We start from the raw sequence: 72089 nt of genomic DNA, 5'->3' as shown, positions 1-72089 counted from the left end.
CAAAACCCTTGTTGGCAATCACAGAGGTCAGACGTTTCTTGTAGTTGGCCACCAGGTTTGCACACATCTCAGGAGGGATTTTGTCCCACAGACTCTTTGCAGATCTTCTCCAAGTCATTAAGGTTTCGAGCCTGACGTTTGGCAACTCGAACCTTCAGCTCCCTCCACAGATTTTCTACGGGATTAAGGTCTGGAGACTGGCTAGGCCACTCCAGGACCTTAATGTGCTTCTTCTTGAGCCACTCCTTTGTTGCCTTGGCCGTGTGTTTTGGGTCATTGTCATGCTGGAATACCCATCCACGACCCATTTTCAATGCCCTGGCTGAGGGAAGGAGGTTCTCACCCAAGATTTGACGGTACATGGCCCCATCCATCGTCCCTTTGATGCGGTGAAGTTGTCCGGTTCCATTAGCAGAAAAACACCCCCAAAGCATAATGTTTCCACCTCCATGTTTGACGGTGGGGATGGTGTTCTTGGGGTCATAGGCATCATTCCTCCTCCTCCAAACATGGCGAGTTGAGTTGATGCCAAAGAGCTCGATTTTGGTCTCATCTGACCCCAGCACTTTCACCTAGTTCACCATGTTCATTGGCAAACTTCAGACGGCCCTGTATATGTGCTTTCTTGAGCAGGGGGACCTTGCGGGCGCTGCAGGATTTCAGTCCTTCATGGCGTAGTGTGTTACCAATTGTTTTCTTGGTGACTATGGTCCCAGCTGCCTTGAGATCATTGACAAGATGCTCCCGTGTAGTTCTGGGCTGATTCCTCACCGTTCTCATGATCATTGCAACTCCACGAGGTGAGATCTTGCATGGAGCCCCAGGCCGAGGGAGATTGACAGTTATTTTGTGTTTCTTCCATTTGCGAATAATCGCACCAACTGTTGTCACCTTCTCGCTGCTTGGCGATGGTCTTGTAGCCCATTCCAGCCTTGTGTAGGTCCACAATCTTGTCCCTGACATCCTCGGAGAGCTCTTTGGTCTTGGCCATGGTGGAGAGTTTGTAATCTGATTGATTGATTGCTTCTGTGGACAGGTGTCTTTTATACAGGTAACAAGCTGAGATTAGGAGCACTCCCTTTAAGAGTGTGCTCCTAATCTCAGCTCGTTACCTGTATAAAAGACACCTGGGAGCCAGAAATCTTTCTGATTGAGAGGGGGTCAAATACTTATTTCCCTCATTAAAATGCAAATCAATTCATAACATTTTTGACATGCGTTTTTCTGGATTTTGTTGTTGTTATTCTGTCTCTCACTGTTCAAATACGCCTAGCATTAAAATTATAGACTGATAATTTCTTTGTCAGTGGGCAAACGTACAAAATCAGCAGGGGATCAAATACTTTTTTCCCTCACTGTACATTAGTGTGGATGCAATTATGATTACGGGAAATCATAAATTAATTGTGAATAATGATGAGTGAGAAAGTTACAGACACACACACATTATACCTCCAAGACATGCTAACCTCCCCTGTTAGTTGGTAATGTTGAGAGGTTAGCATGTCTTTCTCACTCATGAAAAATGTATCCTGTGAAGAGACCTCTGGTTGCATGTCTTGTGTTGTACCCGATGAGTGTCCGAACTGTGTCAACTGCTTGAACAGACAGTTCGGTACCTTCAAGACATCAATACCTTGCACAAAGATCAATAGTGATGCAGTCAATCTCTCCTCAACTTTGAGCCAGGAGAGACTGACATGCATGTTACTGACACTTTCCCTCCGTGTACATCTAAATGTGATACGTGCTGCTTTGTTCTGGACCAACTGCAATTTACCCACAGTTGAAGTCGGAAGTTTACATACACCTTAGCCAAATACATTTAAACTCAGTTTTTCACAATTCCTGACATTTAATCCTAGTAAAAATTCCCTGTTTTAGGTCAGTTAGGATCACCACTTTATTTTAAGAATGTGAAATGTCAGAGTAATAGTAGAGAGAATGACTGACTTATTTCAGCTTTTATTTCTTTCATCACATTCCCAGTGGGTCAGAAGTTTACATACACTCAATTAGTATTTGGTAGCATTGCCTTTAAATTGTTTAACTTGGGTCAAACGTTTCGGGTAGCCTTCCACAAGCTTCCCACAATAAGTTGGGGGAATTTTGGCCCATTCCTCCTGACAGAGCTGGTGTAACTGAGTCAGGTTTGTAGGCCTCCTTGCTTGCACACGCTTTTTCGGTTCTGCTCATATTTTTTCTATAGGACTGAGGTCAGGGCTGTGTGACGGCCACTCCAATAACTTGACTTTGTTGTCCTTAAGCCATTTTGCCACAACTCTGGAAGTATGCTTGGGGTCGTTGTCCATTTGGAAGACCCATTTGCGACCAAGCTTTAACTTCCTGACTGATGTCTTGAGATTTTGCTTCAATATATCCACATACATTTCCTTCCTCATGATGCCATCTATTTTGTGAAGTGCACCAGTCCCTCTTGCAGCAAAGCACCCCCACAGCATGATGCTGCCACCCCCATGCTTCACAGTTGGGATGGTGTTCTTCGGCTTGCAAGCCTTCCCCTTTTTCCTCCAAACATAACGATGGTCATTATGGCCAAACAGAGGACATTTCTCAAAAAAGTCCCCATGTGCAGTTGCAAACCGTAGTCTGGCTTTTTTATGGCGGTTTTGGAGCAGTGGCTTCTTCCTTGCTGAGCGGCCTTTCAGGTTATGTCGATATCGGACTTGTTTTACTGTGGATATAGATACTTTTGTACCTGTTTCCTCCAGCATCTTCACAAGGTCCTTTGCTGTTGTTCTGGGATTGATTTGCACTTTTCGCACCAAAGTACGTTAATCTCTAGGAGACAGAGCGCGTCTCCTTCCTGAGCGGTATGATGGCTGCGTGGTCCCATGGTGTTTATACTTGCGTACTATTGTTTGTACAGATGAACGTGGTACCTTCAGGCGTTTGGACATTTCTCCCAAGGATGAACCAGACTTGTGGAGGTCTACAATTTTTTTTCTGAGGTCTTGGCTGATTTCTTTTGATACATCCACAGGTACACCTCCAATTGACTCAAATTATGTAAATTAGCCTATCAGAAGCTTCTAAAGCCATGACATCATTTTCTGGAATTTTCCAAGCTGTTTAAAGGCACAGTCAACTTAGTGTATGTCAACTTCTGACCCACTGGAATTGTGATACAGTGAATTATAAGTGAAATAATCTGTCTGTAAAAAAAAATATTTTGTCATGCACAAAGTAGATGTCCTAACCGACTTGCCAAAACTATAGTTTGTTAACAAGATATTTGTGGAGTGGTTGATAAACAAGTTTTAAAGACTCCAACCTAAGTGTATGTAAACTTCCGACTTCAACTGTATGTCCTTCTTTGCCGCACATGACACACACAGCTGGGCACTAGTCCAGGTGCGACAAAACTAGGACCTGTAGAACCTGTCTGGTCAACTGAGATGTCAAGAAGGCAGAGCAATGCCCTATCATGGACAGACCTCTTCCCATTTTAGCAACCATTGAGTGTATATGTTTTGACCATGACAGCTTGCTATCTAGGGTTGCACCCAGCAGTTTAGTCTCCTCAACTTGCTCAATAGCCACATTATTAAATAATCGATCTAAATGACGTTGAGCGAGTGATTTGTCCCAAAAATGATGCTTTTAGTTTTTGAACTATTTAGCACCAGCCTATTGCTAGTTACCCATTCTAAAACTGACTGGAGCTTTATGTCTCAGTTATTTATTTTACTGTTGCAGCCGACGTGTATACTGTTGAGACATCAGCGTACATAGACACACAGGCTTTATTCAAGGTCAGTGGAAGGTCATTTGTAAAAACAGAAAACAATAATGGCCCAAGCCGGCTGCTCTGTGGTTCACCACACTCAACTGAATTTGCATGAGAGGCTTCCATTAACGAAAACCCTCTGTGTTCTATTAAATCGGTAACTCTCAATCCATGATAAGGCAGAGGATGCAAATCCATAAAGCCTATGTTTTTTCAGCAATAGGTTATGATCAATGACATCAAAAGCTGCACTGAAGTCTAACAAAACAGCTCCCACAATCTTCTTACTCCAGAGATTTTTACTATCATTCTTTATATCATTTATCTTTGTTCCATAGTATAGTTTCTTCTTCTTTTTGTTTAGTTTAGTCACGTGATTTCTCAATTTACTGTATGTTTGCCAGTCTGCTGTGTTGTCAGACTTATTTGCTATTCCCTGATTGTCTGTCTCTTTGTCAACTCTTTCCATCTCTATTTCTGTCACAATGTCTCCATCTCCTGTCTGTGCCACCCACGTTCTACCTCTCTCTCACTCGCTCTCTTTGTCTTTCTGACAAATTTCTCTCTCCATCCTATATCCCAGGGGTTCCCAACCTTTTCCCCCCATGGAACCCTATTTCAACGTGTTAAATGCACCACCAGGTTCCTGCAATTCTACGTAGTTTAACATATCTATTTTTGGGTATGCTATTACATGATAATGATCTACGAAATCAAGTCTAGCCCGTATTTGATGTCATTTTCCTACCAAATATGTTGTAATATTGTAATTCCCATTAAAAGAGAAGTCTCCCCCCCCCCCCCCCCCCTTCCCTCAAATCAATTAAGGCCCTGCAATTCCCTCAGGACACTTTGGGGACCCCTAGGTTGGGAACCACTGCTCTATCCTATTCTCTTTCTCCCAATCTCTACCTTTATTAACTCATATTATTCTCACTATTTTATTATTCTAATAATATAAAAAGGAAATACAAATATACTGTATTGGCTTAATAAAACTAACACTACTTCTCTCCCTATTTCCTCTCCTTCTCACTTAGTGACCAGTCATATGTGATTGGCTTTGTGGTGCCCAATCAAAAGCAGCTGACAGTGTTGGCAGAGCAGAGAGGGTTACGGGGCAGCTGGGAGGAGATCTGTAACAACCCTGACATGGAGAGAGACGTCCTCCGCATCATCACAGAGGCCGCCCTGTCAGGTAGGATGGAGGGGAGGGAAGGGATGGAGGGAGGGAGGGAGGGAGGGAGGAAAGTAAGGGTTAGTTAGGGAAGAGGGGGATGGAGGGAAGAGGAGAAAGAAAAAGGGGTAATGAGAGAGGGATGGAGGGGACGATGAGAGACTAATGGAGGGAGGTAGGGGTCTCTGGTTGTAACAAGAGTATTGTTTCTCCTCCTAACCCTCACCCATCTTTATGGCCATAACGTCTCTAAAGTCCAGTGTTGTGTTTCCTCCAGCCAAACTTGAGGGCTTTGAGATCCCTAAGAAGATCTGTCTGAGTGCAGAGCCCTGGACCCCAGAGACTGGCCTGGTCACGGACGCATTCAAACTCAAACGCAAGGAGCTTAAATCACATTACCAAGATGACATCGAAAGGATGTACGGTGGCAAGTAACACACACACTCAAAGACACACACAGGTACAGACATATGCAAGGAATAAACACTACCAAGATGACATGGAGACTGGAGAGGATGTACAGTGGCAAGTTACACACACACAGAGAGAAGGAACTACCCATTGTACTTCCTCCTCCTTTCGATATCCCTTCCGGCTAGTTACGATCAAATGGAAAAGAACTCTGTCAGTCAATCCAGACCCCCAAAAAGACGGAGAGGCCAAGCCAGTTGGAGCAACATCCGTTGCTTCTCCAAAGGTTTTTCTGGGTCTGTGTGTTGCGATGACGATGGTGGCATCATGACGATGAAGGATGTTGACATGACCCGGCGGAGACACAGGAAATGACAAGTTTGTACAAAAGACTGCTTCGGCACTATGTCCATGTCCCACTTCTCCGCTCCTCCAACCCCCCCAACGGATGAAAACTGACTGAAACGGGGAACGACTACCTGAACTTTTCCAATAAGAAACGCTTGTTTTCCACTGCAAAATGTTTTGCTACAGTGAACACTAATGAATATGACCCTGAAAAGGGAGGGCCTTCGGTTTAAACGTTCCACATCCAGGTTTGAATCTATGCAGGGATCTCTTTTCTTGTATATGTTTTTTTGGGGTGTGGTGATATTTGTTGTTTTGTTCATTTTTCATTATGGTTCTTTAACGTATACGGTTTGTCTTCGTTCGCTTCCGAAGCCCATTCGATGAACATCTTGTGTCTGAGAGAAATCAGTGTTGCGAAGCCATGAGTTTTTTTTTTTACAGCAAATTGCGTTCTTAATTTACTTTTCTTTATATTTTTCTGAAAAGTTTGTTTCTCATTTATATCGGTTACCGAACTGATATTTTGTTACTCTTTTCCTCTTTTTGTGTGTGGGAATTTCCTCAGTTTTTCTCCTTCATCTGCCTCTGTCCCAAAGGTTGGTTCTATTCTATTCTATGGAAGAGTATGTGTTTACTGACTTGACTCGAAGTCCTGTCACTCTTTTACTGTGCGTTAGTGATGTAATCTCCTTCCTGCTCTGTTCCTCTGTGTGTGGCTATGTGCTGATGTGATGTGCCTGGGTTGACTGGTGGAACCGGTTTGTCATAAATAATCAGTGTTGGTGAAACTACTCTGAAAATATAGTTTACAAAGTTACCAATTACTTCACACTGGAAGAAGTTAAGCTACACTAAAGCTATCCTTAAGAAAACGATATTCTACTTAACTGAAGTAGTTAAGACATCCAACCTACTTATTAAAAAGTTAGCATATCTAAATCTGAAATGTCAGCGACTACATATTGCAAGACAGATCACTCTTGAGTCGGATGTTAACAGAAAACTATGTTTCAAGTGATAATTAGGCAGATTTTATGCTGAAAAAGAAAGGAAATTCTTGCCTACTTCCGCCATATTTTATTTTGACAAAAAAAGTAGTATGTAACCTAGTTCCAGTAGTTAGCTACATGGCAAAAAAAGTCATTGGTGGTGAGGTGATGTGTCCAGGGTGGCTACACGGAAGTAGGATGAAGTTGCCCCATAAAGCGGATCTAAGTTTTTCTTGTCTCCCCTGTGATTGAGATAAGGTTGTGGAGAGGATAAACTGATCCTTGATCTGTGCCTAAGGGCAACTTCTCATCACGGGCTGTCAATCCGTCTGAGACCCTTATTCATGTATATTCTGTCACTTAACCAGCAGGGGCCAGTATATATACTACCAGTCGAAAGTTTGGACACACCTACTCATTATATTTTTACTATTTTCTACATTGTAGAATGATAGTGAAGACATCAGAACTATGAAATAACACACATGGAATCATGTAGTAACCCAAAAAGTGTTAAACAAATCAAAATATATTTTACATTTGAGGTTCTTCAAATAGCCACCCTTTGCCTTGATGACAGCTTTGCACACTCTTGGCATTCTCTCAACCAGCTTTGCTGCTTTTCCTTCACTCTGCGGTCCGACTCATCTCATACCATCTCAATTGGGTTGAGGTCGGGGGAATCTGGAGGCCAGGTTATCTGATGCAGCATTCCATCACTCTACGTCTTGGTAAAATAGCCCTTACACAGCCTGGAGGTGTGTTGGGTCATTGTCCTGTTGAAAAACAAATGATAGTCCCACCCACTAAGCCCAAACCAGATGGAATGGCGTATCGCTGCAGAATGCTGTGGAAGCCATGCTGGTTAAGTGTGCCTTGAATTCTAAATAAATCACAGACAGTGTCACCAGCAAAGCACCTCCACACCATAACACCAGCTCCTCCATGCTTTGCGGTGGGAAATACACATGCGGAGATCATCCGTTCACCCACACCGCGTCTCACAAAGACACTAAAAATCTCAAATTTGGACTCCAGACCAAAGGACACATTTCCACCGGTCTAATGTCCATTGCTCGTGTTTCTTGGCCCATGCAAGTCTCTTCTTCTTATTGGTGTCCTTTAGTAGTGGTTTCTTTGCAGCAATTCGACCATGAAGGCCTGATTCATGCATTTATTTGTACTGCAATTTCTTAGGCTGGTAACTCTAATGAAACTTATCCTCTGCAGCAGAGGTAACTCTGGGTCTTGCATTCCTGTGGCGGTCCTCATGAGAGCCAGTTTCATCATAGTGCTTGATGGTTTTTGCGACTGCACTTGAAGAAACTTTCCCTATTGACTGACCATCATGTCTTAAAGTAATGATGGACTGTTGTTTCTCTTTGCTTACTTGAGCTGTTCTTGCCATAATATGGACTTTTCTTTTACCAAATAAGGCTATCTTCTGTATACCACCCCTACCTTGTCACAACACAACTGATTGGCTCAAACGAAGGAAATAAATTCCACAAATTAACTTTTAAGAAGGCACACCTGTTCATTTAAATGCATTCCAGGTGACTACCTCATAAAGCTGGTTGAGAGAATGCCAAGAGTGTGCAAAGCTGTCATCAAGGCAAAGGGTGGCTATTTGAAAAATCTCAAATATATTTTGATTTGTTTTAACACTTTTTTGTTATTTCATAGTTTTGATGTCTTCACTATTATTCTACAATGTAGAAAATAGTAAAATTAAAGAAAAACCCTTGAATGAGTAGGTGTGTCCAAACTTTTGACTGGTACTATATATATATATATATATATATATATATATATATATATATATATATATATATATATATATATATATATATATATATATATATATATATATATATATATATATATATATATATATATATATATATATATATATATATAATAATGTCCAAACTTACAGCTAGGGGTGTGTGGGGTTTGTGCGTGTGCTGATGTTTGGGTTTGTTAGTTTTTGTATGTGTGTCTCACTGCCCTGAGCTTGTTCCAAGTTTCCTATGTCTCTGAAGCCCACTGGATGCCCACCCACATGACCCGTGTCAGTCTGTTACCTTTCAACGTTACCTCTAGTAAAACAATGGTACCTACCTACACAGTATGCTGCTAAACCAGGTCTGTAGCTCCATAAACCATATTATCACCTGGACTATCTGGCTCTGTAAACCACAAAACCATGTGGATTGTCTCTATCAAATTGGCTCAAACCTGCCATGATATACCTTTTAAAATGATGATGACCAATGTACCTCATGCATGTCTCGAAGAGAACTAATGAATCCTAGTCCAGATCTGTAGTTGTTTGCATTTTTGATAGCTGTTTGGAAGCCTGTGTTTGTGTGTCATACACTAGCACTATCTACTCTATCAGACCCTTTTGATATTACAGTAATATATTGTCATATTTCTTTGTCACAGCTCTAGTTACTGTTACTATTATTGATGAAATATGAAATACAGATTGAATGTGCAATACTTATACGAAACACAAATTCTAAAACTAAAGGATGTAATGGAAAAATGCACAGAGAGAGAGCCCCTCCACAGTGTATGAATGTGTGGGTGTGGGCCTGTATCTTTCCAGACAGACAGACGGGCGGACAGTAAACGTTGTTATAGAAGTAGTAGCGTAGCCTCTATGGAGTGATATTAGTGCCAACAGAAATTTAATCTGAATTCAATCATCTTGAATTTAATCACATTTGTTGGCACTATTATGACTAAATACCTATTTTTCTGGATTGTGAAAGTACTGTGCCGATGACAATACCCAATTATATTGGGAACTCTGTAGTGAAGACTAATATTTTGGCCTTAAATGTTCTGAATGTAAAAGAAAAAGACACTAATCAGGTTTCCATCCAAACTTCTTGTGCGAGTAAAGTAAATGTCACGGCAGGCCTGATGGAAAACTTTCCAAATGTTGACACAACTAAATATGCCTTGTGGTGGGATCTTTTTGTGTCTGTAAAACTAATTAATGCGAAAAATGGTGGCGGAAACCATAATGTCTAAGTAAACTTGGAGTCACGCGATGGTATGTTGTGTGGTCCTCCCACTACGACTCGGAATAGCATGCAGTTTATTAGGCTACAGATGAAATAAGTTATGATGAATTCACAGGGTGGTGAAAGTGCACAGTGATGAGCTTGATGCTCCTTTCCAATAAATATCAAGGGTCTTATTCTTGTGACATGATATTCGATGATTGGCTGCTGTTCGACAAATACAATTTTGTCCCTAATAATCTCATAATGTGTAGGGTATATCTGCACTTTATCTGCAAGCTGTTGTTTAGAGCGCAAGTGCCAAGTCCAGAGTGGGCACATTCGCCATATAACTCAACATGTTTTGTGACAAAACCATAAGTAGAGTTTAAAATGCATGGAAACCCATTTAACCTGTCATTTTTTATTTAACTGCAAAAGTTATTTTTATGTGCACTACGTCATCACGCACAGCCCTTTGTCCACAACAAGTCAATTTGATGGAAACACTGGTGGGAAACGGCGCAACATCTTTTTATGCAGATTTTAGAATATTTGCAGGAAAATCTGTGACGAATTGGATGGAAACCTGTCTAATGATGAAGAAAAAGGCACTACAGGGGAACAGAAAGGGATTTGGATCTCCAGGAAGTTATTAGGGTTACATGATTCCTCGTGAATATATTTATAGTTTTAGTTATCGATAAGGCCTGAGGAAGGCCAAAATGTCCCAACTTTAATTAGGTATTTGGCAATAATTATTTTGGATACAGATTTCAAAGGTATGCCAGACATCCTTCCCCAAAAGGACCTTTCTATGGATTTCATTTCAGAAAGATGAAAATCATCAAAAATATCTTTGGGCAAATCTTGTTTGGGATTCCCCATATGTATAGGCTGCCATATTGTATCTATGCTCTGCAAATGAATGACTGTGTATGATTTGTGCAATGTATAGTATACAGCCTAGAATAGGAATAAGGATGAACTTGATGAACAAAGTCAAAGAAACTCCCCTTCTCAGAGGTTGGATTTCGCTTGGAATATATCAGCATAAAAAAATGACCCTCTGTTTTGAGAGTAGTCCAAAACACTGTTATGTATGGGGAACCCAGATGCAGGCTAGTTTCCTTTCTTTTTACATTTCCTGATATTTCATTGGTTCTTTGTATTCAACTCCCAACCAATCGGTCCAGTCCGCTGCTCTGCTATCCCATACCAGGCTACAGTTGGTGGGTTGCCTTGTTACACGATTAAGAAGATTTCTACATGGTTCATAGGAATATACAACGTGCTTTGTCCAAGTGTTTGTCTCTGAGGATACACATACATACATAACGTCCTAGTAGTGACGTCATCCACAAACTACTTTGTGTCGTCCTTAGGTACATCAGTGTGGTGTACAGATGAATTTGACCACTCCTATTGTTTCTCATACTGTAAATATGTTGGGAAGGGTTAATATGATCAAAGCTTATGAAGATATACCAGTGTTTGGGCTCTTTTTCTTTCTCCTTTTGTTTGGGTTACTGGCCTTGTCACATAGGCTATTTGCAAGCGTCTCCTTCCTTATTTATTTGAAATTTGACCTTGTCAAGAAAATAAATGTTTGTGATTGGTATAAAAATGGTCATATTTGTATGTGTTCATTCCGTTTCATTCATAGTTATGGGGATTATATTGATTCTTGCTAATGTCTTTTGAATGAGAATGATTTGATCTGTCTATATAACACCTGTACATTCCATCACAGACAAAAGAGTGACCCTCACAACGGTCCTAATGCAGCAGGTTAGGAGAATTTGGTTAAGGTTAGGAAAAGGGTTAGGGTTAACTAAAATGCAAAAAAAATCAGCTTTTGACGTAAATTTGACAAAAGCTGGATCCCTACTAGCTATGACCGGCTTGAGTAGAATCGTGTCCTGAAGCGAGCGTTTCTATGGCAATGAAGCACAGGAGGAAGTGGGTCTTTCTATAAACTAGGGTACGAGGGAGGATTTCCTACACTGGACATCTTGTTATAGCTGTTAAGTCATTGATAATAATCTGCCAATCTTTTTCATGTCATTACATTAAGTTATAAGGGGGGATCATAGCTACATTCAATAAAATTCACGAATTGATTTAAAACCCATGTTTAACCCTTTATAATGGTTGGTGTCTTGACGGATTTGTCCAAAATCTTATGACATAAAACTTTACTTTTCTGTCCTTGCATTAATGGCAGTGTAAGTTGTCATTATGTCATATATTAAGCATTAATCAATTAAATTAGACATTGAACTTGAACCCTGTAAGAACTTTGGATCTAGCTGTCTGACAGTTTTTTGTATAGAGATCTCAGAAATGCAGTGTAACTACGTAACATTTTGTGTCTCCTTATGTTACTTGGTGAAAACAGTTTTCATGGATACAAAAATCCAAAATAATAAATGCAATTGAAAAATCTAATGCTTCTAACCGAAAGAGTCACCTTACCTTGACTCTTAAAACATAGATCCATACTGTCATTTACATTTTAGTCATTTAGCAGACGCTCTTATCCAGAGTGACTTACAGTTAGTGAGTGCATACATTTTCATACTGGCCCCCTGTGGGAATCGAACCCACAACCCTGGCGTTGCAAACGCCATGCTCTACCAACTGAGCTACACAGGGACACATTAACGTGGTTCTTCAATAATTATGCATAATACTTGCATATAGAGCCCCACAGTGGAGGTGTCATAATACCCATAAAACCTAGCGGTCAAACAGGGAAATGGTTCCAATCGTTTTTCCACCATTAATTTTTCCCATAGGGGATTTTAGAAACACTTCAAATAAGTGCTGTGTTTCGTGTAGGCTTACCCTGGTGTGCTGTTTTGATAACCATGTAAATCTCTCTTGGACAAGGTGACTTTTGTCAATATACACTTTAAATAGCCCCTCAAGTCCTAGACACTGATTTAAGGATTTGGGGAAGGTGAGCTGATCCTAGATTTTACATTTTAGTCATTTAGCAGACGCTCTTATCCAGAGCGACTTACAGTTAGTGAGTGCATACATTTTTCATACTGGCCCCCCGTGGGAAACGAACCCACAACCCTGGCGTTGCAAGCGCCATGCTCTACCATCTGAGCTACAGGGGACTAGATCAGGGCCGAACTGCAACTTCTGACCGTTTGTCAATGTGAGCAGGGTACAGGCATTGTTGTTACTATGGAAATGGGATGGACAGTGTTATAAGGATGAAAGGCAGATGTTATCATCCGATAGCACAGAGACCATAGGGCCAGAAGTTTTTCCTGACCAGAGCCATATACACTGAGTATACAAAACATTAAGAACACCTGCTCTTTCCATGACATAGACTGACCAGGTGAATGTTTTGATCCCTTATTGTCACTTGTTAAATTCACTTCAATAAGTGTAGATGAAAGGAAGGCAACAGGTTAAAGGATTTTTAAGCCTCGAGACAATAGAGACCTGGATTGTGTATGTGTGCCATTCAGAAGGTTAATGGGCAAGACAAAAGATTTAAGTGCCTTTGAACGGGGTATGGTAGTAGGTGCCAGGCGCACCAGTTTGAGTGTGTGCAGTTGTTAACGCGCAACAGTTTCCTGTGTGTATCAAGAATGGACCACCACCCAATAGACATCCAGCCAATAACATAACTGTGGGAAGCATTGGAGTCAACATGGGCCATCATCTGTGGAACACTTGACACCTTGTCGAGTCCATGCCCCAACAAATTGAGGCTGTTCTGAGGGCAAAAGGGGGTGCAACTCAATATTAGGACGGTGTTCCTAATGTTTTGTACACTGCACCACTTCAGAGCAGAGCCCTATTACATTTTAATCCAGCGTTTCCCAAACTCTGTCCTGGGGACCCCAAGGGATGCACATCTTGTTTTTTTCCCCTACCACTACACAGCGGATTCAATTAATGATCTCAAGCTTTGATTTGAATCAGCTGTGGGCCAGTATGAAAAATGTATGCACTCACTAACTGTAAGTCGCTTTGGATAAGATGTAAATGTAGTGCAAAAACCAAAACGTGCACACCAGGATCGAGTTTGGGAAACACTCTTATCCAGAGTGACTTACAGGAGCAATTAGGGTTAAGTACCTTGCTCAAGGGCACAGACAGATCTCACATAGTCGGCTTGAGGCCTGGTAAAAAAAGTGTACTAAATAGGGAGCCATTTGGGACACAAACATTCCAGTGCCGTTATCACCAGTTCCAACAAATCCCTATTAAGCAGTACAGTAGAGATTATCCCTGAACATCTGGTAGTTTAGATGAACCCATTACCACTAAGCGCAGGGTCGCACTCAATAAATACCAAACAGACCAAAACACAGGGATCTACCAGAACTTGTCCAATGAGACCTTGTTTTTGGTTGCAAAAAGCTTTACTATAGTGTGCAAAATGAATACAACCCTGCTTCCCCTCTGGGGTGAGGTTTCCCCTAGGTACAGATCTAGCATCAGCTTCCTCTCCCCCAATCCTAACCTTAACCATTAGTGGGGGAAATGCAAAACTGACCCAAGATCAGTGTCTAGGGTAACTTCACCCTACCATGAACACATGGGACAACGTGATGTTGAGACAAAAAACAAGACATGCTGGTCCAAACAATGCCCTGGGTTTTATTTGTGAGAATTCATTTTGTGGGTCTCAAAGAAAAAACCTCATGGATCAATTATGCCATTGGAATGGGCATTCAGATTGTGGTACAAAAACTAACCAGTAGCCTTGTTAAGTACCGTACTCTTCACAGAAGAGAGCTCGTATTTCCAAAAGGAAGGCACCCGATACTTGTTGTTTACCTTGGCCTGGCAGCCTTCGGGATAATTATTATTCTAAAAGCAAAGAAATCTGTATTTTTATAAATGTTTCCTTCTTGTTATGTATAAACTGGAATGATGATACATGTACGGTAGTCAAACAGTTACTGCATTCTTCTTCCTTATCGCATTTCATCAACAAGTAACAAAATAATGAAGTCTTTCATTAAGGAGCATACAATCATTATAAAAAAATAGAAGGGGGATACAAAAATAACAACATTTTTCACAAAGTAATTGGGGAAGGCATCTTAAAAACACAGGTAATCTGACAACAAAACAGAGCGCTAAATCGTAAAAGCAGCATTTATCCAAACTAGTGCTTAGATAAGTCAGACGCAGCAGTGACTAAGAAGAGACTTCATCCCCATTTTGTTACTTGTCTCAAAAACAATAAAAAAATGGAAGCGCTTAAGCAACCGATTACCCACCGACTGACAAACTGATGCCTTAAATCCACAGCCACCAACTCTGTATGAATGCATGTCACCATTTGTTTCCACATGATACAATGAACCAACAACCAGGAATCTGTGAGTGAGGACCACCTGGTTATGTTCAAAATACACAAAATACAGAGAAGTTCATAGCTACCTAAACACATCGACTACAGCACGGGAACCAATGAGGGAAGAGTGTACAAAAAATAACAATTCAACAAAATCGAACAACAAAAACTGTAAACACGGCACAATAAATAGATAAAACAGCAGGTTCCACACCATGCACTGACGTGATGACACACTGTTGTACAACTCCTCACACTCGCACCAGTTGCAGTTTGTCTTTTGACATTTTTTAATCCCAAGTGCAAAACATCACAAATGAACAATCTGTATTCAAGTAATGTTATATACAAGGGTGGTAGGGTATTACAAATATGCACTACTGTACTTACAATTGCCATATTCATAATTTACAGACGTTGATATTTCTTATTAACAGTAAAAAAATAAAGACAAGCATTGCAATTAAGTCCCAACAGTTGCCATGGAGACAGCGTTGAATGCTGTGTGCGTGCATACCACTGCCCCTTCCTTGCATTCACAACTACACGATGCATAGCACCTAAATGAGTTCCCGGCTGAGCCTTTAGTCCTGCCCGTGTTAAGAGGCTACGTGACCTCCATGGCCACTGTGTTGTCCGATATGCTGTTTAGTGCTGGCTTGTCTTGATCCTGATTTTCCCTGGATGCAGGTGGAGAGAATTATTTGTTAAAATTATCAGAGACTGTTCAACAATATCTACATTCATTATTGACACAGACGGACAGGTAGGTAATATTCCTGAAGCAGCAGTTTAAGCTACGGTGGTCTGAACACTAATTGTCAATTTCTCTGCACTGTGTCCCAAATGGACCCTATTCCCTATGTAGTATACTACAGCTCTATCAGAGCCCTGGTCAATAGTGCACTATAAAGGGATTAGGGTGCCATTTGGGACACAAACATGCGCATCCATTCCCTCCCCCTCTCTCACCTTGGCACCATGTCCATTGACGGGGTGTTGGTGGTGACCTTGGGCATTTGACAGTTAGCGGTGGCAGCCAGCTTTAAGGCAGATGACGACACAGCGACATGGGTGTGGCTTAGTGTCCGGGGTATGTTGCGCTTGGTGAGGGCCCCCCCAGCGGGACCCCCGGGGGAGGACATGCTCAGATGGAGGTTGTTGTTGTTCCCCATCAGGACCTGAGTGGTGGTGGACTTGGCAGCATTGGTGTGGGTGTGGGGGTTGCCGTTGTTGTTGAAAGTGCTGGGCAAGAGGAAGGGGGAGGAGGGGGTAGTGGTGGTCAGAGGGCTAGGGATGGAGGTGGGGGCAGCAGGCGACGGGGATGCTGTGCTAGTGAGGTGCAAGCCCTTGTAGACACCTGTAGGAAGGCAAAACAGAAAACAAATCATTAGGTCTGCATGGTACTCGCAGAAGCTATACAAGCAGTATCCCTTTTGATCGGTTCCAACCTTTCGTTTGCTTCTGTGAAAGCCCTGCATTTAATTGGAAAAGCACTCGCACATCTGAGGATACTTGTTGGAGGTGCGTGGGAATTATTTGATGTTATCTTGAAAGAAAAGGGAAACCTGCACACTGCCCTTACCGGATTGACTTGTATATATTTAGCTTGCATACCGGCCTCATGGCCTTCGTCAGTTTTACCTGCAGTTTTACCCGTCCAAAGTGATACCTGCAAACGCAATGTGCGAGTTTCTCTTTTCTTTCAAGCTCTTCTTTTAATACAAATGCTTTGGTGCAGTCAATGTTACCTGAGGGTGAAAGGAGCCCGTTGACCCCACTGCCCGGCCCTTCCTCATCCTTAGTCTTCAAGGCCAGCAGCTGGTCTGTGGTCACCAGGGCAGTTGCAGCAAACTGGGCACAGGCAGAATCTAACGTCTTGGAGACCAAAACCTGGAAGAGAGGGATAACAAGAACGTATTAACACCAAATTGAAAAGACTACCTGAGACGGACAGAGAGAGGAGAGACGGGCTATATGTATCAAGCATCTCAAGAGTAGGAGTGCAGCTCTAGGATCAGGTCCCTCCTGTCTATAGAATCATATTCATTATAATCCTAGATCAGTACCCTTATTCTGAGCAGCCCAGGTCAGAGAGCAGGCTAACTAACTAACCAACCTGTGTGCTTTTGGCAGTGGAGGTGGCGCTGTTGGCTTGCTGTTGGATCTGCTCTAGCTGCTGTTTCTGCATCAAGGCCAGCTGCTCCTGATGCTGCTGGTATTGTTGGGCGGTGAAAGCTGCAGGAGACACAGAGAGAGAGAAAAGAAAGAACCGGTCACACAGATCGGCCACATCAATATGGGGTGCAACCAATTTTCCTTAAAAACTTTTTTCGTCACTGTGCAAATTTCAGGTCTGCTGAGTGCAAACTTGAACATTGTGAAAATGTTGTGCAACTTCCAGCGTGTGTTTACTGTGAACACTGAGGCTGAACCCGCTTTACGTTACAGTTTCAGAGCGTGGTCAAGTAGGCTACTGTGGATGATCATAATGTAGGCCTACCAGAGTGGCCTACCATCAAAAACAATGGAGAAAATGCATCCCATAACATGGAAACAGCCTACAGTAGCAGCCAATGTGTGGTGTTAAATGTAGGCCTACATTCCGTGAGAATTTTGAGAGAAAAAAAACATGCAGGGCTTGACATTACACGGTTTATCCACTTGTCCTTCAGACAAGGTGACTGAAAATGTGTTGTTTGATGCAAGAAACCACTTTACAGAATAAAATGCATTAGTATTCCCATACCGTTATTATAAAGAATCAGACAAATTATTCAAATTATTATTGCCTATTGGCTACTTAGCTTATTCAAGCCAGTCTCAAAATACAACACTGCCCCTTTGACAAAAGCAAAAGCTCTGTACCCGACTCACTTTTCAAAGATGTCTAGAAATGTACACGTTTTGTGCTCTTGTAGGAAGCAATCACTGCCCCATTGCTGACTACAAATTATATATAACTGGGCTAATAAGTAGCAAAGACTATGAACAAATGTGCCCACATTGCTACATGAAGCTCTCGCTTTGATCTCAAAACAAGCGCATCTACTCACGACCACTCATACTGTAAACACAGTCCAGTTCAAAGTGAATGGCACAGATGCATTATGGCAATGGTCTATTTGCATATAGGCCTACTGCAGCTCTGATTGGTTACGACACACTGGTCTGTGTAGAGTACGGGCCTGAGTCGTGCCCGTCAATGCAATAGAATCCTACTCCAATGCGTTCTGCCAACAACAAAATCTCTTGCATAGTTAGTTTTGAATGCTAAGTCTTACATAGTTCCTTTTGTTTTAAGACCCCTTAAGGTATCAAAACATAAAATGTAAAAAATGAATGGATGAAACATTGAATTTGGCATTACTGCCATCAGCCAATAGAAATGCATTGAATAACAGATATTCCCCAAAAAATCTAAAGTAAGTTTGTTCTGAAGTGTCTGTCCTATATCTGAGAAATATAAGCTCAGGAAACAATTTGTATTATTATTATTTTTTACATGTACAGTGCATTCAGAAAGTATTCAGACCCTTTGACTTTTTCCATATTTTGTTTCGTTACAGCCTTATTTTTTAATTCCTCAATCTACACACAATACCCCATAATGACAAAGTGAAAACAGGTTTTTATAAATTCTTTGCAAATTCATTAAAAATAAAACAGAAAATACCTTATTTACATAAGTATTCAGACCCTTTGCTATGAGACTCAAAATTGAGCTCAAGTGCATCCTGTTTCCATTGATCATCCTTGAGATGATTCTACAACTTGACTGAATCCACCTGTGGTAAATTCAATTGATTGGATATGATTTGGAAAGGCACACACCTTTCTATGTAAGGTCCCACAGTTGACAGTGCATGTCAGAGCAAAAACCAAGCCATGAGGTTGAATGAATTGTCCGTAGAGCTCCGAGACAGGATTGTGTTGAGGCACAAATCTGGGGAAGGGTATCAAAAAAATAATGTCTGCAGCATTGAAGGTCCCCAAGAACACAGTGGCCTCCATCATTCTTAAATGGAAGAAGTTTGAAAACGCCAAGACTCTTCCTAGAGCTGGCCGCCCAGACAAACTGAGCAATCAAGGGAGAAAGGCCTTGGTCAAGAACCCGATGGCCACTCTGAACTCTGGAACTATATACATTTTATGAACACAGTCAATTTTACAATAATTCTATTTTGTTTGTTTTTACTACTGAACTTCCTCTACCCTCAACCTCTCCGATCATTTTCATGATGTCCATCCGGTTTGCTTCTATATGCCATATCTTTAACTGTGCTCTTTCACAAAAGCTCTCAACCTATAATCTATATACTTATTATGGACACAGTATGCTTACATTATTAGTTATCTTGTTGTTATTAGTCCCATCCTTCAACTCCACCCATCTCTCTCTTAACACCATCCATATTGGATTTATATTTGCCATATATTTTTCAACTGTACTGTGATGTTTTACAAAAGTTCTGAACCTTTCTATTCTCATTGTTTCTACAGATTGTAAATTGAAAATAATTGTTTTTTGCTAAAAGTATTATTATATTATTGATCGATTGACTATGACTTTTCAGATCACCCAGTAATGCTATCTTCAGGGTTAGCTCCAGGTAAATATTGCAATCATTTAGCCATTCCTGGACCTGTGTCCAAAAACAAGATACAAATGGACAGTACCAAAACAAATGATCTAATGATTCTGTCTCTTCGCAGCAAAATCTGCAGAGCTGGGAAGATTGTATCCCCCATATAAATAACATTCTATTGGTAGCAAGAATTTTATATAATAATTTAAATTGAAAAATTATAAGTTTTGAATCCGGCGTCGTTTTGCCTATCTGTTCATAAACGCTATGCCATGGGATCGGTACATCAAATCTCTTCCCAACTATTTTGCGATCTATATGGGACGGCTGTCAATCATTTGGTCCTTAAATGAAACTGGTATACTTTTTTATTGATCACAGTTTTCTTTAACCAATTATGTTCTTTAATGCAAGGCCGACAGACAAGTTCCTTACTTTTCCCCCCTTCCACTTTGCTCTTCCATTTTTGCGGTAATGCTGCAATTATTTGGTTGTAATTTTGGGTAGAGCAGACATTTCCATATGTTTTTGTTAGCTGCATGTGCGACCTAACTCCACCAGTCCTACCGATGATATCATTTACGAAGATTATACCTTTTTTCTTTTTTTGTAATTGACAAAAAAAATGAGTTTTTTAATCAATTAGTATGTTTGAGTTTAACCACTATTTGTTGCATTATTTGTTCTGTCGTTTCTGGAGAATTAAATTGAAATTGCAACCAACTTTCTATGGCTTGTTTTAGAAATAGTGATATTTGGGAGATGATTTCCTTTTCAAATAACTGAAAGTGAGAGGTTGTAATCTGAATAAAGGGAAAAAGGCCATTCTTGATCATTGGGTGAGACAATCTTACTAATTTGCTAGAAAACCAGTTCGGATTTAAGTATAACTTTTGTATGACTGAAGCTTTTAGTGATCGGTCTAATGCTTTAATATTTAATAATTTCTGTCCTCCGAATTCATATTCATTATATAAATAGGCCCGTTTAATTTTGTCTGGCTTGCCGTTCCAAATAAAATTGAATTTTTTTTCTCATATAATTTTAAAAAACTGTTCGCTAGACGTAGGCAAGACCATAAGCAAATAGGTAAACTGGGATAATACTAAAGAGTTAATCAGGGTGATTTTTCCACAAATTGACAGGTATTTACCTTTCCATGGTAGCAAGATCTTATCTATTTTTGCTAACTTTCTATTAAAATGTATTGGAGTGAGATCATTTATGTCATTTGGGATATGTATTCCGAGTATATCCACATCACCATCAGACCATTTTATTGGTAAACTACATGGTAATGTAAAAATTGTATTTTTTATTGATCTAATACGTAATATAGTACATTTATCATAATTTGGTTGTAATCCAGAGAGGTTAGAAAATGTATCTAGATCCTCTGAGGCTGTGGAGGGATTCAAGTTGTGGATTTAAAAGAAAACATGAATCATCAGCGTACAATGACACCTTTGTCTTTAAGCCCTAGATTTCTAATCCCTTGATATTATTGTTGGATAGCTAACATCTCGATGGCCATAATAAATAGATATGCCGATAGTGGACATCCTTGTTTCACTCCTCTTGACAGTTTAAAACTGTCTGAGAAATAGCCATTATTTACTATTTTACACCTAGGGTTACTATACATGATTTTAACCCATTTTATAACAGATTCTCCAAAATTGAAATGCTCCAGGCATTTATATATAAACCCCAGTCGTACTTTATCAAATGCCTTTTCGAAGTCTGCTATGAATAGCAGGCCTGGTTTCCTAGATTTTTCATAGTATTCTACTGTTTCCAGTACTTGCCTTATATTATTATCTCCAATGTATCTTCCATGTAAAAAACCTGTCTGCTTAGAATGAATAATGTCCGACAATAACTTTAATTTTATGAGCGATACATTTTGCTTGAATTTTTGCATCACAACACTGAAGTGTAAGGGGCCTCAAAAAAAATTTATGGACTGGATCTTTATATATTTTCCACTTGTATCCTGTTTCAGTAATAATGAGATCAGACCTTCTTCTTGAGTGTCAGATAATCTACCATTTACATAGGAGTGGTTAAAACATGCTAATAACGGTCCTCTGAGTATATCAAAAAAGGTTTGGTATACCTCGACTGGCATGCCATCCAACCCTGGCGTTCTCCCGGACTTAAAGTCTTTAATTGCATCCAGAAGTTCCAAAATCTCTTCAATTAGCTTCAGTTAGAGGAGATGGAGGCGACTGAAACGAAAACATATGCTTAAAGTACTTTTGGTAAAAGACCTTCATGTCTTAAAGTAATGATGGACTGTTGTTTCTCTTTGCTTATTTGAGCTGTTCTTGTCATAATATGGACTTGGTCTTTTACCAAATAGGGCTATCTTCTGTATACCACCCCTACCTTGTCACAACACAACTGATTGGCTCAAACGCATTAAGGAAAGAAATTCCACAAATTAACTTTTAACAAGGCAAACCTGTTAATTGAAATGCATTCCAGGTGACTGCCTCATGAAGGTGGTTGAGAGAATGCCAAGTGTACAAAGCTGTCATCAAGGCAAAGGGTGGCAACTTAAAATAATCTTAAATATAAGATTTTGATTTGTTTAACAGGTAGGCTAGCCCATCACGCAACACATTCTAGGGAAACGAGGTCACAGCAGTGAGAAACTGGTCGACTGCCAACATCTGTGTGTTCAAGGAAAACTGGCACTCAGACGAAACACATCCCTACAATTCCCTCTGCGTCTCAGACATTGACCCGGTGACAGTGAGTTCACCCAACAAACACTGGCTGTCTGGACTGACACACAGTTCACACGTGTGAACTGTTCTACACCCAGTGATCATAGGCTAACTTCAACTCGCATAGAGAACACGGGACTTGCAAACCAAATATATCACAAAATGAAAGGTAACCTTGGATGGTAGAGGTCTGGCAAGTCCCGTGCATAAAATTGGTGTTATTAAAAGTTGAGGACCAGCCAGGTTGAAAAATAAGTCTAATGAGCAATCAATTGGAAGAAGGCACACTCATAGCGTGAGCTAGAACATCGATTCCCCAACCAAAACATCCTCCATCAAAAACAACTGTGACATAAGATGGATACCATGCTGATCTCATTTCCCATGCCAGTCACTGAGAAGCTGTCGGTTGCCTGACAGCTCCCCTCTGACAGGGTGCTCAGTATATTGTATAAATAAAACAGACCACTCCTATCAATATGTGCCTCTATTACACAACACAGTACATTAGAATGGAGTGGAGACTTCTTTGTGAAGAGGCCCACTGCTGGGATTCCTGTTGTGTGCCTCAGAGCATTAAGATGCATTGTGTCACAGAGGAATGTCAAGAAGACATGTCCTGGCCTGGTCCCGCCATAAATTCAAGTCGAAATGTGCAATTAAAGTAGTCCTGCAGCTTACAAAAAAAATGTATAACTTAGTTGAAAAGCGATATCCCAAGTATAAATACAGTATAAGTACACACAAAGGGTATAAAAATTTTTTTTTTTGTCTTTTAGACAACTGGTCTGCAGGGAGAGGGCGAGCATCTCACTTCATAGCATCACAAACACACAGTGTAGTAGGCTATCCCTAGAAACAGGTTTCAACTGAAGCATGGCATGTATAAAATATTGACAATATAAAACAACTACAAAGCAGGCCATTCAAGTTAGTGCACTCTCTACAATTACAGTGGGGGAAAAAAAGTATTTAGTCAGCCACCAATTGTGCAAGTTCTCCCACTTAAAAAGATGAGGCCTGTAATTTTCATCATAGGTCCATGTCAACTATGACAGACAAAATGAGAAAAAAAAAATCCAGAAAGGCACATTGTAGGATTTTTTATGAATTTATTAGCAAATTATGGTGGAAAATAAGTATTTGGTCAATAACAAAAGTTTCTCAATACTTTGTTATATACCCTTTGTTGGCAATGACACAGGTCAAACGTTTTCTGTAAGTTTTCACAAGGTTTTCACACACTGTTGCTGGTATTTTGGCCCATTCCTCAATGCAGATCTCCTCTAAAGCAGTGATGTTTTGGGGCTGTCGCTGGGCAACCCGGACTTTCAACTCCCTCCAAAGATTTTCTATGGGGTTGAGATCTGGAGACTGGCTAGGCCACTCCAGGACCTTGAAATGCTTCTTACGAAGCCACTCCTTCGTTGCCCGGGCGGTTTCAGCCACGTTTCATCTTCAATGCCCTTGCTGATGGAAGGAGGTTTTCACTCAAAATCTCACGATACATGGCCCCATTCATTCTTTCCTTTACACGGATCAGTCGTCCTAGTCCCTTTGCAGAAAAACAGCCCCAAAGCATGATGTTTCCACCCCCATGCTTCACAGTAGGTATGGTGTTCTTTGGATGCAACTCAGCATTCTTTGTCCTCCAAACACGACGAGTTGAGTTTTTACCAAAAAGTTATATTTTGGTTTCATCTGACCATATGACATTCTCCCAATCCTCTTCTGGATCATCCAAATGCACTCTAGCAAACTTCAGACGGGCCTGGACATGTACTGGCTTAAGCAGGGGGACACGTCTGGCACTGCAGGATTTGAGTCCCTGGCGGCGTAGTGTGTTACTGATGGTAGGCTTTGTTACTTTGGTCCCAGCTCTCTGCAGGTCATTCATTAGGTCCCCCCCGTGTGGTTCTGGGAATTTTGCTCACCGTTCTTGTGATCATTTTGACCCCACGGGGTGAGATCTTGCATGGAGCCCCAGATCGAGGGAGATTATCAGTGGTCTTGTATGTCTTCCATTTCCTAATAATTGCTCCCACAGTTGATTTCTTCAAACCAAGCTGCTTACCTATTGCAGATTCAGTCTTCCCAGCCTGGAGCAGGTCTACAATTTTGTTTCTGGTGTCCTTTGACAGCTCTTTGGTCTTGGCCATAGTGGAGTTTGGAGTGTGACTGTTTGAGGTTGTGGACAGGTGTCTTTTATACTGATAACAAGTTCAAACAGGTGCCATTAATACAGGTAACGAGTGGAGGACAGAGGAGCCTCTTAAAGAAGAAGTTACAGGTCTGTGTGAGCCAGAAATCTTGCTTGTTTGTAGGTGACCAAATACTTTTTTTCCACCATAATTTGCAAATAAATTCATAAAAAATCCTACAATGTGATTTTCTGGATTTTTATTTCTCAATTTGTCTGTCATAGTTGACGTGTACCTATGATGAAAATTACAGGCCTCTCTCATCTTTTTAAGTGGGAGAACTTGCAAAATTGGTGGCTGACTAAATACTTTCCCCCCCCACTGTAGCTTCAGTTAGAGGAGATGGAGGCGACTGAAATGAAAACATATGCTTAAAGTACTTTGTTTCCTCCTTCAAAATATCATTTGGTGAATCATTTGTAACCAGTTTCAGTTAATTATTTTTGGTAGCATTCCTATGTTGAAGATTAAAAAATAATTTGGTTTGCTTTATTTTGTATAATATATTACACTTGATCTTTCTTGAATAAGTTTCTCCATTTCTTTTAGTTTTTCCTCTAATTTATTGTGAGCCTCTATGTTACAGTTTTTATTGCCATCTATCTGTTCTGTTAGACTTTATTTCCTTTGTTAGTATAAACTCTTTTGACCTAAATTGCTTTTGTTTTCGAGATGAGTACTGAATTGCATGGCCTCTAAAGGCACATTTAAAGGTGTCCCATACAATAAGGGGATTTGCTGTACCTATGTTATGTCGGAAAAAGTCAGTTATAAATTCCTTTGTCCTAGTTAAAAATAAATTATCATCCAAAAGGCTTTGATTAAATTTCCAATATCCTCGCCCACGTGGAAATTCAGTAAGAGTAATGTATATGCCAATTATATGATGGTCCGACCGCATTCTGTCCCCATCAACACTTTTTAAACTTTTTGTGCCAACGAGAATGAGATAAGAAAGAAGTCAAGACGACTAGCTTGATTGAGTCTCTGCCATGTATATCTCACTAGATCAGGATATTTAAGCCTCCATATATCTACTAGTTCTCATGTATCCATGACATTCACGATTTCCTTAAGAGCATGTGGGTGATTGTTTGTGGTGTGATTTCCTTTACGGTCCATTGAGCTATTTAAAACGGTTTTATAATCTCCCACCATAATAATATAGTCTTGAATTGCTTGCAGGGTTGATAATTTATTATATATAATTGTCAAAGAAGTGTGGATCATCATTATTTGGTCTGTAAAGGTTAATGAGCCATATCTGTTTATGGTCCAATAACATATTTAAAATAATCCATCTACCTTGCGTATCTGTCTGGACAATTTGCACATTCGGCTCTAAATTACTGTTAATTAATATCACCCTCTTGAGTTTCTTTGCCCATGGGAGAAGTATATCTCGCCCCCCCATTCCTTTTCCCACGCAACTTCATCTAGAATTGTTGAATGAGTTTCCTGTAAACAATATATATTATATTCCTTCTCTTTGAGCCATGTAAATATTGTTCTTATTTTGTTATTATCTGCTAAGCCATTACAATAACTGGCTATACTTATTTCACCATATACCATAATGAGATACACGTTTCAAATCTATTTATCATTATATAGATTTGTAAATTTACCAATAAAAAATACCATAGTGATTGAGTGTCCATATAGCTGTACCATGATATTTGCATTGCTACTCAGTAACCCTCCAATTGTTCTCCACTAATTCCCCCGCTAAAGCCCCTCCCCATCCCAAGTTGGGCCGTCATCCCAATGATCGGCATACCACCCCCGTCCCTCCGGATCCCTAGGGCCCCGAGAGGCCAGGACCCATCCATCGAAAACAGCACACAGTGCCACCCACAAAACAGAAGCAGGTCAACCGCCAAAAGCATTTCCAATGCTCTCACCTCATATACATATATACAGTGGGGAGAACAAGTATTTGATACACTGCCGATTTTGCAGGTTATCCTACTTACAAAGCATGTAGAGGTCTGTAATTTTTATCATAGGTACACTTCAACTGTGAGAGACAGAATCTAAAACAAAATTCTAGAAAATCACATTGGTGAGAGGATCCCACAGGATCCCACAGGTGAAGAAGCCGGATGTGGAGTTTCTGGGCTGGCGTGGTTACACTTAGTCTGCGGTTGGGAGGCCGGTTGGACGTAATGCCAAATTCTCTAAAATGAAGTTGAGGCGGCATATGGTAGAAAAATGAACATTAAATTATCTGGCAACAGCTCTGGTGGCCATTCCTGCAGTCAGCATGCCAATTGCACGCTCCCTCAAAACTTGAGACATCTGTGTCATTGTGTTGTGTGACAAAACGGCACATTTTAGAGTGGCCTTTTAGAGTGGTCATGCTGTTTAATCAGCTCCTTGATATGCCACACCTGTCAGGTGGATGGATTATTTTGGCAAAGAAGAAATTAGCTTCTTGTGCGTACGGAAAATTTCAGGGATATTTTATTTTAGCTCATGAAACATGAGACCAACACTTTATATGTTGCGTTTATATTTTTGTTCAGTATACATGTAGGTAGGGGTAAAAGCAACAAGGCAATAAAGATGGATAATAAACAGAGTAGCAGCAGCCTATGTGAAGTATGAAAGTGTGTCTCTGTGTGAGACATCAATATGCATGTGTTTTGTGTGTGTGAGCATATGTAGTGTGTGTTAGAGTGTCAGTGTAGTATATGTGAGTGTGTGGGTAGAGTCCAGTGAGTGTGCATAGAGCCGGTGCAAAAGAGTGTGTGCAAATAAAAAGGGGGTCAAAGCAAATAGTCCGGGTAGCCATTTGATCAACTGTTCAGCAGTCTTATGGCTTGGGGGTAGAAGCTGATCAGGAGCCTTTTGGTCCCGAAATTGGCGCTCCGGTACCACTTGCTGTGCAGTAGCAGAGAGAACAGTCTATGACTTGGGTGGCCGGAGTATGGCAATTTTTTGTCATTTCGTCTGACACCGCCTAGTATAGAGGTCCTGGATCACACAAATGTTTTATTGACTGGGAAAGGCCATGCCACATGAATGCCCAACATTACAGCCATTCAAATGTCAATCTATTACTGTGGTGGTCAACTACGGGTGCATCCCAAATGTCCCCCTATTCCCTATATAGTGCACTACTTTTGACCAGACCCTATGGGTCCTAGTGCACTACATAGAGAATAGGGTGCCATTCGGGAAGTAGCCTAAATATCAGCCCATACACACGGACAGCAGCAAAAAAACAGGGGTGGCAGGGAAAGAATCGATCCAACACTATGTCTTCAATAATTTCATGCTTGGAGACTTTTCCAATTACCTTTCTAAAACACCTACCAAAGTCAGGTTCACTCCTTTTTTCATACAGCTCCTACTAGCTAGCTAAAAAAAACATCATTCACTGCCGTTTGAGCTGGGACTGTGTGTGTTTGTGGTGTAAACTTGAACTGTGTGTGTATATAGACGTGGACTGTGTGCTTGTCTATGGAACGGTGTGTGTGAGCAAGCATGCGTATGTCTGAGTGTGTGTTTTAATGTGTGTGCGCGTGCAGATAAACCTATAACCTCAGGCCCTACTCACCAGCTGTGGGGGCCGTGGGGCCAGCTCCTCTCAGGGGACCAGTGGTGCCAGCCATGGTAGAGGTGATGCGACTCAGGCCCCTGCCCAGCCTCCTGAACAAGGGGTCTGTGACCGTGTTGTCCTCGTCGTGTAGTGGTAGTGTCCGGGGCCTAAAGTGCCGCCATCGGCTCAACTTAATGTTCAACAGTATCTGACTGAGGTCCGCAGAAGAGGAAGAGGAGGAATAAGAAGAGGTTCTGTCCGAGGTATTCGTTTGTGAGGTACTAGCAAACTTGTCTGTGACTGGAGAGTGGGCAGGTAGGTCAAGCATTTCCGAGTCCAGCCCATGAAATACATTATCAAAGTCTGTGTGTGCCCTGTCCAGCAAAACCCTGAGGGAGAGAGGAGAGGGAACAGGGTTTAGTCCTTCTGTTAGCAAGGCATTCATTTATGCCATTGGTCCCAGAAAGCTATTAAGTTGATCTCACAGAGGGTCTCACAGTTCTTGCATCCACAGCTCTGTCTATGAATTGGAGAGTAGTTACATTTCTCCTGCCCCATCACTCAGCTGTTTACCAAAACAGTGGCGGGGGTAAACCCGCTTTGTTGTTTGAATCCCAGATTGCCCCTTTTACCCTCCAGTAACCTACCTGCCCCCTCGTCCCAGGCGTCGTCGTGCCATGCCCAGGCAGCATGGTGGCACTGTGAGGGTGGTGAGGCAGTAGCGGTAACGAGTGTCTCCCAGACCACCCTCTGACGGACTGACCCACGGCCAGCTGCCGCCGTGGTCCAACCGAGACTAGTGACAGAGACACAGGATGAGCCATTAGACATAGGACACAACTTTTAGACATGGTCCACTAGCTCAGTAAATAGAGATTGGCGTTTGTAACGCCAAAATAGTGGGTTCGATTCACAAGACCACCCATATGTAAAAACATTATGCACTCATGACTATGTTGCTTTGGATAAAAGCTTCCACTAAATGGCATATATTATTATTTATAACCCGAGTTACAATGCATGGCCAGACAGAATGTGAACAATGTGAATACGTGTGTGTTCACTTTCCTACATTTATGTTTTGAATTACACATACACAAAAGTATGTGGACACCCCTTCAAATATTGCTGACAGGTGTATAAAATCGAGCACACAGACATGCAATCGCAATTGACAAACATTGGCAGTAGAGTGGCCTTACTGAAGAGCTCAGTGACTTAACGTGGCACCGTGATAGGATGCTACCTTTCCAACAAGTCAGTTAGTCAAATTTCTGCCCTGCTAGAGCTGCCACAGTCAACTGTAAGTGCTGTTATTGTGAAGTGGAAACGTCTAGGAGCAACAACGGCTCAGCCGCGAAATGGTAGGCCACACAAGCTCACAGAACAAACCGCGGAGTACTGAAGTGTGTAAAAATCGTCTGCCCTGAGATGCAACACTCACTACCGAGTTCCGAACTGCCTCTGGACGCAACGTCAGCACAAGAACTGTTTGTCAGGAGCGTCATGAAATGGGTTTCCATGGCCAAGTAGCCGCACACAAGCCTAAGATCACCATGCGCAACGCCAAGCGTCTGCTGGAGTGGTGAAAATCCCGCCGCCATTGGACTCTGGAGCAGGGGAAACGCATTCACTGGAGTGATGAATCACGCTTCACCATCTGGCAGTCCAACGGACTAATCTGGGTTTGGCAGATGCCAGGAGACCACTACCTGCCCCAATGCATAGTGCCAACTGTAAAGTTTGGTGGAGGAGGAATAATGGTCTGGGGCTGTTTTCCATGGTTCGGCCAACTTTGTGGGTACAGTTTGGGGAAGGCCCTTTCCTGTTGCAGCATGACAATGCCCCCGTGCACAAAGCGAGGTCCATACAGAAATGGTTTGTCGAGATCGGTGTGGAAGAACTTAACTGGCCTGTACAGAGCCCTGACCTCAACCCCATTGAACACCTTTTGGATGAATTGGAACGCTGACTGCGAGCCAGGCCTAATCGCCCAACAGCAGTGTCCGACCTCACAACGCTCATGACTGAATGGAAACAAGTCCCCGCAGCAATGTTCCAACATCTAGTGGAAAGCTTTCCCAGAAGAGTGGAGGCTGTTATAGCAGTAAAGGGGAATGAGCTGTTCGACGAGCAGGTGTCCATATACTTTTGGTCATGTAGTGTATAATGTACTGATTTTGTGTATTTTGTATGCTGACCACACAAAAGGAAAGTGTAAATGTACAGCAAGGTTATCGTATTTTGTATTTTATACTCACAGCATAATATTGACAGCCTGCTTTCCTCCGGAAGGAAAAGGAACCATCTGGGTCATTCTCCTCCTCAGCTTCTGAGGAGCCTGAGTGCATCTGGAGAGTGGGAGAGGAGGAAAGACCGTTCAGTCACACGTCACCAAAACGGCCATTCTTATGCCCAAATAAAGAGATTTCCGCCACAGATGTCCAAGGCCCATTCCCAAATCCACCCTAAGCACTCGTGGAGATTTGACAGGTGACAATAATATGGTCATAGCTCCACCCTGCCCTCTGATTGGCTAGGTGGAAGTCTCACCATATTGCTTATACCAATCAAATCCTCTCAGATCTCCAAGTACATAGGACGTAGGGTCTAGGGGTCCATTTGGGACGCAGCCCATGTCTAACCGCTCTGCCTACCTGGGAGTGCAGCTCATCGTCTGAGCTGGGGAAGTCATACTGGTGGACATCCTTAGCGTTGAACACAGAGGGGCCAAAGTGGTTGGGGGCAGCAGCTGACAGGGGTAAGACTTTAGGCTTCCTCTCATACTTCCTCTTCTGCCTGACGACCTCAGTCTTCTCCGGCTAGAAGGGAGGGAAGGACAGACATTTCATTTCATTTCATCACTCACTTGCTGTCAAACACTTTGGGGAAAGCAGGAGGAAACCTTTGAGTCATTGGCCCGTATTCACAAAGTATCTCTGAGTAGAGGTGCTGATCTAGGATCAGGTCCCTTTCTTAATCTAGGATCAGGTCCCCTGTAGCTCAGATGGTAGAGCATGGCGCTTGCAACGCCAGGGTTGTGGGTTCGTTTCCCACGGGGGGCCAGTATGAAAATGTATGCACTCACTAACTGTAAGTCGCTCTGGATAAGAGCGTCTGCTAAATGACTAAAATGTAAATATAATCTTATTCATTGTGATCTAAAAGGCAATTCTGATTCTAGATCAGCAGCACTCCTACTACGAGACACTATGTGAATACGGGCCATTGAGAGGTTGCCCTCTTTTTTTTTCTCTCACACACACACACACCTTGGACTTGTACTCCTTGAGGTCCATGTGGTCCTGATGTCTGTACTGGTTGCTGGTCAGCGGCGCCAAGGGAATAATATGGGCAGGCTTGGCCAGAGCTCGCTGGGCCAGTACTTCAGCCATGATCTCACCACCGAAGTCCGACATACCGTTCCTGGAAGGGCAAAGGTCAAACTCAAGTTATAATCAAGCATTTGAATAACTCAATTGGATATCAATCAAATCGCCAGCCACTCAATCAAAACTGATTTAAAACATTGTTGTTTTGCTACACGAAGTCCAACTCTAGTCTCTTAAACAGATCCCAACCATTCCACTACAGCAGTACCATAGAGATCCTATAGGCCTAATTAATGGTTGGCTAGCTAGCTAGCAAACATACCGAGCAGATATCTACAAATGCATTGTTGTATACAATATTTTACCACATTTGACCAGTTTCCAGAATGAAAGTTGTCCTGACTAAGATGGCTGGCATCCTAGCAACATGACTTAAAATAAAAACTACAGTATGTCAATGAGTAGTACCAACCTCTTCTCTACGATCTCTAGGGTGAGGTGCAGCAGCTCTCTCTTGCTCTTCTCCCTCCTCTTGATCATCTCTAGGATGGTGACGGCTCGGCTCAGGTCCCGCCGCAGTTTCAGCATCTTCTCATACCCAGCCTCCTCGTTCTTACGGTTCTGAGGTGTGCAATTTCACCATTAATTGACTGTCATCTGCTGTCAATAACCCAGAGTAAGCCTATATTTAGTTGAAATGGAAATGTGTAGGGGTATAGGTACATACCACACACTTGGGGCCAGTTTCCTGGACACAGATAAAGCCTATACCTAAACTAAAAACCATGCTCAACAGGAATTTCCATTGACCAGCACTAGGCTTTATCTATGTCCGGGAAACGAGTCAACTAGCCCTTATATGCCCCTGGTCTAGAAGTGGGATCCTACCTTTCTGGTCTGCATCTTCTCCGTCCTCCTGCGGAAGGCCACGTAGGGGTCTGAGGTGCTGGATCCGTCCCTCTTCTCCTGCTTCACAGTGGGATGCAGCGTGCCGTGCTTGCCCTTTTTCCTCTTCCTGGTCCAATAGTCAAACACCTCCTTGATCAGCTCGTCATCCTCCTTCAGCAGCAGCTTGGCCTCCTGCAGGCTCACCGCCTGACAGGTGGAAGAGGTGAGGGAGGAGCAGGGGGGTCACATTTGGGAGGAGGCATGGTCTCTGTCCTGACCCCCTGATTGGAGACCCCACCAAGAGTAACCATCTCTGGTTTCATTAGCGTGACACAGTGTTAGATTAATTTGTATTTTAAGAATAATGACTAAAGGATTTCACCCCAAATACAGTATAAATGTGTGAACGGTGTTCATTCCAGGGTGAAGGGGACTGAGAAAACGGGTTTTAAAAAAGCCTCCTAAAGGTGGGCGGAGCAAAGTGCCTTTGTGTGTCAAGGGGTATAAAACAGGAGTGTATGGGTTTTGGCGCCAGAGCTCTCCATGAATAAAAATACAGATCATTCTTGCTGGTTGTGGACCTTGAATCATTTATGATTAAAACCAGAGCCTTACAACCTCTGGTAATGATTCAAGCTTAGGTTGAATTAGAGATAGAAATTCTCGTGACACACAGCTTGATGTGAAAGACAGTACACCCCCTGGACAGGATGCTAGTCTGACGCTATGACTGCCCATTGCAGGCTGCACCCTATTCCCTGTGTAGTGCACTATTTTTGACCAAGGCACTTAGGGCTCTCGTCAAAAGTAGTGCACCATATGTAGGGAATAGCATGCAATTTGGGACACAGAATCCAAGACTTACCTGCTGCCCACTGCCTTTCTCCAGCCGGTCGACCATCTCCTCAAACTGCAGGAAGGTGATCTCCATCTTCTTCTTTAGCTTGTTCACAAACACCTCGTCTTCTGTGTCCAGGTCATAGTCCGGCTGCTCCGTGTCCAGGGTGAAAGCTACAGGGGTGAGAGGGAAAGAGGGATTTTAGACAGCTAAAGGAGAGGTGAGAACTTTAGACATGAGGATGGGAATGGAGTAGGGCTGGGACGACAAATCGAAAGTTACAGACCATACCGATCACTTATCACAGGCATTTTGCTGATATTGTTCATGACGATAAGTAGCCTATACTAGAGAAATATGAAGTTTGAAATGAAATAAGTTTCCTAATATGGGTGATTGTTAATAAAACAATTGATGGCTACAACAATCAAACGAGTAGTAGTAGTTTAAATGATAATAAAAACTAAACACTGGTGCACATAGTTATAAACTTAGCGTTCCATTTATCATTATCACATAAATTCAGGCAATTTACCGCAATATGGATTTTTGACCAGCTCTAGAATGGAATATCAAAGAGATCCTGGGAGTCATTGTAACTCCCCATCGTGATGGCTAACCGATGAGGCTCACGCTGCTCGGAGTAAATTTACACTCCAGTTCTATTTTCAAGAATTTGGCGTGCGGCTCAAGCCAGAGAACACTTAATAAGGTGGCTCGCGCTGGCAAAAGTTAGGCGTCCATGACACCCCAGTGTAGCTCTCCCGTTACCATTGAGCACACATGCTAATTGTGGTAGCATCACAGTAGCCTGGTGCTTAATCCATTAATCCAATGCATTTCCATTTCAACAGTTGAAAAGAAGAGCTGGCTACTCCCCTTTCCTAGTATGGGAGACCTTCTAGCCCATCTTATCAGTTTGACATAATGCTGACTTATGTTCTGAGCTACTAGTACTTAAATTCTGACTAAAGCCATGGTTGTATTGATTGGGGTAAAGTGATTAATTTACATTTGGTCGGTTCAGCAAATCTGAGCGGAATCAAGCCAGAGAAACTTCTTGGCAGCATCTTGGCAACTGCATTTAATTTAGCCAATTACACTTTCAAAGCCCAAGACAGATGAGAATCCTAAATCCAAAACACACACACACACCTTCATTTAAATCAATTAATTTAATTCCAATCATGTTAGATTGAGTTTCGGCAGCCTCTACTGATAGACTGGCAGCGAAAACATCAAACAAAGTAACATGAATTAACTCAATTTCCTAGCTATAATGACATTAAAAGTTAGATATCGCAATATTATTTCTGGACAATATAGATATTTGACTCCAAGTAACAATTGTTTTGCTACTGTAGGTAGCATTAGCTAGCACTAGTTGGCTGTACCTGCGCCAAACCTCCAGTATTTTTCACCCCATCTTTATAAATAGTGAGCCAACAACTTTTCAGAAGTTATTTCCCTGACTGATCAAAACTCATTTTCTCCTGCTCTCTCGTCTCTCTGCAGCAGACATATGGTGAGCAATATGTCTGGAACATCAAATCACAATACATATTGTATCGGCACCTAAGTATAGTGATAATATTGTATTGTGAGTTCCCTGGCAATTCCCAGCCCCATCTCACATCGGACAATAATGACAACAGCCCGGGAAATTTAATTTAGCTGAGCTCTTATCTTGAGCAATAAGAAATAGTATGATTCATGGACGAGATAATTAGGCCTAATAAATTACTACTACGGCTAGATCCCCCTACGCTTGAGAATTATGCCATACAAGTCCCAACTACTACAAACAAGTGGTGAGGAGGAGGGAGAGTCTACGGAAGCGACTCCACCATTCAAACAACTTTTTACTATTGACAGTTAGAGCTGACTTTGAGATTGTATATCGATTCGCTCTCCTTCAATATTTTTACTTTGGATGTATTAGTCTCTGAATTGTTTAATCAAACTTTTCACCGCCAGCTCCTGATATCAGGGTATAAACACTACTCCTCATCACTCGCAACATATAACCCACAAATGCTGATCAACACCTCTCCATAAGCCAAGCTGAGGAGGTACGACCAAATCCCAAATGGACACCTAGACCCAACGTACTAGGCACTTGTGGAGCTCTAAGAGGATCCGACAGCTGCAATCAATATGCAAACAGTTACACCGTGCCCTCCGATAGGCTAGGTGGAAGATCCATCATATTACTTATACCAATCAAATCCTGTCAGATTGCCACAAGTGGATAGGTAGGGTGTTGGGGTCGATTTGGGATTGAGCAGTAGTATAGGGTACTAGGCCTTTCAGCCAGGTCCACTCTACTCACGCTGTATGTGAATAAGCTGCTTTGGCATCTTGAACTCCCCAGGGTAGAGGGACTCGTAGTAGGCGATGTTGCCGTCTGCCTCCGGGACGGGGATGACCATGTTGTGTTTCTCTCCATACACCGACTGGGCCGACATGGCCCTCTGGAGATGGTGTTCCTAGAGAAAGAAAGAAAGGAGTAATAATATAATCTACACATTCAGCAGACGCTTTTATCTGAAGCGACTTACATTCACGCGTGCAACATTTTTCGTATGGGTGGCCCCAGCGGGAAACAAACCCTCAATCCTGGCATTGCAGTCGCCATGATCTATCAACTGTGCCACACAGGACCACAGAGAGGAGTACAAAGATGAGGTCAAATGAATGAACAACATACCTCTGCCCAATAGGCCCTATAGATTTAACAATCAAGTCAGACCACTTGGATAGGTAAATTGATAGTGTCGGCTGGAACTTTGAGGTAACTGACGCCTAGAGAGGAGTACATAAGTCAGAGTGAATCTCAAGCACTGTGACAGACTGCTATCTTATCCGTGAGGCTAGGAACAAATCAAGGGTCAAATCAGTACTGACAGAAACAGCATCTCCTTCACAGAGTTTTCAGGTGATTGTTTGAGAGTACTAGAAAAACAAAGGACTGGAAAATAGAAAAGAAACAGCAGGACATGGCAAGGCCAGGGTAAAAGTGCTGGAATGGTCATCGAAATCACACCGATTTACTAGGCTATTCTCCAGGTGCAGAACCCAAGTACACTTTATATCCAAGGAAATTTGTATGCTTAACTCATACCAGTTTCGGAACAGGAAACAGTCGGTGGTGGTACTTGATTAACGATTATTGAAAAAGTATGGATTTCAGCAAACAAAGAAATGCACGCAACTACAGAGGACAAACATAGGTACAAGGTTGGCGTTTCATAACAAAAATGTTTTTTAAGTATTGACCTTGGGGCGAATCAATGTAATCAGCGCTAGATGATTCCACAATGTCGGCCTTTTACCAGATCTGAATATTTTAACTGATACAATTTCTGTAGGCTACACACACTATTCTGCCCATATGAACAAATGTATTTTAGGCCAGAAAAACAGCCATATGATTTAATGACAATCAGCAAACATACAGGGAAACTCAAGGTATTGTAGCCTACAGTGCGCGGAGGGCGAGTACGCCGTGTTAGACCCTCGCTGGCGCGTTTTGCTCGACAAAAAGCTGCTCACACCCCACTTGTTGGTCCGTATTGACCCCGTTCTGGGTCCGTATTTGGTCCGCGGTCCCCCAGTTGAGTATGGGGGGGGGGGGGGGTCTAGGCCTATATGACCTTTAACTCGTCTTCTCTTGAAATTAAAGTATTTCATTGAAGATATGAATTGCCACAAACATAATTTCAACAAGTGTTTGCAACTCTGGTCTTTGTGAATTGCAGTATGCCATTTATTTAACTGACCCACAGATTCATTCTTAAAGGCCTAATGCAGCCGTTTTTATATCAATATCAAATAATTTCTGGGTAACAATTAAGTAACTTACCGTTATAGATTCCCATTAAAATGGGCAAAAGTAGCTTTATAGCAAAAAAAACTCAGGCAAAAATGTTGATAGGACTGACTGGGAGTGGTCTGAACGGGAAGTGGAAAACTGAGAAGTAGCTGTTATTGGCAGAGAGGTTTGGAACTCTGTTACCGGTCTATTAACCAATTTACCACAGTGTGATGTCACCATGGAAAGCCGAAACCCCCGCCCATGCAATCATGCTGATTAAAAAAGGTCCTGTGTAGATTGTATTTTTAACCAGCAACTAAGGGTATAATGGTACATTGTGAACCCAAATGAATACACAAAAAATTGAATAATGGTTTGGGGCTGTTTTTCCATGGTTCGGGCTATGTCCCTTAGTTCCAGTGAAGGGATATCTTAACGCTACAGCATACAATGACATTCTAGATGATTCTGTGCTTCCAAACTTTGTGGCAACAGTTTGGGGAAGGCCCTTTCCTGTTTCAACATGACAATGCCCCCATGCACAAAGCGAGGTCCATACACAAATGGTTTGTCGAGATCGGTGTGGAAGAACTTGACTGGCCTACACAGAGCCCTGACCTCAACCCCATCGAACGCCTTTGGGATAAATTGGAACGCCGACTGCGAGCCAGGCCTAAATCACCAACATCATTCCCCGACCTCACTAACGCTTGTGGCTGAATGGAAGTCCCCACAGCAATGTTCCAACATCTAGTGGAAAGCCTTCCCAGAACAGTGGAGGCTGTTATAGTAGCAACTCCATATTAATGCCCATGATTTTGGAATGAGATGTTTTGCAGACCAACAGCAGCCAGCGTATTGGTATTTTATTAGGATCCCCATTAGCTGTTACGAAAGCATGACATAATACAGAACATTCATAGACCGACAGCTCAAGGACAGAACTACATCAATTTAAAAATGGCACAATGGCCTACATTTCAATACATACACACAAACTATCAAGGTCAAATAGGGAAGAGGCGTTGTGCCGTGAAGTGTTGCTTTATCTGGGGGGGTTTTTAAACCGGGTTTGCTGTTCATTTGAGCAATATGAGATGGAATGGAGTTCCATGCAATAATGGCTCTATATAATACTGTACTATTTGTTCTGTATTTGGGTACTGTGAAAAGACCCCTAGTGGCAATTTTGGTGGGGTAAGTGTGTGTCAGAGCTGTGTGTAAGTTGCCTATGCAAACCTATTGAAATGTAACACATTGTTTCCGATAAAAAGAAGTAGTGATGCAGCAAGCTGATAGGTCTGCTGTTAGAACCAGTAAAGGCCGCTTTACCGCTCTTGGGTAGCGGAATTACTTTGGCTTCCCTCCAGGCCTGAGGACAAAGGCTTTCCTCTAGGCTCAGATTAAAGACATGATTGATAGGAGTGGCTACTGAGTCAGCTACCATCCTCAGTAGCTTTCCATCTAAGTTGTCAATGCCAGGAGGTTTGTCATTATTGAGCGATAACAATACATTTTTCCACCTCTCCCACACTCATTTCACAAAATGTAAACGTGCAATGTTTTTCTTTCATTCGTTTTTTTATGCATGATGGCTCACTGTTCGTTGTTGGCATTTCCTGCCTAAGTTTGCCCACTTTGCCAATTAAAGTAATCATTAAAATAACTGGCAGCATCAAATGGTTTTGTGATGAATAAGCCATCTGATTCAATTAAAGATGGAGTTGAATTTGTCTTTCTGCCCATTATTTCATTTAAAAGTACTCCAAAGTTTTCCCCCCATCATTCTTTACATCGGCTTCATAATACAGTTTCTTATTTTTGTTGAGTTTAGTCATAATTTCTCAATTTGCAGTAAGTCAGCCAGTCAGATGTGCAGCCAGACTTATTAGCCACGCCTTTTTCCCCATCGCTTTCAACCATAAAGTTTTTCATTCCTCAATCCATGGAGCCTTAACATTTAGTTTCTTAACATGTGCATGTTTATCAATAATTGGAAGAAGCAATTTCATAAAGTCATCAAGTGCAGTGTCTGGATGCTCCTTATTAATGACATCAGACCAACAAATATTAAACATCATCCACATAAGAGTCACAGCAAAATATTTTGGGCCCAGCTTTTGGAACTTTGGCTTTGCTGGATATAGCAACTATATTGTGATCACGGCATCCAATGGGTAGGGATACAGCTTTAGAAGAAAGTTCTACAGTATTAGTAAAATTGTGATCAATACATGTGGATGATCTTGTTCCTGTAGTGTTTTTAAACACCCTGGTAGATTACGGACACCGGTTACAGTGAGAAGCTTCCTCTTGAGCGGACAGCTTGATGAAAACCAGTCAATATTCAGGTCCCCAATAAAGTAGACCTCTGTTGACATCACATACACTATCAAGCATTTCACACATTATTTAGAAGTGAACCTTCAACCACAACACTTCAATAACACTTGACATAAGATCTTCTCTAAGCATTACAGGGATATGGCTCTGAATATATACAGCAACACCTTCCCCATAAGCATTCCTGTCTCTATAGATGTTATATCCTTGTATTGCTACTGCTGTATAAAATTAAATTATCTAAGTGCATCTCAGAAATGGCTAATATATGAATGTTATCTGATGTTTGCAAGTTATTGATTTCATGAACCTTATTTCTAAGGCTACATATATTTTGGTCTATTTTCAGCCCTTTCCTGGGTAGCTTATCAGAGATGGACATAATATGGAAAAGAGCAATCAAAGCAAGAGTCCATTAATCAGTTGGTGTGTGTGTGTGCTGTGGGGTTGAAGCTACGAACCCATAGGCTTGGCTCTCTCATCCCTTCCAGGCTTTTGGTAGGGAGGGAGGACAATGAGCTGTCACAGCGGATGTAAGCAATGTCCCCACGCGCTCTGTCAGCTTTCATGGCTGGGATAAGTTCTTTCCTCTTTTGGCGCACAGCTTCCGGATAGTCCTCGTTGAGGAAGATATACATTCCTCTCAAGTTCTTGGCTCTTTCCAGAACAGCCAATTTGTCCTTTAACCTCAGGAACTTGACCCCTATTGGCCTGGTCCTGGACCGGTGATGTGTTTTCCAGTTCTGTGTGCGCACTCCACCTCAATCTTCCTGTGGTCCATCTTCTCTTTCTCCTAGATCATTTCCCTCACTTTGTCCCCAGACTCCGTCTAGGTCTCATGTGGAGATTCTGCAATTCCGTCCACAACCATGTTGTTCCGCCTTGATTGTCCCTCGAGATAATCTGATTTCTCCGTCATTGTTATCATAGATTCACATACAGAACAGATGTCCTCTCTCAATGACTTACAGATAGCTATCATCATGCCATTCTGCTGTTTAAACTCATCAAGCTAACCCTGTGAGAACTGCTAACTGTTCTTCAGGTCCTGGAACGCTGGTCAGGTCGTCCATTATTTTATTAGTTGACTCCACCAGTATTTGGACAAAACACTTGAAGCCATTTTCTTGTTGTTGTAACAACTGCTTGTAGAACTCTGTTCGTTTAAAAGATCCTTCACCTGTGATAGGCCGACACCACTGTCCTCAACGGTACTCCCGCCAGCTTTGGTCTTCGTCATGGTAGCAACGTAGGTTACGCTGTTACTCCACGCAGTTCCAGACAGGGCAGGTCGCAGGGAAGATTGAAAACAACAACAACAACAAAAATCTGGGATCTAGACAGCTACAAGCCCGGGACAATCCGCAGTCCCAGCCACAATGTCTAAGCGCATTGCCGGCTGCATTCAAGCCCTCAAGAAAACCCTGCTAGCTGCTACACCAAACAGCTCCTCAGACTCGGCCTTGGTCGGCAGGATCACTGGACAGATAGTAGCAGCCCCAGCAACTGATGCCAATTGCGTCGCGTGATCCAAACTCAAAAAGGTAGCTTGCTACTAAGAAACTTTTCAATATACTTTCAAACTTTCCAAAACAACAAACCAAGCTCTTCCTCGTTCAACAGGACATGCTAGTATGTTCACTATTGAAGGTTTACTTTTGTAAATCACTTTCCCCTAAAATAAATAAGCTCAGCGAGTAGATTGATGGGCGCTTCTTTTTGCTCTGGACAGCTCGCGTGCGCTGTGTGATGGCATCAACACATGTACTGTTCAAGTGTTTGTGACTTGCGGGAGCGTGGTGGTGCTTGAATGAACAGCCAATCATATTACTAAAATACAAATAGCATGACTGACGCGTTTAGTCTTCAAATGGTAGACCGTGAAAGAGCAGGTGAATGTTGAACTGGAATGCAAAAATGTGCTGAACAGTTGACGAGATCCACAGGCATACACGTTTTTACTGGCCCCAGGCCAGCGGGCTATAGTTAATGTCGGTCCCAGTACGCAAAATTAAATGTATGTGCCATAAAACAACTGGCTAAACGGATTTCGACTCATCGTTACAACATCATACAGGGGTCACGTTAATGCAGATTTCTGCATTTTACAAAAAAACTATGAATAGAAAAACGCTTAAGCAATTTCTTGCTATGTTTTGTAAACACAGATCTAAAATGCTATTGTAATTTCTGCTCGGTATCAGACTCATTTTGTGCTTCAGTTGTACTTCTCCACTTGGTTGAGAATTCATGAAGGGCATGCCATCAGTAGACACTGTCTGATGTGTAGCTACTTTTCTCCGGCCCGGCAGACTTTCTGACTAGCGAATTGAAAAGTAGCCTAGTTAATTTAAGTGGAAAAAGTAGCATTGCATAATAATGCTTTTTAGTCTATTCATTAATGGAAATACCAGTCAATGTCAATGCATTTGACCGGTCATGATTGAAAATCAGTTTGTAGGTACATTTTCATAATTATGTGGAATTAAATTGCTGCGTGTGTATTTTCATTAGTCGTCTTATTGATCAAACGCGCAGAGCATACAGATACAGTCTAGATTGAGCTAAATATTTGTCAGACAGCGCAATAGCTACAGCTCCTCAAACAGCTGTTGCTTCTGGAGTGATACTTATGCTTTCATAAGCCTAATCATTGCGCAACAATAATAATGCAATCGCGTGTATTAAAAACAGTTACTATATTTATTTCTCAACTATTCGCCACTCAAGTGCATAGGCAACTGGAGGCAGTACGCATTTTGAAAACATATACTTAATTGCTTGAAACCTGAACATTTTCCTTCATGAGGCATATTTGGCGCCGACGAAGATGGCAGCCTCGCGACTAGCTCTTAGGAAACGTTGCGGTATTTTGTTTTTATATGTATTATTTTGTACATTATTAGCTCAGAAAGTGTTTCGTATCATTATATACAGCCGGGAAAAACTATTGGATATCAGAGCGGCGGTAACACGACCAGGAATATGACTTCCCCGAAGCAGATCCTTTGTTTGCTCTCCCCAGGGCAATTGAACTGATCCAGCGGCTGACCCAAAACATTGCCGGCGGAGGAGAGGCACTCGGAGTGGCCTGCTGGTTCGACTTAGGAGACGCGCACACCACCCACCGCTTCAAAGTATACTACTCGCTAATGTTTAGTCTTTGGATAACAAAAATCGATGAGCTCAGGGCAAGGATTTCTTTCCAGAGAGACATCAGGGCCTGTAACATACTTTGTTTCACGGAAACATGGCTCTCTGGGGATATTCTGTTGAAATCGGTCCAGCCAGATGGGTTCTCAGTTCATAGCGCAGGCAGAAATAAATCTCTCTCCGGGAAGCAGAAGGGCGGAGGTGTGCGTTTCATCATTAACGACTCATAGTCCTCTGTAGCTCAATTGGTAGAGCATGGCGCTTGTAACGCCAGAGTAGTGGGTTCGATCCCCGGGACCACCCATACGTAAAAATGTATGCACACATGACTAAGTTGCTTTGAATAAAAGTGTCTGCTAAATGGCATATTATTATAGTGTAATTGTAGTAACATAAAGGAACTCAAGTCCTTTTGTTCACCCGACCTAGAATACCTCAAAATCAAATGCCGACCGTATTCTCCCCCAAGAGAATTTTCTTTGGTTATAGTCACGGCCGTGTATATCCCCCCTCAAGCAGATACCACGACGGCCCTCAAAGAAAATCACTGGACTTTATGCAAACTAGAAACCACATATCCTGAGGCTGCTTTTATTGTAGTCAGGAGGCTGAAGAAATGTGGCTTGGCACCTTAAAAACCTTAAATTTTACAGATGCACAATTGAGAGCATCCTGTCGGGCTGTATCACCGCCTGGTACGGCAACTGCACCTCCCGCAACCACAGGGCTCTCCAGAGGGTGGTGCGTTCTACCGAAAGCATTACCGGGGGGGAAACTACCCGCCCTCCAGGACACCTACAGCACCCAATGTCACAGGAAGGCCAAAAAGATCAAGGACATCCACAGCCACTGCCTGTTCACCCCGCTGCTATCATCCAGAAGGCGAGGTCAGTACAGGTGCATCAAAGCTGGGACCGAGAGAATGAAAACAGCTTCTATCTCAAGGCCATCACTGTTATATAGCCATCACTAGCATATTAGAGGCTGCTGCTGCCTATTGAAATCACTGGCCACTTTAATAATGTTTACATATCTTGCATTACTCATCTCATATGTATATACTGTATTCTTTAATATTCTACTGTATCTTAGTCCATGCCACTCTCATTACTTGTCCATATGTATATATTCTTAATTCCATTCCTTACTTAGATGTGTGTATTGGGTATATGTTGTTAGATATTACTGTACTGTCGGAGCTAGAAGCACAAGCATTTCGCTACACCCGCAATAACATCTGCTAAACACGTGTATGTGGCAAATAAAATTTGATTTTGATTTGATGTCTTACCTTGCTTCAAAGTGGCCTAGCAAAAATCCGACCATAGAAACGTGGAACCAATTATATTACCAAGACCTCCATATGCCATTGAAACCAGTAGCCTATTTCTCTCATGTTCTATTGGTTTTCAAATCAACTCGTTGTCCAGAAGCCAAAGGCACAATCCTAGTCATATTAGCATCCCATGTTAGTTGTTGCATCTTTCTACATTTCTCACAGATATTTTAATCTCTGTCACATGAAACCACTCACATGTGGGGTGCGCTTTTGGCAACAATGTTTTAACGCCAATTGCATTATGGAACTTACATACATCCGGGTGCCCATTGCTGCGCTTATAATGTGAAGAAATAATAGTATATCAACATTTTAAGCTAAACATTCTGGTCTGCTGCATCAGCCTGTTTTTCAAATGTTTTTTTGATGCACTGGTTGTATGAATTTGGGTGCCATCGTCCCACAACGGTCCTAGACAGGTCAACTTTTCTACTATGGGGGATAGTAGATTGAAATAGGCTAGTGATTTTGCTGTTAGTTACTAGTCTTGTTGGCTGAGGAAAAGTAAACGTGGACAGTTATTCTAACATCTTCAAAGTGCGCATCGTAAATTCGGTAAGGACGAATGCCGTTGGGACATCACTGGGACCGTGCTCCCACCCATACAGGACATCTACTCAAAACGGTGCCTGAGGAAGGCACGCAGCATCAAGGACCCCACACACGAGTTGTTCTCTCCCATATCTGTCGGGCAGACGGTATCGGAGCATGAGGTCTGATAGAAACTGTCCCGTGTAGTCCTGTGTAGCTCAGTTGGTAGAGCATGGCGCTTGCAACGCCAGGGTTGTGGGTTCGATTCCCACGGAGGGCCAGTATAAAAAATTAATAATAATGTATGCACTCACTAACTGTAAGTCGCTCTGGATAAGAGTGTCTTCTAAATGACTAAAATGTTAAATGTATCTACAAGCCATCAGACTGCTGAACACTTGAACTGGACTGATCACCTGCTCAGATTCTCCACACCTTAGCAGTTGCACACACACACGCCTACCAGACTTATTAGGCTTGGGTGGTATCCAGATTGTCAGACTTTATGCCATACCGGGATATACTGTAATACCGGCACTGAACACAAGGTGCGCTGTTTTCAAACCCTACTGATGCTCTGTAATCCGAAGGTTTGCAATGCTAACAAGTACATGTGAAATCTCATAGAGAATGCTAACTAAATGCTAACTAGCGCATTGCGAACATTGTGTACAGTTTGACCTAAACTATACAAGTAACTAAAAAAATGCTACTCAGTTTGCTGTATGCACAAAACAAGCATTAGCCAGCAAGGCTCTTGATCCAGGAGAGGATTCTCTGCGGTTACCAAGCGAATGCTTGATTTTGGAAGAAGCTAACCACTTAGCTACTAAATTGCAGAGCATTTAGGACATTTTAGGCAGTTAATAGTTATAAGATATCTAGCTGGCAAACATTTAGTTGTGAATTCCATACTGTAATTAGATCACCTGGTGCATGATGCACAACAGTGAGTGACTCACAAGGCCCTGGTCTCTTGTCGTTGTGTGCATGTAACCAAACACCACGTAACTGGGGACTACCGTAAGCTTCATAATAATGTGACAGGTGAAATGAAGAAAGCAATGTTCTTTATCTCCTAACGTATTGCACAAGTTGACTGCAGGTATTTACTTAAAATTAGTTACAAATATTCAAATGTATTGCAAAAACTTCAGAAATAGTTTCAACGGTATTGAAAAAGCATCCCGTGGCTTTTTCCAAACACCCCGGTATACCGCCCAAGCCTACTTAATATACTGCTCAGTTTATACACTACACCCCCACCCCCAATACACGTGTAAATATTGGACTATAAATTGTGCCTTCCTGTATTATACTTATGCTAAAATGTTTATTCTATTCTGAGCCATTTACTTTATGTACGTATTCTTCTCTTATTATTTGTGGTTGCATTGTCGAGAAGGAACCTGCAAGTAAGCATTTCGTTGGACGATGTATAACATGCGTACCCCGTGTAGACGACTAATAAAACTTGAAACGCTGCTGCATCCTCGAGTTGCATTTTCTGTTAAGATGAATTACCATAATCTAAATGCGATTTCTGTCATTCCCACCCCACACACACACGCACTAATCCAAGCAGGTCTGCGGGCCGACTGACAGTAAAACTAAAAGGGCCTCTGAGCACTGGCAGCCTGTCAAGATGGCAGAAGCACAGCGTGGTCCCAGATTGGTACATCTCTCCGGAGTGTGTGATTATGGTTTCACTGTGCCGCTCGCCACAGCTCTGCTCTAGGGGCCCAAGGCAAGCTGCAGATGTTTGCTCTGCGGTCTCACTGTCTGCATCCCAAATGGCACCTAATTCCCTATTTAGTGCACTAGTACTGCACTACATAGGGAATAATTGGGCCATAGTCAAAAGTAGTGCACTATATAATGAACAGGGTGCCATCTGGGACGCATGCCATTCACTCCCAACTAGTCCTGAAGAGTGTTTAACTGTCAGCAGCAGTCAAATCTCCCTCATCTACACAGGTACAATGATTCATTTATGGAACAAACTCAGTCACCGCTTTGAAAGGACATTAAGTCCACAAAATAATGCAAAAACGAATTGCTGTCTGCAACACACCACAAATATTTCATTATAACAGTATTCTATGACCATGAGTTAATTGGTGCCAATTTGAAAATCACGACATTCATAATAACCACTGACTGGATATTAATACCAGCCTATTTATAGCCTAGTGCAGGGTTATTCAACTCTTACCTTACGAGGTCGGGAGCGTGCTGGTTTTCTGTTCTACCTGAAAATTAATTGCACCCACCTGTTGTCCAAGGTCTACATCAGTCCCTGATTAGAGGGGAACAACAAAGAAAAAAAAAGCAGTGGAACTGGCTTCAAAAGTCCAGAGTTGAGGGGCCTAGAATGTGTATCAAATGGCACACCATTCCCTACTTTCGACCAATCACCGCACTATTTCCTCTTAAAACAGTCAAATCATTGCAATATTACCCATAACCTTCATCCAAAATTCCATGACCTTCACAGCCCTAGTTGTATATGCCAAATAAAGTGAGCTTCTCTCTAGGCTTGGGCAGTATACCGGGATATTTGGAAAAAGCCATGGGATGGTTTTTCAATGCCGTCAAAACTATTTGTCTTTCAATAACTTTGTATTTATAGCTACTTAAATTAATACCTGCAGTCAACTTGTGCAATACGTTGCGATAAAGCAGATTGCGTTCATTTAGCCCGTCACATTATTTTACATTATGAAGCTTACCGTAGTTCCCCAGAACAGTTGAGCCAGTCATGTGTTTGTAAATAGCACAACAGGAGAAAGCGAGCTGGTGAGTCCGTAGCGTTCTATATCTATCGGCAAATCTCTGATGTGCAGCGCACATGAGGTGATGAAGTTACACTTGTATGCAATTCACTACTAAATGTTTGCCATCAGATATATTATAATGGCTTTCTGCCAGAAGTCAAAGAGCTCTGGATGAGTTCTGTACAGTTGCCATTTTTTCCTAGTCTTTTTCTCCTCTGTTCTTCTCCCATCTGCTAAGTGTACACATGCTGCTCTTCCTTCAGAAATGCATGCATCACAACCTTATTTGCACAATTTCCCTCGTTCACTTTCACTTGTAAATGTCCACTCACCGAAAATGACATTCGGTAGCTACTAGCTTTATGAGCATGATTTTTAGTGCCCCTTGTGTGCTATGCTGGTAAAACTGTAAATCCCGGGATGAGAGAAGGACAGTATGACGATATGAAAATCTAGATTCCGCCCAATCCAACTTCTCTCTCTCTCGTTGCAAAGGGTTGGCAGCGGCGTGGGTGAAGAGGAACATAACCCCTCCCATACAAAGCAACAAACACCATCTCTGCTGCCCAACCCAGAATACTAGTAATCCTACATGGACAGTCTCACCTGCAGGTTTGCCTTCGCTACAGCATTCAGAAAGACAGGCTAAATCAATGCCTTAAGTCCCCACTACAGTACAGAAATCTTTGGCTACGTCTAGATTCTCCACCCTTCTACCAAAGTTAGCACTTGCACACTCCCCGCCATGGATATAAGTGGTGGGAACTTCCTCCAGCCAATGGTTACTACATTAAATCCATGAATGGGAGTAGGTAGCCTAAATGCACACTTTGGGAAAAGTGTGGAGAATCGTGATGCAACCTTACTCTTGCCAAGGGCTGAGAATAGTGCACTTGCCTGCAAGTTTGTTCTACATTATAATAAGTCTGTGGTTTGCATAGGCGTCAAGAGACTGTTAGCCTACTCCAAGGCTTGCTGAGAAAATTACTGTTGACAACCAATTCCATTTTTAGCACTCTAGAATCTGCTCCAAAGGCCAGCTCCCATATAGGCTCTGCAGGCACTGGTCAAAAGTAGTGCACTATATAGGGAATAGGATGCCATTTCAGACACAGCCCTTCACTTTGCCCCTTCCACATATTTGCACATATGTGACGTAGTAGGTAGCCTAGCGGTTGAGAGTGTTGGGCCAGTAACCCAAAAGTTGTTGGTTCAAATCCCAGAAGCAGCAAGGTGCAAAAATCTGCCATTTTGACTTTGAGCAGGGCAGTTAACCCACAACAACAACTGCTCCCCGGGCGTTGATGACGTGGATGTCGATTAAGGCAGACCCCACACCTCTCTGACTCAGAAGTTAAATGCCAAAGAAAACATTTCGGTTCAATGCATTCAGTTGTGTAACTGACTAGGTAACCCCATTTCCACCTAGTATGCCATTTTCAGGGACCACTTTTGGCTTGTGAGCGCTACTTTCAGAACTACAGGCTAAACTGACTGAACCATCAGTCTCTTCCTCCTCCAGACCACAACAGTGGAAATAGGCTAGCCCTTAAAATGAGTGTATTGATCACTGTCAGGTCTACTCTGGGGGCCCACCACCGCTCCTCTTGGCCGGCCTGCCTGCCTACCAGGCAGCTACTGTCCCAGACACTGTAAATGTCACTTAACATGATGGACAGCCACAGCGGACAGTGACTGACAGGGCCACGGAGAAGCAGAGAATGTCTGGAGAGTAGAATTCATAACTTTACTACTGTGAGACCCTGTATGTGTACCAAATAAACCCTATACCGTGCATTACTCTTGACCAGAGCCCTATGGGCCCTGGTGAAAAGTAGTGTACAGTATAGGGTAACATTTGGGATGCACACAGAGCATGTCTGGAGGGATGAACTGTTTATGTAACTCCACTACTGTGAGACTAAGAAGTGGTCTACATAGCTACTTCTACAAATCGTGTTTCCTGAAACCATCTGGGGACGTACAGTACCAGTCCAAAGTTCACGGTGGGAACCACACATGCGGAGATCATCCGTTCACCTACTCTGTGATCTTGGTCACATAGCCCTTACACAGCCTGGAGGTGTGTTTTTGGTCATTGTCCTGTTGAAAAACAAATGATAGTCCCACTAAGTGCAAACCAGATGGGATTGCGTATCGCTGCGGTAGCCATGCCGGTTAAGTGTGCCTTGAATTCTAAATAAATCACTGACAGTGTCACCAGCAAAGCACCCACACACCATCACACCTCCTCCTCCATGCTTCACGGTGGGAACCATACATGCGGAGATCATCCGTTCACCTACTCTGCGTCTCACAAAGACTTTATGCATAGTCACTTTAACTCTACCCACATGTACATATTACCTCAACTACCTCAACTAGCCGGTGCCCCCGCACATTGACTCTGCAACGGTACCCCCCTGTATATATAGCCTCCCTACTGTTATTTTATTTTACTTCTGCTCTTTTTTTCTCAACACTTTTTTTGTTGTTGTTTTATTTTTACTTTTTCTGTTAAAAATAAATGCACTGTTGGTTAAGGGCTGTAAGTAAGCATTTCACTGTAATGTCTGCACCTGTTGTATTCGGCGCATGTGACCAATACAATTTGATTTGATTTGATTTGACACGGCAGTTGGAACCAAAAATCTCAAATTTGGACTCATCAGACCAAAGGACAGATTTCCACCGGGCTAATGTCCATTCCTCGTGTTTCTTGGCCCAAGCAAGTCTCTTCTTCTTATTGGTATCCTTCAGTAGTGGTTTCTTTGCAGCAATTCGACCATGAAGGCCTGATTCACGCAGTCTCCTCTGAACAGTTGATGTTGAGATGTGTCTGTTACTTGAACTCTGTGAAGCATTTATTTGGGCTGCAATCTGAGGTGCAGATAACTATAATGAACATATCCTCTGCAGCAGGTCTTCTGTTCCTGTGGCAGGCCTCATGAGATCCAGATTCATCATAGCGCTTGATGGTTTTTGTTCTAGACATTTTCCGGATTAACTGACCTTGTCTTTTTTTCCTTTTTTTTTTTAGGGGGTAGATCAGCTTTAATATTGCAGATAGATTGTAACTTCCATCAATGTAATTGTCTGCATCACTTCCAATCTCCAATATCTTTTTTTCCTCTTATATAATATTATATATATATATATATATATATATATATATATATATATATATATATATATATATATATATATATATATATATATATATATATATATATATATATATATATATATATATATATATATATATATATACACATATATATACACACACACACATACAGTTGAAGTCAGAAGTTTACATACACTTAGGTTGGAATCATTAAAAGCACTCCACAAATTTCTTGTTAACAAACTATAGTTTTGGCAAGTCAGTTAGGACATCTACTTTGTGCATGACACAAATAACTTTTCCAACAATTGTTTACAGACAGATTGTTTCACTTATAATTAACTGTATCACAATTCCAGTGGGTCAGACGTTTACATACACTAAGTTGACGGTGCTTTTAAACAGCTAGGAAAATTCCAGAAAATGATGTCATGGCTTTAGAAGCTTCTGATAGGCTAATTGACATCATTTGAGTCAATCTGAGGTGTACCTGTGGAAGTATTTCAAGGCCTACCTTCAAACTGAGTGCCTCTTTGCTTAACATCAAGGGAATATCAAAATAAATCAGCCAAGACCTCAGAAAAAAAAATGTGTAGACCTCCACAAGTCTGGTTCATTCTAGGGAGCAATTTCCAAATGCCTGAAGGTACCAGTTCATCTGTACAGACAATAGTACGCAAGTATAAACACCATGGGACCATGCAGCCATCATACCGCTAAGGAAGGAGACGCGTTCTGTCACCTAGAGATTAATGTACTTTGGTGCGGAAAGTGCAAATCAATCCCAGAACAACAGCAAAGGACCTTGTGAAGATGCTGGAGGAAACAGGTACAAAAGTATCTATATCCACAGTAAAACGAGTCCTATATCGACATAACCTGAAAGGCCGCTAAGCAAGGAAGAAGCCACTGCTCCAAAACCGCCATAAAAAAGCCAGACTACGGTTTGCAAATGCACATGAGGACAAAGATCGTACATTTTTTAGAAATGTCCTCTGGTCTGATGAAACTAAAATAGAATTGTTTGGCCATAATGACCATCGTTATGTTTGGAGGAAAAAGGGGAACACCATCCCAACCGTGAAGCATGGGGGTGGCAGCATCATGCTGTGTGGGTGCTTTGTTGCAGGAGGAACTGGTGCACTTCACAAAATCGATGGCATCATGAGGAAGGAAAATGATGTGGATATATTGAAGCAACATCTCAAGACATCAGTCAGGAAGTTAAAGCTTGTTCGCAAATGGGTCTTCCAAATGGACAATGACCCCAAACATACTTCCAAAGTTGTGGCAAAATGGCTTAAGGACAACAAAGTCAAGGTATTGGAGTGGCCATCACAAAGCTCTGACCTCAATCCTATAGAACATTTGTGGGCAGAAGGAGCAAGGAGGCCTACAAACCTGACTCAGTTACACCAGCTCTGTCAGGACGAATGGGCCAAAATTCACCCAACTTATTGTGGGAAGCTTGTGGAAGGCTACCCGAAACATTTGCCCCAAGTTAAACAATTTAAAAGGCAATGCTACCAAATACTAATTGAGTGTATGTAAACTTCTGACCCACTGGGAATGTGATGAAATAAATCACTCTACTATTATTCTGACATTTCACATTCTTAAAATAAAGTGGTGATCCTAACTGACCTAAGACAGGGAATTTTGACTAGGATTAAAATGTCAGGAATTGTGAAAAACTGAGTTTAAATGTATTTGGCTAAGGTGTATGTAAACTTCCGACTTCAACTGCATACATACTTTTTTTTTTTTTATATATATTTCCCTTTATTACTTTCCAACCCCACCACCCCTTCCCTAATTGGAGTAAATTAGTGAACAACAATGCTTAGGCCTCTACTTCCAGCTTATACATACTATATACATTTTATGCACACTGTCAATTATACAATAATTATATTTTGTTTGTTTTTACTCCTGAACTTCCTCCACCCTCAACCTCTCCGATCATTTTCATGATGTCCATCCGGTTTGTTTCTACATGCCATATCTTTCTAACTGTGCTCTTTCACAAAAGCTCTCAACCTATAACCTATAACTTATTATGGACACAGTATGCTTACATTATTAGTTATTTTGTTGTTATTAGTTGTTATTAGTCCCATCCTTCAACTCCACCCATCTATCTCTTAACACCATCCATATTGGATTTCTATTTGCTGTATATTTTTCAACTGTACAGTGATGTTTTACAAAAGTTCTGAACATTTCTATTCTCATTGTTTCTACAGATTGTAAATTGAAAATATACATTTTTGCTAAAAGTATTATTATATTTTTGATCGATTGACTATGACTTTTCAGATCACCCAGTAATGCTATCTGCAGGGTTAGCTCCAGGTAAATATTGCAATCCTTTAGCCATTCCTGGACCTGTGTCCAAAAACAAGCTACAAATGGACAGTACCAAAACAAATGAGCTAATGATTCTGTCTCTTCGCAGCAAAATCTGCAGAGCTGGGAAGATTGTATCCCCCATATAAATAACATTCTATTGGTAGCAAGAATTGTATATAACAATTTATATTGAAAAATTATACGTTTTGAATCCGGTGTCGTTTTGGGTATCAGTTCATAAACGCTATACCATGGGATCGGTACATCAAATCTCTTCCCAACTATTTTGCAATCTATATGGGACGGCTGTCAATCCTTTGGTCCTTAAATGAAACTGGTATAATTTTTTATTGATCACAGTTTTCTTTAACCAATTATGTTATTTAATGCAAGGCCGACAGACAAGTTCCTTACTTTCTCCCCCTTCCACTTTGCTCTTCCATTTTTGCGGTAATGCTGCAATTATTTGGTTGTAATTTTGGGTAGAGCAGACATTTCCATATGTTTTTGTTAGCTAACTCCACCAGTCCTACCGATGATATAATTTACGAAATTATATATTTTTTAAAAGATTGTCAACAAAAAAATGTTTTTCATCAATTAGTATATTTGAGTTTAACTACAATATTTGTTGCATTATTTGTTCTGTCGTTTCTGGAGGATTAAATTAAAATTGCAACCAACTTTCTATGGCTTGTTTTAGAAATAGTGATATTTGGGAGATGATTTCCTTTTCAAATAACTGAAAGTGAGATGTTGTAATCTGAATAAAGGGAAAAAGGCCATTCTTGAACATTGGGTGAGACAATCTTACTAATTTGCTAGAGAACCAGTTCGGATTTAAGTATAACTTTTGTATGGCTGAAGCTTTTAGTGATCGGTCTAATGCAGGGTTCTTCAATTCCGGTCCTGGAGGGCCAAAACACCTGTTTTTCATCCTCTCATTCTAATCAGGGGCTAATTCAGACCTGGGACACCAGGTGAGTGCAATTAACTACCAGATAGAAATAAAAAACAGAAGTTTTTCGGCCCTCCAGGACCGGAATTGAAGAACCATGGTCTAATGCTTTAATATTTAATAATTCCTGTCCTCCGAATTCATATTCATTATATAAATAGGCCCATTTAATTTTGCCTGGCTTGCCGTTCCAAATAAAATGGAATCTTTTTTTCCTCATATAATTTTAATAAGCTGTTCGCTAGACGTAGGCAAAACCATAAGCAAATAGGTAAACTGGGATAATAATAAAGAGTTAATATGGGTGATTTTTCCACAAATTGACAGGTATTTACCTTTCCATGGATCTTATCTATTTTTGCTAACTTTCTATTAAAATGTATTGGAGTGAGATCATTTATTTCATTTGGGATATGTATTCCGAGTATATCCACATCACCATCAGACCATTTTATTGGTAAACTACATGGTAATGTAAAAATTGTATTTTTTAGTGATCCAATACGTAATATAGTACATGTATCATAATTTGGTTGTAATCCAGAGAGGTTAGAAAATGTATCTAGATCCTCTATGAGGCTGTGGAGGGATTCAAGTTGTGGATTTAAAAGAAAACATGAATCATCAGCGTACAATGACATGTTTGTTTTTAAGCCCTGGATTTCTAATCCCTTGATATTATTGTTGGATAGTGGACAACCTTGTTTCACTCCTCTTGACAGTTTAAAACTGTCTGAGAAATAGCCATTATTTACTATTTTACACCTAGGGTTACTATACATGATAACTATACATTTAACCCATTTTATAAGAGATTCTCCAAAATTGAAATGCTCCAGGCATTTATATATAAACCCCAGTCGTACTTTATCAAATTCCTTTTCGAAGTCTGCTATGAATAGCAGGCCTGGTTTCCTAGATTTTTCATAGTGTTCTATTGTTTCCAGTACTTGCCTTATATTATCTCCAATGTATCTTCCATGTAAAAAACCTGTCTGCTTAGAATGAATAATGTCCGACAATAGCTTTTTAATTCTACGAGCTATACATTTTGCTAGAATTTTTGCATTACAACACTGAAGTGTAAGGGGCCTCCAATTTTTTTTAATGGATTGGATCTTTATATATTTTCCACTTGTATCCTGTTTCAGTAATAATGAAATCATACCTTCTTGAGTGTCTGATAATCTACCATTTACATAGGAGTGGTTAAAACATGCTAATAACGGTCCTCTGAGTATATCAAAAGGGGTTTGGTATACCTCGACTGGCATGCCATCCAACCCTGGAGTTCTCCCGGACTTAGTCTTTAATTGCATCCAGAAGTTCCTCCTCTGTGATTTCACCTTCACATGAGTCTTTCTGTATGGCTGTTAATTTTACATTATCAATAGAAAAAAATCTCTACAATTAGCTTCAGTTAGAGGAGATGGAGGTGACAAACAAAAACATATGCTTAAAGTACTTTTGGTAAAAGACCTTCATGTCTTAAAGTAATGATGGACTGTTGTTTCTCTTTGCTTATTTGAGCTGTTCTTGCCATAATATGGACTTGGTCTTTTACCAAATAGGGCTATCTTCTGTATACCACCCCTACCTTGTCGCAACAACTGATTGGCTCAAACGCATTAAGTAAAGAAATTCCACAAATTAACTTTTAACAAGGCAAACCTGTTAATTGAAATGCATTCCAGGTGACTGCCTCATGAAGGTGGTTGAGAGAATGCCAAGTGTACACAGCTGTAATCAAGGCAAAGGGTGGCTCCTTAAAATAATCTTAAATATAACATTTTGATTTGTTTAACACTTTTTTGGTTACTACATGATCCCATATGTGTTATTTCATAGTTTTGATGTCTTCACTATTAATCTACAATGTAGAAAACAGGAAAAATAAAGAAAAACCCTGGAATGAGTAGGTGTCCAAACTTTTAACTGGTAATGTATATAAGCATCTCAGAGTAGGAATGGTGATCTAGGAGCAGGTCCATTTCTGTCCATGTAATCGTATTCATTGTGATCTATGGGCCTTGGTCAAAAGAAGTGCACTACATAGAGAGTAGGGTGATATTTGAGGCAAAAAGGATAAAAGTTCATAGGCAGTCACGCGTACGTGGTGAAACCGTTTTACAACTGATTTTGGTTGAATCACAGCAGAGATTTTGGACAGGTAGGCTAGCCCATCACGCAACACATTCTAGGGAAACGAGGTCACAGCAGTGAGAAATTGGTCGACTGCCAACATCTGTGTGTTCAAGGAAAACTGGCACTCAGACGAAACACATCCCTACAATTCCCTCTGCGTCTCAGACATTGACCCAGTGACAGTGAGTTCACCCAACAAACACTGGCTGTCTGGACTGACACACAGTTCACACGTGTGAACTGTTCTACACCCAGTGATCATAGGCTAACTTCAACTCGCATAGAGAACACAGGACTTGCAAACCAAATATATCACAAAATGAAAGGTAACCTTGGATGGTAGAGGTCTGGCAAGTCCCATGCATAAAATTGGTGTTATAAAAAGTTGAGGAGCAGCCAGGTTGAATAATACATCTAATGAGCAATCAATTGGAAGAAGGCATACGCATAGCGTAAGCTAGAACATCGATTCCCCACCCAAAACATCCTCCATCAAAAACAACTGTGACATAAGGTGGATACCATGCTGATTTCATTTCCCATGCCAGTCACTGAGAAGCTGTAGGTTGCCTGACAGCTCCACTCTGACAGGGTGCTCAGTATATTGCATAAATAACACAGACCACTCCTATCATTATGTGCCTCTATTACACATGGAGTGGAGACTTCTTTGTGAAGAGGCCCACTGCTGGGACTCCTGTTGTGCGCCTCAGAGCATTAAGATGCATTGTGTCACAGAGGAATGTCAAGAAGACATGTCCTGGCCTGGTCCTGCCATAAATTCATGTCAAAATGTGCAATTAAAGTAGTCCTGCAGCTTTAAAAAATAAATTCTAACTTCGTTGAAAAGCGATATCCCAAGTATAAATACAGTATAAGTACACACAAAGGGTATATAAAAAAATGGTCTGCAGGGAGAGGGGGAGTATCTCACTTTATAGCATCACAAACACAGTGTAGGCTATCCCTAGAAACAGGTTTCAATTGAAGCATGGCATGTATAAAATATTGACAATATAAAAAACGGTCAACTACAAAGCAGGCCATTCAAGTTAGTGCACTGAAACGTAAACACAGACGGCCCAAGAGGCATGACAGCTGATAACTAAAAAAACTGGAGGCTACATGTCATATTGACAGGTACAAACGTCCACATCATAACAAGGCAACGTGCGTAGCCAACACTTGCTTGGACTTGAATCCTTAATCATGAAGACAACTATTAACCTTGGAGGTGCCTAGCAAAATACAAATTGTATTTAGCCAACCATATGCTTATTGAAAGTAAAGCAAAAGAGTGCAGTCATGATCGATTGTTCTCATGCATCCGTTGGCGCTATAAATTATAATAATTCAACATCAGAGCAGCCTGTGAGTCAATGTATAGGCTATTTTGAGCGCACACTTATGGTTAAACTGAAAAGACAGACTATCTATGCAAGGCACACAATGTTTTCATTTCCCCCCCCAGTATCGTCGTCATCATCATCCCACAGGCACCCGGGGTGGGGGGGGGGCATATATAAATTCAGGTAGTTAGCTCCCCCTTGCACCGGTCCTTTGCCATTACGCCAACAAGGCCCATCCCAAAGACTGTCAACAAAATGTCGGATTGACGGGAGTCACGTGATTCCTTTGTACTTTGAAAATCCTCTCAAGCGAAACCAACCACCTAAAACCAGAATTTCATATAATATATATAAATAATAAACCCTTAGTGATCTGTACAATTTATTAAATGATTGTTAACTTGGTATTTACACCACATTTTCGTCGTCTTTCTGAAAATACAATTGGCGGCCATTTTGTGGAAACTTGCGCAGAAAAAAAAAAAAGGAGCACCTCTCAAAATATAAAAATATGGAGACATGTTTATTCGCAGATTTTACAACTATAAAAACATACCGATTCCTCTTCTTTTTCCATCCCCGTCGGCATCTGCGGCACTGCCCGGTTAATAGATGCATATTCGTGCAGGTCTGGTAAATCCTCACATCGGAAGACGGGTAGTGGCTTGGACGCGTCCAACGCCCGTGCCCGAAACGACAATTTACTCATTTTTTATAATTCGAGATGCAACATAAATCTATCCGATCTCCTAAAATTCACAACGGTCTCGAGTTGCGCTTTCATGGATGAATCTGATGTTATTCAGAAATCTACCATTCTACTGGTTGAAGCTATATTTAGGGCGTCGCGAACGGAGCCGGGAAGGCCCGGATCTTGTCGCTCTCTTTCGGTCTATTTTTTCAGATGCTTCGCTGTCTATCGGTGGTTGAGTACGCCATGGCCAACATGGCGGACATTAAAAACTCTTTATAACGCTCCGTTCGCACAAAGCAGCCCAACCCACCGATCATCGAACAGCCATTCCCACACGGTTCCGAGCGCGTGCGCGACGGTGGGGGTGGGGGTGGGGCGAAGCGCCCCCACCACCCTCCCAGTGCCCCCCAAAAGTAAACAAGTCAATAAAATATAATTTGGGTAACTAGTTAACTATAAGATTTAGGTTACATTTGGTTTGCAATAACAAAGGGGCATTGACACCACATAATATTTCGCTGAATGTCCCTAATTGATTGCAATCTAAATAGCCTACATTACCCAATTCATCATCAGTGACTTAATAATTATGAATTATTGTCACAGTAACATTATATTTGGTGTATTATCATGCAAAAAAAAATCTACTTCTGTTTTACGTGTGATTTGTACATTTAGAGGGGGCTGTTTGCAAAAATTTGATGAAATATGTTGAAATGGGAAGACATGGATGATAAACCATTCATGAAACATTGGCATTACAATACTCTGGCATAATACCAAAATATTTAAAATAGGTTTGCTGTATCTTGAAGATGCAGTGGTAACACACCTAGTTCCTATATATACATATAAAAAAGTTGTAATAAAATAAGCCCCTTGAGATTATTCATGAAAAATAATAACCATATTAGAATGTAAAATATACTATCATTCACGAAATAGTGACTATTTTACCAGTCATTACCAGTAAGGTGAAAACTGAAAAGCTTCAGAAAGTATTTTTTCAAAGTTGGAAAATGTCACCCTCTTGTGATCAATCCTAGAACAGTGTCCCTCTCCAACAGAACTGTGTGGGTCCTCTGTGTCCTACAGTAATTTTTATATTTGGAAATAGGAAGAATCTCAAAACAAAGGGTTCTGGTACCTTGAGTAAGTCTTTTCCAAGCCTGAGGCGCTCCTGCCCTATGGATCAATCTTCAGTTTCTGTAACGTGAGGCAGCTTGATGTACAAATACACCCCCTGGAGTAGCCCAATATTGGACTAAAGGAGCCTAACATTACTCCTTAGTCCAAGGACCTTACATGTTCTGTTTGGCTCTAGAAACCAAAACAGCCAAATACTCCATCTAATGTGAATCAATTCTTAATTGCGGTACCGTTCTAGAAACATAAATCCCTCTTTCAAATCTCATCAAAATAACTTCACAAATGCAAAATACATACTTACTGTACACTGTTTTGACACAGTTGCAGCCAACAGTATTTTTCAGTGACAACATGTTTGTGGCCTCCATCTTCCGTTTACACACTGGTGTTCGGAGATGCAGATAGCTAATTAGCCCTAGTCCACGGTCCTCCGTCTGTTTTCCGTAAACAAGTGCTGTAACATGGAAATATGGCTGTGTGGGCACCCTCACCCTATAATCACCGCCTGGTATGGCAACTGCTTGGCCTCCGACCGCAAGGCACTACAGAGGGTAGTGCATACGGCCCAGTACATCACTGGGGCCAAGCTTCCTGCCATCCAGGACCTCTATACCAGGCGGTGTCAGAGGAAGGCCCTCAAAATTGTCAAAGACTCCAGCCACCCTAGTCATAGACTGTTCTCTCTGCTACCGCACGGCAAGCAGTACCGGAGCTCCATGTCTAGGTCCAAAAGTCTTCTCAACAGCTTCTACACCCAAGCCATAAGACTCCTGAACAGCGGCGCACAATTGGCCCAGCGTCGTCTGGGTTAGGGGAGGGTTTGGCCGGGGGGGGGGGGGGGGGGGGGGGGGGGGGGGGGGGGGGCTTTACTTGGCTCATCGCGCTCTAGCGATTCCTTGTGGCGGACCGCGCCTGCAGGCTGACCTCTGTGTTTCCTCCGACACATTGGTGCGGCTGGCTTCTGGGTTAAGCGGGCGGGTGTTAAGAAGCACAGTTTGGCGGGTCATGTTTCGGAGGACGCATGACTCGACCTTCGCCTCCCAAGCACGTTGGGGAGTTGCAGCAATGAGACAAGATTGAAATTGGGGAGAAAACCATTTAACCTTTTGTTTTGTGAAATGTATTTATCTCTGATGTGAAAGATAAGGTCCTTATGCTTCCAAAACCGTACAGCATGCGATGTGTATTAATGTTCAGACCGAGCGTTGCAGCTCTTAACAAAACTCCCCTGTACAGAAGATGCCTTCGTCCAAATGACTTATGTGTAATTTAATGGAACTAAGAGTCATGATCACGGGCTAACCCTGGACAGGATGATAGTCAGTCACAGGGCCTCACCCCAATAACTCCTTAATCCTGAATGGCAAGTAGAGCCATCTGGTGCTTGACTAAAGTCCATATTTAAAAAAACATTATCTGGGCTTACCTATAGTAATGGCAGACATCGGGTCTAGCCAGGGTCCAAGAGTTGTAGGTTCCACCCAGGGTAATCCATTTCAAAAGACACCATCATTGGGATCTGAATGGGAATAAAAAAACATATGCATTCTCATTTCTTTGAGTGTTGGTAATTATAAGGGTCATCATGTTGGTAGGACAGGACTGGGACAGCAATTCCAATTGCAAAGAGCAACTTAAATCAAAATGCACCTCAGAGTAGGAGTGCTGGTCTAGAATCAGCCCCCCTTGTCCATGTAATCTTATTCATCCTAAAATCAGCACTCCTTCTCCAAGACGCTTTAATATGGGCCCAGGACAAGTATAGTGTTTAGTCTTTGACATGCAGGGGCCAGGGCTAGTAGTAGTTTGATCAAGCCACTCCGCAGATGTATTATGTTAATTACCATTATTCCAAACAACTTGGCATTAGCCATCACAGATTCCTTCAGTAGAATTTCAACTACTAAGGGTGCATTCGTAAATTCGCTCTGGCTATCTACTCTGATTTCAGAGCACACTCGTCTGAGTGTGCCAGAGCTCAGAATAACTAAGGAATTTACGAACGCTCAACACCTGTTGAATATGGCAAAAAAATAATAATTAAATTGTTGCCAGCAGCACAGTTACAGTCACCAACATTCTGGATAACATAAACCAGTGGAGGCTGCTGAGGGGAGGACGGCTCATAATAATGGCTGGAATGGAGTCAATCGAATGGTATCAAACAAATCAAAGACATGGTTTCCATGTGGTTGATACCACTCCATTGACTCCATTCCAGCCATTATTATGAGCCGTCCTCCCCTCAGCAGCCTCCACAGGTAAAAACAGCCTAACCAGCACCACTTGGGTGAGTAAAATGGTCAGTGAGATGTTCTCTCATTTGTGTCTGGAAGTTGCTAGCCAAGGTTAGCGAGTTAGCTTGGGTGCTTGACTGATGTTGAGGCCAGAGCTCCAGAGCGTCCAGTGTGTGCGCTCTGAATTTACGAACGGACAATCTGACAACACTCTGAATTTACGAACGGACAATCTGACAACGCTCTGAATTTACGAACGCCCAGAGTGCACTCCAGATTGAATTTACGAACACACCCTAAATATGAATGTGTGCAGTTCCTTTTTAGCTCACTGGTAGTTGGCTGGCAGTGTTTAGCTATCAAATGCCTCCCTTGATAGCATTAACGTAAACTAGTTAGCTATAACGTTACATTATAATTAACGTTAGTGATTATAAAACGTATTAGCCAATGTACAACATTATTGCACAGTTTATACATCAGATTTTAGTATGACACGTTCTGGTCATGACCGTAACGTTAGCTGGCTCTGACCTTTTTTCCACAAAATAGAAAAAAATACTTCGTTTTGCATTTCGCACGTCAGAACAACCTTTGAAAGCAAATGACAAGTTACAACAACACAATTACAAGCCAAATAAAACACCGTTTTACTTAGCTTGCCGAAAACGGTGACGTCAGCTAACTAGCTAGCTAGCTAAAAATGAAGCTGGCTCGCGACTGTAACGTTAGCCAACCACCGATGTCACGTCAATCAGCAAGCTAACTTGCCATTCGATTGAATTGTAATAACTATATTGTAACTGTCTAGCTAGCCATCTTGCAAACAAACCGAATTTCACAAGACAGTTGTTTCGATCAGTAAATTGATACGAAGTCGAAGATATCAGAAAAACGTACCATTACATTTACTCCAGGATGGGTGATAACATTTCTGATGATCAGGAGATTGATTCCCCAAAAGGGCAGACGGCATAAGAGAAACGTAGCTAACGGTATCGTAAAAAAAAACTCAATGGAGTTGTTAGGAAACTACTATTTTTCGGATTTTTCTTCATTATATCTGAAAGCCTCTCTCTCCGTCGAACTAATCCGTTGTTGACATCAGGAAATTATAAGAGTTATTTTCAAGAAGATTAGCTAGCTATCGAAACTAGCTAGCTAACGAATAGGAGAAGGTAACTGTCTTGTTGGGGGTTAACAACTTTGCAACAAAAGACGCATCCTGATTGGCCGGCGGCTGGCACCAATCACCTGTAGAGAGCGCTGGGTTGATGAGCTCAAATCCAAAAAGGAGAACGTTCCATCTGTTGTAGCTACAAAGTATAGTGAACCTGAGCCCTCTGTCAATGGGATTACCTTGGGAATGGACTACCTAACAGACACATAGAAAAGCAGTCTTTTTCAATTGCAGTGCTGCCTGCTGGTGCCTGACTTCATTCAGGTTGGGATAGGGAGAGGGCAATATGTACACTACTTACCTCTTCACCAGTGGCGGCTCCTGAAAAAATTCTCAGGAGGGGCAATTTTTCTGATGATTTAGGTGACCTACACACATTTAAAAAAAGATATGTCCAGCAACAACATGAAGACAGGGGCAGCATATAAGTCAATACCAGAAGCATTTATTGACTGATCTGGGGAGATGGATTCCAGTTTCTGTGACAGATTATAAATAATCTCTGATGCCTTTGTTATATTAGCTTTTGGTTGAATGTACTGTCGTAGTAAATATATAATGTTATAGCTTGGTCTGACTAAAATCTTGTGCATGACCCATTTTGTGTTGGGCCTTTGTATTCAATACAATGAACAAGAGTCCTATCTTGTCAGCCTTGTCAGCAGGTGGCTAAGGATAACACCCACGCCATAGGTCTCTCAGTTCTTCCAACTCACGAGTTCTTGCCCTGAGGACACACACACACACACCCACACACACACACACACACACACACACACATCATCACTGATAAACACACACACACACACACACACACACATCATCACTGATAACAAACACACACACACACACACACACACACACTGATAACAAACACACACACACACACACAAATCCTCTTCTCTTAGGCTGAACATCTGAAGACAGAGAACCCGACTCAGAGCCAATGCAACAGTGACACTAGCCTGGAGGTGACCTCGCCCAACTCATCAGGACCAATCAGAAGATCAGAACTACTAGATTCAACCTACTTCATTTTATTGTATAAAATGTAAGCACACAATGTTTAGGGGCTCTTCTGATAAACTCCCTACGAGTTTGACGAACGGGTCCGTGCACGCGATTCCAGATATCTTTACCTCTGAATAAACTGCCTTATATTATACAATTATCCACCTTGTCCAAAAGTCTCTACTTGGTCTCCGTTCTCCAGTAAACTTGTTTTATCAACAATAGTAAGGTTCAATGACACAGAAAGCAGTTCAATGTCGGGGTACAGAGTCGCTCTCTTACCAGGATCGCGGTCCGCTCTGACCAGGGTGAAGGTGGCCGGCTCCACTTCTCTGTCCGGGACTCTGTCATCCAGCCAAGTCTCCCAGCTGTATTGGGATTCAGCTGCCAGCAGCGTTTTCATTATTTAGTCCGTTCGTAGCGGGTATGTACACGATCAACAAGATCAGTCCAAAACCGAAGATCAGTCCAAAGCAGAATGTTTGCAGAATGTTTGTAAACTAAGTCTACAAATTAAAAACATAAAATAACGCCACACTGCAGGTCGCAATAGAGACGCTGCTAGCCGCCATTGTCTTAGTTACGTTCAACGTTACGTCACGTATGACGAAAGCGCGTAAGTGCAAGCCCACAGACACCCATAGAGAATGTATTGAAAGCTTTGAAATGTGAAAAAAATAGATTTTACATGACAGGCTATGAGAGACTTCTGGGCGATTTTCAACCTGACTGAAATCGCCCAAAAAACGGGCGGGGCCATTTGAAGCACGACTTTAGCCTGATTTGACATTTAGTGGCTGGCAGATCAGACGTGAACACTGATAACTACTGTTGCCGTGATATAATTGATTAGAAAAAAAATCCCTTCCTTTTCCCGTTTGGCAGTGCGTCGCCCATATCGCCCTATTGAACAAGCCGTCCCTGCTCTTCACATAAATCACTGAATATACCTGGGATTAACATTTTATTATGTGATGGAACTTTTTTTCAACCAGGAAGACCCATTGAGGTCAGACCTCTTTCACAATGGAGACATTTTCTTAACACTTTCAACTGAAAACTAATTTCAACTATTGGGCATTCTCCCAAACTACATTGGCACGCAGGTCCCTCAAACCCAGTTTAATAGAACTCTGTGCTGCCAACTCCTGGTAGCAATGTTCAGCACCACTGTATCCTGTGGAATGCCTTGTTCCCCTTCCCTGGCTGCAGTGGCAGTGCTGCTGCCACACAACTCCAGTATCCAGTGGTGGAAAAAGTATCACATTTTCACACTTGAGTAAAAGTAAAGATACCTTACTAGAAAATGACTCAAGTGAAAGTCACCCAGTAAAATACTACTTGATTAAAAGTCTAAAAGTATTCAGTTTTAAATATACTTAAGTATAAAAAGTAAATGTAATTGCAAAAATAGACTTAAGTATCAAAAGTAAAAAATAATTTCAAATTCCTTATATTAAACAAAAACGAGACTTCAATAGTTTCTTGTGTTTTTTAAATTTACAGACACTACAATACGCAGACATAATTTACAAACAAAGCATTTGTGTTTAGTGAGTCCTCCAGATCAGAGGCAGCAGGGATGACCAGGGATGCCAAGGTAGTGGGTTCGATCCCCGGGACCACCCATACACAAAAATGTATGCACGCACGACTGTAAGTCGCTTTGGATAAAAGCGTCTGCTAAATGGCATATTATTATTATTATTATTATTATGTTCTCTTGATAAGTGCATGAATTGGACCATTTTCCTGTCCTGCTAAGCATTGGGTGTCAGGGAAAATATATGGAGTAAAAAGTACATTATTTTCTTTAGGAATGTAGTGAAGCAAAAGTAGTCAAAAATATAAATAGTAAAGTACAGATTCCCCCAAAAAACAACTTAAGTAGTACTTTAAAGTATTTTTACTACAGTACTTTACACCACTGCCAGTATCTGTAACCTTCATCACTCAAGTCCTCAGGCATTGCAGCAGCAGCAAGACTGCAGGTGCAGGCATCTGAGAACAGTGGCAGCTGTATTTCTGTTGTTCAGATCATGAGACACTATCCTGAGATTTATCCTGAGTTGGAAAATGCATGAATTGGCAAGGATACGAGGGGTGAAATGCATCTTTTATAGGTCCAGTGCACGCCAAAACTTGATTTCCTGTGTTTTGTATATATTTCCACACTATGAGGTTGGAATAATACTGTGAAATTGTGAAAATGATAATGCCCTTTTAGTGTAAGAGCTGTTTGAAATTAGCTGTAAATTACACTGAACAAAAATATAAACGCAACATTCAACAATTTCTAAGACTTTACTGAGTTGCAGTTCATATAAGGAATTCAGTCAAATTAAATAAATTCACTAGACCCTAATCTATGGATTTCACATGACTGGGAATACAGATATACATCTGTTGGTCACAGATACCTTCAAAAAAGGTAGGGCCGTGGATCCGAAAACCAGTCAGTATCTGGTGTGACCACCATTTGCCTCATGCAGCGTAACATATCTCCTTTGCATAGAGTTTATCAGGCTGTTGATTGTGGCTTGTGGAATGTTGTCCCACTCCTCTTCAATGGCTGTGCGAAGTTGCTGGATATTTGCGGGAACTGGAACACGCTGTCGTACACGTTGATCCAGAGCATCCCAAACATGCTCAATGGGTGAAATGTCTGGTGAGTGTGCAGGCCATGGAAGAACTGGGACATTTTAAGTTTCCAGTAATTGTGTACAGATCCTTGCGACATGGGGCTAAGCATTATGGTGGATGAATGGCACGACAATGGGCTTCATGATCTCGTCACAGTATCTCTGTGCATTCAAATTGCCATCGATACAATCCAATTGAGTTCGTTGTCCGTAGCTTATGCCTGCCCATACCATTACCCCACCGCCAACATGGGGCACTCTGTTCACAACGTTGACATCAGCAAACCGCTCGCCCACACGACGCCATACACGCTGTCTGCCATCTGCCCGGTACAGTTGAAACCGGGATTCAACCGTGAAGAGCACACTTCTCCAGCGTGCCAGTGGCCATCGAAGGTGAGCATTTGCCCACTGAAGTCGGTTACGACGCCGAACAGCAGTCAGGTCAAGACCCTTGTGAGGACGACAAGCACGCAGATGAGCTTTCCAGAGACGGTTTCTGACAGTTTGTGCAGAAATTCTTCAGTTGTGCAAACCCACAGTTTCACCAGCTGTCTGGGTGGCTGGTCTCAGACGATCCCGCAGGTGAAGAAGCCGGATGTGGAGGTCCTGGGTTGGCGTGGTTACACATGGTCTGCGGTTGTGAGGCCGGTTGGACTTACTGCCAAATTCTCTAAAACAATGTTGGAGGTCGTTTATGATAGAGAAATTAACATTACATTCTCTGGCAACAGCTCTGGTGGACATTCCTGCAGTCAGCATGCCAATTACACACTCCCTCAAAATGTATGACATCTGTGGCATTGTGTTGTGTGACAAAACTGCACATTTTAGAGTGGCCTTTTATTGTCCCCAGCACAAGGTGCACCTGTGTGATGATCATGCTGTTTAATCAGCCGCTTGATATGCCACACCTGTCAGGTGGATGGATTATCTTGGAAAATGAGAAATGCTCACTAACAGGGATGTAAACACATTTGTGCAAATTGTTTTAAAGAAATAAGCTGGAAAAGTATGGAACATTTCTGGGATCTTTTATATCAGCTCATGAAACATGGGACCAACACTTTACATGTTGCATTTATATTTTAGTTCAGTATAGTTAATAGATCAATAAGAAAGAGAGTTCCAAACCTCTCTTCCCCTCCCCACTCAGACCACTCCCAGACTATAAAAGTTATTGTTTGAGAAATTGCTCTTCGCTAAGAAGCTATTTTTGTTTCTTTTTGATTCTTTTAATTGAAAAAAATCACATAATTGTTAACCAGAAATGATTTGATATTGAGATAAAAACAGCTGCATTAAACCTTTAACTGTAGAAAACATGTGGGTAGCATAAGATGAGCAGTGAGTTGAAAGCTGGATTCCCTGGATATTCCCTGGACATTGTAACCTTCGATACATTCCACTGGCATCTCTCTAACAGTAAGATAAAGCAAGGACACATTAAACAATAATTAACACACACATGCAGCATGTAACAATGTTAGGGTAATTTGTTTTGGAACTTTATTTAATATATCATTTCAGAAATAAAGTTTTGTAAAATGTGAATGTGATTAAATAAAAATACCCTTTAAAAACAAAGAGCGTGGCGTTTGTGTTGATGTTTGAAATTTTACGAAGATCTGACTGACGTCATTCACACTGATGTTTATAACTGAAATGTAATCACCATTATTCAATGGAAGATGAGTTTGATCAAACCATCTAATTAGAAAAGGATTAAGGTGAGAATGATTTGACAGTAAAAAAAGCAAGCTGGGGCTATAGATCAAGTAAAAAAACATTCAGAACCCCATTCAGAATTACATTTCCGTAAGTTAAACAAGACACTTAAAACAAGAAGGCAGTGAGTTATGTCATATTTGGCATTGCTGTTAATGAGGACTTTAATAGGGACCTGAGTTTTCTTCAAAACAAAACAATTTAAACCTGGAGCCCATAATACCACTACTGTACTTGATGTCATTTCATTTATAAAGATTCACAAATATATTGACAAAAATAAATACAAATTGAAATGATTGTTCAGGTTGAAGAATACATTGAAAAGAAACATACCTTTGCTTCCAGAACTTTTCTGTGACTAAAATATGGCTTAGACAGAATCTATTGCCTACAAACTGTACACATGACAATTTATTGCTGTCCCAATTGCCAGCTATCGCTACATATCCTGTCCCATATCGACATCCAATTTCACCCTCAAAACAGAAAGAATGGCTCCACGGTTCTTTGAAAGGCACAACCACACCTTCAATGACCCTGCCAGTCCAGTGGCAAAAATGTAATCAGTTTTAAAATATTCTCTCAAGTTCCACAAACAAGTTAAACCCAAGTTTATACATACCGTACAATTCAAACGATGCATAGAAAAAAGCAGTTAGTAAAACATACTGAAATAGTGGCAAAATGCACTGCTATTATTTGGCAACTACAAACATAAAAACAACCCTCCCCCCATATTATTTTGCATAGTGTTGTAATGACAGAGGAAGCTCCATCATTTGCCCTCGTATTTTGGATTGACAACAGTTGTTACGGCACTCTTGTAGATGGGATTTGTGCCCTGCAAAAGACAAGTAAAGAGAGAGAGTGAGGCAAAGGGTCACCATGGATTCGTCCCAAATGGCAGCCTATTTCCATATATACAGTGGGGGAAAAAAGTATTTAGTCAGCCACCAATTGTGCAAGTTCTCCCACTTAAAAAGATGAGAGGCCTGTAATTTTCATCATAGGTACACGTCAACTATGACAGACAAAATGAGAATTTTTTTTCCAGAAAATCACATTGTAGGATTTTTAATGAATTTATTTGCAAATTATGGTGGAAAATAAGTATTTGGTCAATAACAAAAGTTTCTCAATACTTTGTTATATACCCTTTGTTGGCAATGACACAGGTCAAACATTTTCTGTAAGTCTTCACAAGGTTTTCACACACTGTTGCTGGTATTTTGGCCCATTCCTCCATGCAGATCTCCTCTAGAATAGTGATGTTTTGGGGCTGTCGCTGGGCAACACGGACTTTCAACTCCCTCCAAAGATTTTCTATGGGGTTGAGATCTGGAGACTGGCTAGGCCACTCCAGGACCTTGAAATGCTTCTTACGAAGCCACTCCTTCGTTGCCCGGGCGGTGTGTTTGGGATCATTGTCATGCTGAAAGACCCAGCCACGTTTCATCTTCAATGCCCTTGCCGATGGAAGGAGGTTTTCACTCAAAATCTCACGATACATAGCCCCATTCATTATTTTCTTTACACGGATCAGTCGTCCTGGTCCCTTTGCAGAAAAACAGCCCCAAAGCATGATGTTTCCACCCCCATGCTTCACAGTAGGTATGGTGTTCTTTGGATGCAACTCAGCATTCTTTGTCCTCCAAACACGACGAGTTGAGTTTTTACCAAAAAGTTATATTTTGGTTTCATCTGACCATATGACATTCTCCCAATCCTCTTCTGGATCATCCAAATGCACTCTAGCAATCTTCAGACGGGCCTGGACATGTACTGGCTTAAGCAGGGGGACACGTCTGGCACTGCAGGATTTGAGTCCCTGGCGGCGTAGTGTGTTACTGATGGTAGGCTTTGTTACTTTGTTCCCAGCTCTCTGCAGGTCATTCACTAGGTCCCCCTGTGTGGTTCTGGGATTTTTGCTCACCATTCTTGTGATCATTTTGACCCCACGGGGTGAGATCTTGCGTGGAGCCCCAGATCGAGGGAGATTATCAGTGGTCTTGTATGTCTTCCATTTCCTAATAATTGCTCCCACAGTTGATTTCTTTAAACCAAGCTGCTTACCTATTGCAGATTCAGTCTTCCCAGCCTGGTGCAGGTCTACAATTTTGTTTCTGGTGTCCGTTGACAGCTCTTTGGTCTTGGCCATAGTGGAGTTTGGAGTGTGACTGTTTGAGGTTGTGGACAGGTGTCTTTTATACTGATAACAAGTTCAAACAGGTGCCATTAATACAGGTAACGAGTGGAGGACAGAGGAGCCTCTTAAAGAAGAAGTTACAGGTCTGTGAGAGCCAGAAATCTTGCTTGTTTGTAGGTGACCAAATACTTATTTTCCACCATAATTTGCAAATAAATTCATAAGAAATCCTACAATGTGATTTTCTGGAAAAAAAATTCTCAATTTGTCTGTCATAGTTGACGTGTACCTATAATGAAAATTACAGGCCTCTCTCATCTTTTTAAGTGGGAGAACTTGCACAATTGGTGGCTGACCAAATACTTTTTTCCCCCACTGTAGTGCTCTACCTTTGACCAGGGCCCATAGGGGAATGAATAGGGTGCCATTTGGAATGTAGCCCAAAAAGAGAATAATTCGGTTAGCGCCACTTCACAAATCACAGTTTGGTTAAAATAAATTCAGATCCAGAGCAGCCGCTCCATGGTTTGGACAATAAGATTTTCGACATTTTAACAGGGACTTTGCGAACAAAGCAGTCACCTGTCCTATAATCTAGCACGTTAATGGCACACACAACAACATGCAGTGAAATACATGTTAAACCTTAACCCATTTAAAAAAGGCAGTGTGCATTTAATAGATGTTGGTGTGGTCGCCCCAATGCTATAGACCACCGTTGTTTTTTTTTGTATATCTTGTTTTATTCAAAGTTAATTTCTTAGACAAATGTGTTCTTCAGTTTGCCTCAGGCAGTACCAGAAACCTTAAACTCAATACAGAAATGAGAAAGCAGGTTCACTTACAGCTTTTGCTTTGAAGAAGAGAATGAAAATATGAGTGAAAACGGGTGTGGAAAAGATGCAAAACTCAAGCACAAAACACTCCAAAGGGAATGTAAAGTACATGCAGGAAAAAGGGAAAAGAAAGATGGGCAATACAAACTTAGCCTTATAGGACCACAAAGCAGAAATGCTTAGCCACCATTACCAGGAACTGGTATAAAGTAGAAGCCCCAACATTTTAAGAATGGCTAAGTATAATCCAATAAATGTTTAATATGGAAAGCTTCACATATGCCTTAAGACTCCAAAAACCTGTATTTGAAAGTCAGGAAGACTTGATTAACTAATATATTTTTAACAATGCAACATCACTTCTCTGTATACTTACCTTATATATTATTCTGTACCTATTGGATGGCAACTTCTGTTTGTTTTGATTTATTATTTAGTTTTTACTGTTTTTGTTGAACTGTTTTGAAAAAGTATAATAAAATCCAAGTATAAAAAAAGAAAGGCTTAGCCTACTAAATAGTGTATATCCATCACTCAGAATACAAACATATCCAACCCAAATGGTTAGCAAAAGCCATGCCCTTGAGACTGAGGTTCTGTCCCAAATAGCACCCTATTCCCAAATAGCACCCTATTCCCTTTATAGTGCACTACCACAACTTTTGACCAGGGCCCACAGGGCTCTGTTCAAAAGTAGTGCACTCTATAGGGCATAGTGTGCCATTTGGGACTCAACCAGAGGCTATATTCTCTCTCAGCACACAAGTGTTCTGTCATTCTACTATGAACATGGAGTACTGTTGCTATGACTTCAGAGCACACTGAGCAGCTGGATTGAGTTTCTGTTGGTAACCTCAGCTTTATTGCCTATTATGGGCATGTAGTACTGATGAGTGGACAGATGGTGGAAGCACTGCTACCCTAGCCTAGACAGGGAAAGGCCCATAGAGGAAACGTGAATAAAGTCTGTCTCAGCCTGAGCAGCATGCCAGAGCCAGGTTTCTGTGCTGCCGTTGTTGGCACAGAACAGAAAGGAAAGGGGAGATTGAGCCAAAGATATAACCAAGGCACAAATATAACGGTTGGTATTCACACAGATCTCTCTCTGGCCTTCAAAGGCACTGAAGTGCATCTCTTGAGGGAGGCAGCCTAGCAGTAAAAAGGATGCTGGATGAATGAGCTCTGAAATCAGAAACAGTAAGCTTCAATAGAAGCTCCCCCCTTTTATCTGGTTATATATAGAAATTAGTTAACCCTATAGCACATCAAAGATATCGCACATTTCAAGAGTAGAGCAGGGGCTGTATGCATCAAGATTCTCAGAGTAGGAGTGCTGATTAGGATCAGTTTTGACTTTTATATCACAATTAATTAGACTATATGGACAGGGGGGACCTGATCC

At 41.6% G+C, this 72089-nt stretch overlaps 3 protein-coding genes across 5 annotated transcripts in view; 1 reads left to right on the top strand and 2 right to left on the bottom strand.

Moving 5' to 3' along the window:
* Positions 1-6903, top strand: part of LOC311146603 (fatty acid CoA ligase Acsl3-like) — a 20262-nt gene extending 13359 nt beyond the window's left edge. Inside the window, exons 14-15 of the mRNA XM_084183128.1 lie at positions 4792-4949; positions 5206-6903. Of these exons, the coding sequence (XP_084039254.1) occupies positions 4792-4949; positions 5206-5363 (316 nt within the window). The 3' untranslated portion in view covers positions 5364-6903. The remainder of the gene's footprint in view (positions 1-4791; positions 4950-5205) is intronic.
* A 7411-nt stretch (positions 6904-14314) lies between these two features.
* Positions 14315-60416, bottom strand: LOC311147151 (enhancer of polycomb homolog 1-like). Of its 2 annotated transcripts, none has more exons than XM_084183786.1 (14): positions 60331-60416; positions 35503-35659; positions 33198-33343; positions 32333-32539; positions 31917-32065; positions 31385-31538; positions 30770-30934; positions 30374-30463; positions 28760-28908; positions 28131-28501; positions 17160-17278; positions 16792-16933; positions 16013-16400; positions 14315-15720 (listed from the first exon to the last, which is right to left on the bottom strand). In XM_084183786.1, the coding sequence occupies exons 2-14, from the start codon at positions 35636-35638 to the stop codon at positions 15648-15650; spliced, it is 2289 nt and encodes a 762-aa protein (XP_084039912.1). In that variant the 5' UTR covers positions 35639-35659; positions 60331-60416; the 3' UTR covers positions 14315-15647. The 2 variants fall into 2 exon arrangements, with proteins under 2 accessions (XP_084039912.1, XP_084039911.1); XM_084183785.1 differs by lacking the exon at positions 60331-60416 and adding an exon at positions 57618-58004.
* Positions 60417-67460: 7044 nt separating this feature from the next.
* LOC311146899 (integrin beta-1-like) overlaps positions 67461-72089 on the bottom strand; it is a 62588-nt gene continuing 57959 nt past the window's right edge. For both annotated transcript variants that reach the window (XM_084183527.1, XM_084183526.1), the window contains exon 15: positions 67461-68546. In XM_084183527.1, coding sequence (XP_084039653.1) covers positions 68481-68546 — 66 coding nt within the window. In that variant the 3' untranslated portion in view covers positions 67461-68480. The remainder of the gene's footprint in view (positions 68547-72089) is intronic.

Source organism: Coregonus lavaretus (genome assembly GCF_964263955.1).
Source record: "Coregonus lavaretus genome assembly, chromosome: 19".
NCBI lineage: Eukaryota > Metazoa > Chordata > Actinopteri > Salmoniformes > Salmonidae > Coregonus > Coregonus lavaretus.
The sequence above is the reverse complement of the archived record's forward strand: the minus strand, read 5'-3'. Positions and strand labels throughout refer to the sequence as shown.

What these genes read in the sequence shown, in the direction of transcription:
- LOC311147151 (XM_084183785.1), bottom strand. Translation starts at nt 57,770, where the DNA reads ATGAGTAAATTGTCGTTTCGGGCACGGGCGTTGGACGCGTCCAAGCCA. An exon ending in AGAAAGGCAGTGGGCAGCAG is followed by an intron (nt 32,540 to 33,197) that starts GTAAGTCTTGGA and finishes TCCACCTGTCAG; the next exon opens with GCGGTGAGCCTGCAGGAGGC. An exon ending in TCAATGGACATGGTGCCAAG is followed by an intron (nt 15,721 to 16,012) that starts GTGAGAGAGGGG and finishes ACCTGCATCCAG; the next exon opens with GGAAAATCAGGATCAAGACA.